The 72089-nt window shown below is 43.0% G+C and overlaps 1 protein-coding gene across 1 annotated transcript; it reads right to left on the bottom strand.

Moving 5' to 3' along the window:
* Nucleotides 1–15868: 15868 nt before the first annotated feature.
* Nucleotides 15869–38183, bottom strand: LOC115188741 (rho-related GTP-binding protein RhoE). The gene is made up of 5 exons (XM_029747550.1): nt 37853–38183; nt 37628–37715; nt 18796–18905; nt 17565–17699; nt 15869–17452 (listed from the first exon to the last, which is right to left on the bottom strand). The coding sequence occupies exons 1-5, from the start codon at nt 38000–38002 to the stop codon at nt 17204–17206; spliced, it is 732 nt and encodes a 243-aa protein (XP_029603410.1). The 5' UTR covers nt 38003–38183; the 3' UTR covers nt 15869–17203.
* Nucleotides 38184–72089: the final 33906 nt, after the last annotated feature.

A 72089-nucleotide genomic window follows, 5' to 3' on the forward strand; every position in this document is an offset into this window, starting at 1 on the left:
ACTGGTCTGCATGGCTACTACTACCACCATTGGTCTGTATGGCTACTACTACCACCACTGGTCTGCATGGCTACTACTACCACCATTGGTCTGTATGGCTACTACTACCCCCACTGGTCTGCATGGCTACTACTACCACCATTGGTCTGTATGGCTACTACTACCCCCACTGGTCTGTATGGCTACTACTACCCCCACTGGTCTGCATGGCTACTACTACCACCATTGGTCTGTATGGCTACTACTACCCCCACTGGTCTGCATTGCTACTACTACCCCCACTGGTCTGCACGGCTACTACTACCCCCACTGGTCTCTATGGCTACTACTACCCCCACTGGTCTGCATTGCTACTACTACCCCCACTGGTCTGCACGGCTACTACTACCCCCACTGGTCTCCATGGCTACTACTACCCCCACTGGTCTGCACGGCTACTACTACCCCCACTGGTCTGCATGGCTACTCCTACCCCCACTGGTCTGCACGGCTACTACTACCCCCACTGGTCTCCATGGCTACCACTACCCCAACTGGTCTGCATGGCTACTACTACCCCCACTGGTCTCCATGGCTACCACTACCCCCACTGGTCTGCATGGCTACTACTACCACCATTGGTCTGTATGGCTACTACTACCCCCACTGGTCTGCATGGCTACTACTACCACCATTGGTCTGTATGGCTACTACTACCCCCACTGGTCTGCATGGCTACTACTACCACCATTGGTCTGTATGGCTACTACTACCCCCACTGGTCTGTATGGCTACTACTACCCCCACTGGTCTGCATGGCTACTACTACCACCATTGGTCTGTATGGCTACTACTACCCCCACTGGTCTGCATTGCTACTACTACCCCCACTGGTCTGCACGGCTACTACTACCCCCACTGGTCTCTATGGCTACTACTACCCCCACTGGTCTGCATGGCTACTACTACCCCATCTGGTCTGCATGGCTACTACTACCCCCACTGGTCTGCATGGCTACTACTACCCCCACTGGTCTGCACGGCTACTACTACCCCCACTTGTCTCCATGGCTACTACTACCCCCACTGGTCTCCATGGCTACTACTACCCCCACTGGTCTGCACGGCTACTACTACCCCCACTGGTCTCCATGGCTACCACTACCCCCACTGGTCTGCATGGCTACTACTACCCCCACTGGTCTCCATGGCTACTACTACCCCCACTGGTCAGCACGGCTACTACTACCCCCACTGGTCTCCATGGCTACTACTACCCCCACTGGTCTCCATGGCTACTACTACCCCCACTGGTCTGCATGGCTACTACTACCCCATCTGGTCTGCATGGCTACTACTACCCCCACTGGTCTGCATGGCTACTACTACCCCCACTGGTCTGCACGGCTACTACTACCCCCACTTGTCTCCATGGCTACTACTACCCCCACTGGTCTCCATGGCTACTACTACCCCCACTGGTCTGCACGGCTACTACTACCCCCACTGGTCTCCATGGCTACCACTACCCCCACTGGTCTGCATGGCTACTACTACCCCCACTGGTCTCCATGGCTACTACTACCCCCACTGGTCAGCACGGCTACTACTACCCCCACTGGTCTCCATGGCTACTACTACCCCCACTGGTCTCCATGGCTACTACTACCCCCACTGGTCTGCATGGCTACTACTACCCCCACTGGTATCCATGGCTACTACTACCCCCACTGGTCTGCATGGCTACTACTACCCCCACTGGTCTCCATGGCTACTACTACCCCCACTGGTCTCCATGGCTACTACCCCTATCCAGTCCATGCTGGATCATTTCATTGCTGCAGATTTCAGCTGAGATTCAGGGGAAGAAGTAGATATTACAAGGACAACAGAGTAGACAGACCAGTTTAACATTGAGTTGACTGTAACATTGAGTTGACTGTATCAGACCAATGTGAATGGTTTGAATGCGATCTTTATTTGGAGGGGAATCCATTCCTGAATGATCCCATATGAGAAAGAAGGGGGAACAGTGATGTTAGTCATTCTAGTATGAATGACCATTCTATTTGTTGTTTATGTTTTGTCAAAACTAAAACATCTGAATATAAGAATGGCAACAGTTGAACTAAAAACCAATACAGGATATTTATGATTATGTTATCCCCTTTAAAGCGGAAAATGAAACATCATTCTAAATTCCTCTTTGTCCTTTTGTGGCCATACGACATGCCCATGCTCTGGTCCAAGGCACACACAATTAGAGATGATCGTGTCCTCCAGATAACGAGGGTACCAACAGGCTCTCTTTACATCAGGGTGTTTTCCAATCCTTTTCAATGTCAGAAAGGGTCACACATAATGAGGCCAAACAGCTTTAAACGGATGGCATTATCAAAAGATTTCATTATCACAGACAGAGACCATTCATTATGACGTAAGATATGTACTATCTGCACAATACACACACACACACACACACACACACACACACACTATAGAGAGACAGAGACAGGCCAGTAATTTCCCATAGATGTAAATACAGTGAATCAGCTGTCTGTCCGTCTGTCCCGCAGACAGTCAGACAGCTGTATAATGATTCCTATAGGCTCCCTGGTGGTTTAGTAGTGGATAGAAGTGGAGATGTCAGGTATCAGGGTGTCAATCATCACCAGTCTCTCTCTGCACTCGCTGCATCATGCCTTAGTTACCCCCCTGGTTCTATGGTTCTAATCCCCATAATAAAAGGCTTTCAGACCCTCTTAGCCGAGCTGTGAGTGGCAGGAGGGTCTGGCCTCGGCTCTTTGTCCTGCTAAATATGCCTGAATAAATTAATGTTGGAGTGCTCAACAGGAGGGAGTGGCTGTGTCTGAAATGACACCCTATTCCCAATATAATGCACTACTTTTGACCAGGGGCCATAGTGGGCTGGTCAAAAGTAGTGCACTATGTAGGGATTAGGGTGCCATTTTGGACGCACACCAATGTGTTTTGTTGTTGATAGATAGAGAAACCGGGGGTGGTGATGGTACACCGCTGATCATACCCAAGCCAAGCTCAATGTATTGGAGGGGGGTTTCTATAGAACAGGGGGGATTGGAGGCGTGGGGCTTTTGTTTTGTTTCTCGGGACATCCCTGGGATGAGATGTTATCCACCCTGCATGATAATGAGAGATGTTATCCACCCTGCATGACAATGAGAGATGTTATCCACCCTGCATGACAATGAGAGATGTTATCCACCCTGCATGATAATGAGAGATGTTATCCACCCTGCATGATAATGAGAGATGTTATCCACCCTGCATGATAATGAGAGATGTTATCCACCCTGCATGATAATGAGAGATGTTATCCACCCTGCATGACAATGAGAGATGTTATCCACCCTGCATGATAATGAGAGATGTTATCCACCCTGCATGACAATGAGAGATGTTATCCACCCTGCATGATAATGAGAGATGTTATCCACCCTGCATGATAATGAGAGATGTTATCCACCCTGCATGACAATGAGAGATGTTATCCACCCTGCATGATAATGAGAGATGTTATCCACCCTGCACGACAATGAGAGATGTTATCCACCCTGCATGACAATGAGAGATGTTATCCACCCTGCATGATAATGAGAGATGTTATCCACCCTGCATGATAATGAGAGATGTTATCCACCCTGCATGATAATGAGAGATGTTATCCACCCTGCATGATAATGAAAGATGTTATCCACCCTGCATGATAATGAGAGATGTTATCCACCCTGCATGATAATGAGAGATGTTATCCACCCTGCATGATAATGAGAGATGTTATCCACCCTGCATGACAATGAGAGATGTTATCCACCCTGCATGATAATGAGAGATGTTATCCACCCTGCATGACAATGAGAGATGTTATCCACCCTGCATGATAATGAGAGATGTTATCCACCCTGCATGATAATGAGAGATGTTATCCACCCTGCATGACAATGAGAGATGTTATCCACCCTGCATGATAATGAGAGATGTTATCCACCCTGAAGGACAATGAGAGATGTTATCCACCCTGCATGACAATGAGAGATGTTATCCACCCTGCATGATAATGAGAGATGTTATCCACCCTGCATGATAATGAGAGATGTTATCCACCCTGCATGATAATGAGAGATGTTATCCACCCTGCATGATAATGAAAGATGTTATCCACCCTGCATGATAATGAGAGATGTTATCCACCCTGCATGATAATGAGAGATGTTATCCACCCTGCATGATAATGAGAGATGTTATCCACCCTGCATGATAATGAGAGATGTTATCCACCCTGCATGACAATGAGAGATGTTATCCACCCTGCATGATAATGAGAGATGTTATCCACCCTGCATGACAATGAGAGATGTTATCCACCCTGCATGATAATGAGAGATGTTATCCCCCCTGCACGACAATGAGAGATGTTATCCACCCTGCATGACAATGAGAGATGTTATCCACCCTGCATGATAATGAGAGATGTTATCCACCCTGCATGACAATGAGAGATGTTATCCACCCTGCATGATAATGAGAGATGTTATCCACCCTGCATGACAATGAGAGATGTTATCCACCCTGCATGATAATGAGAGATGTTATCCACCCTGCATGATAATGAGAGATGTTATCCACCCTGCATGACAATGAGAGATGTTATCCACCCTGCATGATAATGAGAGATGTTATCCACCCTGCACGACAATGAGAGATGTTATCCACCCTGCATGACAATGAGAGATGTTATCCACCCTGCATGATAATGAGAGATGTTATCCACCCTGCATGATAATGAGAGATGTTATCCACCCTGCATGATAATGAGAGATGTTATCCACCCTGCATGATAATGAAAGATGTTATCCACCCTGCATGATAATGAGAGATGTTATCCACCCTGCATGATAATGAGAGATGTTATCCACCCTGCATGATAATGAGAGATGTTATCCACCCTGCATGACAATGAGAGATGTTATCCACCCTGCATGATAATGAGAGATGTTATCCACCCTGCATGACAATGAGAGATGTTATCCACCCTGCATGATAATGAGAGATGTTATCCACCCTGCATGATAATGAGAGATGTTATCCACCCTGCATGACAATGAGAGATGTTATCCACCCTGCATGATAATGAGAGATGTTATCCACCCTGCACGACAATGAGAGATGTTATCCACCCTGCATGACAATGAGAGATGTTATCCACCCTGCATGATAATGAGAGATGTTATCCACCCTGCATGATAATGAGAGATGTTATCCACCCTGCATGATAATGAGAGATGTTATCCACCCTGCATGATAATGAAAGATGTTATCCACCCTGCATGATAATGAGAGATGTTATCCACCCTGCATGATAATGAGAGATGTTATCCACCCTGCATGATAATGAGAGATGTTATCCACCCTGCATGATAATGAGAGATGTTATCCACCCTGCATGACAATGAGAGATGTTATCCACCCTGCATGATAATGAGAGATGTTATCCACCCTGCATGACAATGAGAGATGTTATCCACCCTGCATGATAATGAGAGATGTTATCCACCCTGCACGACAATGAGAGATGTTATCCACCCTGCATGACAATGAGAGATGTTATCCACCCTGCATGATAATGAGAGATGTTATCCACCCTGCATGATAATGAGAGATGTTATCCACCCTGCATGATAATGAAAGATGTTATCCACCCTGCATGATAATGAAAGATGTTATCCACCCTGCATGATAATGAGAGATGTTATCCACCCTGCATGATAATGAGAGATGTTATCCACCCTGCATGATAATGAGAGATGTTATCCACCCTGCATGATAATGAAAGATGTTATCCACCCTGCATGATAATGAGAGATGTTATCCACCCTGCATGATAATGAGAGATGTTATCCACCCTGCATGATAATGAAAGATGTTATCCACCCTGCATGATAATGAGAGGCCAGGTGGGAGACCTGGGTCTTTTCTTTCATTGATAAGAAAACCCACTCACTGTGGAGAAAGGACAGACATCTACAGCCCCACCCCTCCTGTGGTTCATTAACATATATAACTGGTAGACATCTACAGCCCCACCCCTCCTGTGGTTCATTAACATATATAACTGAAAGACATCTACAGCCCCACCCCTCCTGTGGTTCATTAACATATATAACCGGTAGACATCTACAGCCCCACCCCTCCTGTGGTTCATTAACATATATAACCGGTAGACATCTACAGCCCCACCCCTCCTGTGGTTCATTAACATATATAACCGGTAGACATCTACAGCCCCACCCCTCCTGTGGTTCATTAACATATATAACCGGTAGACATCTACAGCCCCACCCCTCCTGTGGTTCATTAACATATATAACTGGTAGACATCTACAGCCCCACCCCTCCTGTGGTTCATTAACATATATAACTGGTAGACATCTACAGCCCCACCCCTCCTGTGGTTCATTAACATATATAACTGGTAGACATCTACAGCCCCACCCCTCCTGTGGTTCATTAACATATATAACTGGTAGACATCTACAGCCCCACCCCTCCTGTGGTTCATTAACATATATAACTGATAGACATCTACAGCCCCACCCCTCCTGTGGTTCATTAACATATATAACTGATAGACATCTACAGCCCCACCCCTCCTGTGGTTCATTAACATATATAACTGATAGACATCTACAGCCCCACCCCTCCTGTGGTTCATTAACATATATAACTGATAGACATCTACAGCCCCACCCCTCCTGTGGTTAATTAACATATATAACTGATAGACATCTACAGCCCCACCCCTCCTGTGGTTCATTAACATATATAACTGATAGACATCTACAGCCCCACCCCTCCTGTGGTTCATTAACATATATAACTGATAGACATCTACAGCCCCACCCCTCCTGTGGTTCATTAACATATATAACTGGTAGACATCTACAGCCCCACCCCTCCTGTGGTTCATTAACATATATAACTGGTAGACATCTACAGCCCCACCCCTCCTGTGGTTCATTAACATATATAACTGGTAGATATCTACAGCCCCACCCCTCCTGTGGTTCATTAACATATATAACTGATAGACATCTACAGCCCCACCCCTCCTGTGGTTCATTAACATATATAACTGATAGACATCTACAGCCCCACCCCTCCTGTGGTTCATTAACATATATAACTGATAGACATCTACAGCCCCACCCCTCCTGTGGTTCATTAACATATATAACTGATAGACATCTACAGCCCCACCCCTCCTGTGGTTCATTAACATATATAACTGGTAGACATCTACAGCCCCACCCCTCCTGTGGTTCATTAACATATATAACTGATAGACATCTACAGCCCCACCCCTCCTGTGGTTCATTAACATATATAACTGGTAGACATCCACAACACCACCCCTCCTGTGGTTCATTAACATATATAACTGGTAGACATCCACAACACCACCCCTCATGTGGTTCATTAACATATATAACTGGTAGACATCTACAGCCCCACCCCTCCTGTGGTTCATTAACATATATAACTGGTAGACATCTACAGCCCCACCCCTCATGTGGTTCATTAACATATATAACTGGTAGACATCTACAGCCCCACCCCTCATGTGGTTCATTAACATATATAACTGATAGACATCCACAACACCACCCCTCATGTGGTTCATTAACATATATAACTAGTAGACATCCACAACACCACCCCTCATGTGGTTCATTATATATATATCTGGTAGCTGGTTGAACCTCTTTAGCAACTGGAGGTCTGGAGATAAACAAATAAATAAACAGAGAGAGAGAGAGAGAGAGAGAGAGGAGAGAGAGAGAGAGAGAGATAGAGAGAGAGAGAGAGAGAGAGAGAGAAGAGAGAGAGAGAGAGAGAGAGAGAGAGAGAGAGAGAGAGAGAGAGAGAAAGGCTAGAGTTTGGATAAGCCATGATCCACCCCAGCGGGCCAAGGCCAAAGCTGTGGCTAGGTCTGGTGCGGGGGTTGTTGCGTGGGCTGGTGGAGACAGGATGCCTTGGTAGGTGTCAGGAAAGTTACTATTTGGACCTCTGCCAAAGACACCAAGCCAGTGACCAAGCCAGGCACCAGGCTGGAGAGGAGAGGAGCAGAGCAGGAGGTCTGTCAAACCACTAGCCAGCCTGGCCAGCCTGGGGATCCATCCAGCATATGGTGAACCAAGATGGGGGGAGAGGAGCAGAGGAACAGCCAAGGCTATGGAGCTCCGCCAGCTCAGCTCATTGTCAGTGTGAATATTGACACAGCAGCATCAGAGCCATGGACAGCCCCCTCACTGGACTAGAGGTGAGTATTAACACAGCAGCATCAGAGCCATGGACAGCCCCCTCACTGGACTAGAGGTGAATATTAACACAGCAGCATCAGAGCCATGGACAGCCCCCTCACTGGACTAGAGGTGAATATTAACACAGCAGCATCAGAGCCATGGACAGCCCCCTCACTGGACTAGAGGTGAATATTAACACAGCAGCATCAGAGCCATGGACAGCCCCCTCACTGGACTAGAGGTGAGTATTAACACAGCAGCATCAGAGCCATGGACAGCCCCCTCACTGGACTAGAGGTGAATATTAACACAGCAGCATCAGAGCCATGGACAGCCCCCTCACTGGACTAGAGGTGAATATTAACACAGCAGCATCAGAGCCATGGACAGCCCCCTCACTGGACTAGAGGTGAATATTAACACAGCAGCATCAGAGCCATGGACAGCCCCCTCACTGGACTAGAGGTGAATATTAACACAGCAGCATCAGAGCCATGGACAGCCCCCTCACTGGACTAGAGGTGAATATTAACACAGCAGCATCAGAGCCATGGACAGCCCCCTCACTGGACTAGAGGTGAGTATTAACACAGCAGCATCAGAGCCATGGACAGCCCCCTCACTGGACTAGAGGTGAATATTAACACAGCAGCATCAGAGCCATGGACAGCCCCCTCACTGGACTAGAGGTGAATATTAACACAGCAGCATCAGAGCCATGGACAGCCCCCTCACTGGACTAGAGGTGAATATTAACACAGCAGCATCAGAGCCATGGACAGCCCCCTCACTGGACTAGAGGTGAATATTAACACAGCAGCATCAGAGCCGTGGACAGCCCCCTCACTGGACTAGAGGTGAATATTAACACAGCAGCATCAGAGCCATGGACAGCCCCCTCACTGGACTAGAGGTGAGTATTAACACAGCAGCATCAGAGCCATGGACAGCCCCCTCACTGGACTAGAGGTGAATATTTACACCTCACTGGACTAGAGACCCAGGAGGTTAATACAACGCTGGGTTGGAGATATCCAGCTGCTACACGCAACCAGGACTCTCTTTCCCTCCTCTCCACTCAACAGCTATTTTCACAAATGTCAGACTTACACTTTCTTTGATGTGGTGTCTGCAATTATAACGTTGTTTTGGCCGTGGAGAATACTTTTGAAGTACTGTACTAGTCCTGCAGGATCTATGTGTGTTTATTCATTATGCTGTATCCCTCAGCAACCAGTAAGCCTCACAATAATAGGGGAGAAAATGTTCTGTAAAACATTTCTGAAGAATTACTTAGCAGCAGGAGGACACAGTCTCAAGCTCGAACGTCTCTCCAAAATCCCCATTGTTTCAGTGTTCCCCTGCCTCCATTCCACAGCTGTGCATGACGGATTCCCTCAAGCGAGAGGATTTATGGAACAATGAACCACCAGCAGTGGCTATTGATCCAGACGCTCACTGTGTGTGTGTGTCTGTGTGTCTGTGTGTGTGTGTGTGTGTGTGTGTGTGTGTGTGTGTGTGTGTGTGTGTGTGTGTGTGTGTGTGTGTGTGTGTGTGTGTGTGTTCCGGCCAACACAGCTGCTGAGGAGAACAGACAAGCGGAGGGTTGAGGGGACCACTCCTTTTCCTCTCTGACTCTCTGGGCGCTGGAGATTTAACATTTAAGACCTGAATGAACAAAAACCAGCTGAATCTCATTTGCTCTTATTGTTCACATGTATTACCATTATAGTTCTGGTCTCAAGTGCTCTGCTGGTTTCATGGTAGTTCCATCTATTTTAATGTGTTAGTGATGGGGGGGTTTTCTGTTAATGCAACATAACCATTGGTCTTCAATAGAAGCAAATGGTGACAAGCCTCACCAATCACCTCTCTCCAGAACATTTATTCCACCAATCACTTTTCTTCAGAACATTTATCCCACCAATGACATCTCTCCAGACCATTAACGCCACCAATCACCTCTCAAGACCATTTATGGGACCAATCATCTCTCCAAGCCATTGATGGGACCAATCATCTCTCCAGACCATTGATGGGACCAATCATCTCTCCAGACCATTGATGGGACCAATCATCTCTCCAGACCATTGATGGGACCAATCATCTCTCCAAACCATTGATGGGACCAATCATCTCTCCAGACCATTGATGGGACCAATCATCTCTCCAGACCATTGATGGGACCAATCATCTCTCCAAACCATTGATGGGACCAATCATCTCTCCAGACCATTTCTCCCAGTTGTTGTCTACCTGCCCAGGGCTAATGGTCAGCTCAACCTTTTACAGGAACAGATAGGAAAGGTTTGAACATTGTGTTTATGTTCTAATGAGATTTGTGACAGACTGAGCATGCCCAAGGCGGTGTGGATAAATGGATGAATGCATGTGAGCTCAGACAGCTCCCTCCAGCCACAGACAACCCCACTGAACCCACTCTAGGTTTTTTTCCAAAGCCATTTAGAATCCATGGTATATTTTAGTATGGCACTTCTCTCTCTCAGTTAACCTCACTGACCCCAATGACATACACACTCACACACATACACACATACACACACACACACACACACACGCACGCACGCACGCACGCACACACACACACACACACACTCGCATCATTTGTTTAATCCATTTGAAAGTTTTTGTATGTTCTTCGTGAGATGTTAAATGCTGTTTTCAAAACCATTTGGAATCATATGCTACTGTATATTTCAGTATGGCACTTCTCCTTTTCACAGTCGATGTTTTACTCTCTTGGGGAAAGTATGTTGCAAAAACACAGTCTTTTAAAAAGTTGAACTATCCTATAATTGAGTTAGTATATTCATCGGGGTATCTTTTCTGCTTTTGTATGCTTAAATCAGTAGCACCATTTCTTCCCCGCTGACTGTCTGGTGTAATCTACAGGCTCTCCCTGAAGATACTGGGTTGATACATTCATAAATATTTTATGTGTTCTGCATTTTAAATGTGTGACCAAGACTAAAGGGAAATATTTTTTTTTTCAAATGGGTTGGTTATTGGGGGATAGATATTGAATTACTGTTATGTTAATATTGTAACAAAAAGCAAAGTCTGCCTTTTTTTGTCTATGTTTTTCATTTCCATTTGATTCCAGGGAGTGTGATCAATGCATTTCAGTGGGGAAAAGGCTGCAATAAGCCAACACATAATGAAGTCAGTTATACTGTATGATGCATTAATATTATGCTCAATTCATTTATATACTGGTAAATGTGGCAATGTAGCTTCTTGTTAGAGTAACTTCCTGTGTCTGGACAGTAAACGTGATTCCATATATAACTGATTCTGTCTGGCCTTGGTCCTTTGTTCAGAGTGCTTTTATACTGAACATTGCCATCGGTTATTGCTTGGAGATGTCTGTCTGTCTTCCTGGCATCCATCCATCAGCACTGCTGTAGCATTCTGACACTCATTCTAGCATTCTTTAGAATTCTAACACTCTGAAGTGAAAATGTGCACGATGACATTGAACCGCCCAACTGAGGACTATAACATAGAACCGCCCAACTGAGGACTATAACATAGAACTTCCCAACTGATGACTATAACATTGAACTTCCCAACTGAGGACTATAACATAGAACCGCCCAACTGAGGACTATAACATAGAACTTCCCAACTGATGACTATAACATAGAACTTCCCAACTGAGGACTATAACATTGAACTTCCCAACTGAGGACTATAACATAGAACTTCCCAACTGAGGACTATAACATAGAACTTCCCAACTGAGGACTATAACATAGAACTTCCCAACTGAGGACTATAACATAGAACTTCCCAACTGAGGACTATAACATAGAACTTCCCCACTGAGGACTATGAATGATTTGTGAAAGACCTGTAAAAAAAGCCTTTTGGCACAATTCAAATTCCTCATCACCTGTAGTCTACTCTGAGACTGTGTTAACACAGACAGACCAATTTTGATCTCATTTTCACGAATTGGTCTTTTGACCAATCAGATCAGCCCTGAAAAAGATCTGATGTGAAAAAAATCAGACCTGATGTGATTGGTCAAAAGATCAATTAGCGGAAAAAATTATTGGGCTGCCTGTGAAAACGTAGCCTAAGCACTACTTTAGGGCCTCAACAACATGTGTACCGTGTTCAAACCTTACCCCAGTCTGGTGTTCCATCCTTACCCCAGTCTGGTGTTTAACTCTTACCCCAGTCTGGTGTTCCATCCTTACCCCAGTCTGGTGTTTAACTCTTACCCCAGTCTGGTGTTCCATCCTTACCCCAGTCTGGTGTTTAACCCTTACCCCAGTCTGGTGTTTAACCCTTACCCCAGTCTGGTGTTTAACCCTTACCCCAGTCTGGTGTTTAACCCTTACCCCAGTCTGGTGTTTAACCCTTACCCCAGTCTGGTGTTCATCCTTACCCCAGTCTGGTGTTTAACTACCCAGTTCGGTGTTAACCCTTACCCCAGTCTGGTGTTTAACCCTTACCCCAGTCTGGTGTTTAACCCTTACCCCAGTCTGGTGTTTAACTCTTACCCCAGTCTGGTGTTCAACCCTTACCCCAGTCCGGTGTTCCATCCTTACCCCAGTCTGGTGTGTAACCCTTACCCCAGTCTGGTGTTTAACCCTTACCCCAGTCTGGTGTTTAACCCTTACCCCAGTCTGGTGTTTAACCCTTACCCCAGTCTGGTGTTTAACCCTTACCCCAGTCTGGTGTTTAACCCTTACCCCAGTCTGGTGTTTAACTCTTACCCCAGTCTGGTGTTCAACCCTTACCCCAGTCCGGTGTTCCATCCTTACCCCAGTCTGGTGTGTAACCCTTACCCCAGGCTGGTGTTTAACCCTTACCCCAGTCAGGTGTTCCATCCTTACCCCAGTCTGGTGTGTAACCCTTACCCCAGTCTGGTGTGTAACCCTTACCCCAGTCTGGTGTGTAACCCTTACCCCAGTCTGGTGTTTAACCCTTACCCCAGTCTGGTGTTCATCCTTACCCCAGTCTGGTGTTTAACCCTTACCCCAGTCTGGTGTTTAACCCTTACCCCAGTCTGGTGTTTAACCCTTACCCCAGTCTGGTGTTCATCCTTACCCCAGTCTGGTGTTCATCCTTACCCCAGTCTGGTGTTTAACCCTTACCCCAGTCTGGTGTTTAACCCTTACCCCAGTCTGGTGTTTAACCCTTACCCCAGTCTGGTGTTCATCCTTACCCCAGTCTGGTGTTTCATCCTTACCCCAGTCTGGTGTTTAACCCTTACCCCAGTCTGGTGTTTAACCCTTACCCCAGTCTGGTGTTTAACCCTTACCCCAGTCTGGTGTTCATCCTTACCCCAGTCTGGTGTTCATCCTTACCCCAGTCTGGTGTTTAACCCTTACCCCAGTCTGGTGTGTAACCCTTACCCCAGTCTGGTGTTTAACCCTTACCCCAGTCTGGTGTTTAACCCTTACCCCAGTCTGGTGTTTAACCCTTACCCCAGTCTGGTGTTCAACCCTTACCCCAGTCTGGTGTTTAACCCTTACCCCAGTCTGGTGTTCAACCCTTACCCCAGTCTGGTGTTAAACTCTTACCCCAGTCTGGTGTTTAACCCTTACCCCAGTCTGGTGTTTAACCCTTACCCCAGTCTGGTGTTCATCCTTACCCCAGTCTGGTGTTTAACCCTTACCCCCGTCTGGTGTTTAACCCTTATCCCAGTCTGGTGTTTAACCCTTACCCCAGTCTGGTGTTTAACCCTTACCCCAGTCTGGTGTTTAACCCTTACCCCAGTCTGGTGTTTAACCCTTACCCCAGTCTGGTGTTTAACCCTTACCCCAGTCTGGTGTTTAACCCTTACCCCAGTCTGGTGTTCAACCCTTACCCCAGTCTGGTGTTAAACTCTTACCCCAGTCTGGTGTTTAACCCTTACCCCGTCTGGTGTTTAACCCTTACCCCAGTCTGGTATTCATCCTTACCCCAGTCTGGTGTTTAACCCTTACCCCAGTCTGGTGTTCATCCTTACCCCAGTCTGGTGTTTAACTCTTACCCCAGTCTGGTGTTTAACTCTTACCCCCGTCTGGTGTTTAACCCTTACCCCAGTCTGGTGTTTAACCCTTACCCCAGTCTGGTGTTTAACTCTTACCCCAGTCTGGTGTTCCATCCTTACCCCAGTCTGGTGTTTAACTCTTACCCCAGTCTGGTGTTTAACTCTTACCCCAGTCTGGTGTTCCATCCTTACCCCAGTCTGGGGCCCTAAGACTTGGATGGACATGTCTAATTTCTATAAACACTATTAATCTACAATTGTTTCTTGTGGCTGTAATGATTGTTGTTCACTTGCAGAGCTACAGGCTACAAATGATCCAGCTAGTCCATTATCTGCACAATTGATCCTAAACATCCACAATGTCAAGCAGCATTATTGTAGTTGTTGTATTCCCTCAACCCCCACTGGTATTCATCACTCACCACAGACATATTGGTGATAATATCATACATCTCAATGACGTTTTTTACCCAGATTCTGGGTGAGTTATGTACATTTTTTTTATTTGACCTTTATTTAACTATGGAAGTCAGTTAAGAACAAATTCTTATTTTCAATGATGGCCTAGGAACAGTGGGTCTACTGCCTTGTTCAAGGGCAGAACAACAGATTTGTACCTTGTCAGCTTGGGGATTTGAACGTGCAACCTTTCAGTCCAACACTCTAACCACTAGGCTACGCTGCCGCCACATTCTCATGACACTTTGATTTATTGGGTGCAATTTGAAACAAAACAGTTTGTCTGGGTTGTATATTGAAGAGGAAACAGTTTGTTGTGTTCTAGGCTGACAGCCCCCAGGATATTCTAGGCTGACAGCCCCCAGGATATTCTAGGCTGACAGCCCCCAGGATATTCTAGGCTGACAGCCCCCAGGATATTCTAGGCTGACAGCCCCAGGATATTCTAGGCTGACAGCCCCCAGGATATTCTAGGCTGACAGCCCCAGGATATTCTAGGCTGACAGCCCCCAGGATATTCTAGGCTGACAGCCCCCAGGATATTCTAGGCTGACAGCCCCCAGGATATTCTAGGCTGACAGCCCCAGGATATTCTAGGCTGACAGCCCCCAGGATATTCTAGGCTGACAGCCCCAGGATATTCTAGGCTGACAGCCCCCAGGATATTCTAGGCTGACAGCCCCCAGGATATTCTAGGCTGACAGCCCCAGGATATTCTAGGCTGACAGCCCCCAGGATATTCTAGGCTGACAGCCCCAGGATATTCTAGGCTGACAGCCCCCAGGATATTCTAGGCTGACAGCCCCCAGGATATTCTAGGCTGACAGCCCCCAGTTGAGCTCATCTGTGTGACATTGGGTTTAATTCAAGTTATGACACTCACTCCATCTCCTGAAGCAAGCCTATATGTTTCTACCAGAACATTGTTTTGCGACATGAATTAAATGTATGTATAACATGCCTACAGGGGAAAAGTCAAAACAGCCAACGAGACAAGAGTTCTTTGTCTGTGGAACTGAATGACATTTTACTTTAAACATGTCATGCAATGTGATGAAAAAAAATAACAAAATCTGTGTTTTTTTTCTTCATTTTTCTTTTATTTGAAAGGAAAAATATCTTACTCAATAAATATTGTAGCAACATCAACGGGACACAGACATTTACATGAAAAAAGGGAGATGATGACCTAATGACACAACAAACAACCGTTTCTATCTTTTCATTCATTTCAGAAACAGAAAGCATTAGCAGGCTAGATGATGATACTGCTCTAGGAGAAGCTGTTCTGAAAACACTTGAAAAGCATCGCGAGTTTAATAAAGGCATTGGAATATACCAGAATTCATGCCGCTTTTTAGCGAAGCCTTGATCTTTAAAAAGTGCATTTATACTTTAGACATATCCAGTGAACAACGTCCTTCAACCAAAGTCTTGCTTCATTTGTTTATTTCCTTCCCCTCCCTTGCTGAGAGCAGATTCAGAAGGTGTTGCATAGCTGAAAGGGCATGTCCATAAACTGTTCAGCATCACAATACCCTGTCTATCATTACGCCAACCAGATCAGAAGTCCTAGGATGTCGACGGTCATTGATTTAAATGATATGGGCTTACAGTAAATTCTACAAAATACAGGAAAGAGATGACTGGAACAACCGGACCATTAGGTCAGGAAATACTTGACTTGCAACCACAAGAAGGGGGAAGAGAAACAAACAAGCTGATGGAAACCACAGTGATGTGCTGCGTGCGCAGTGTCATGTCACTTCCAGATCTTTGATCCAGTGCAAGATGGCCGCTCGTCTTCAGCGTTCCAGAGTGCACCGCTGCAGTCTCTCCTGGTAATGGAGTCAGCTGTACAGACCGGGGTGAGCCCATCATCCTTTACAGTTACATGTACAGCGTGGATCTCTTGTTCACATCCTTTCTGAAGTCCTTAGAAAAACGTCCGGGACTCGTTCAACTTTTCCTACGTGACATCACTTCCTGTGGAAATGCTAATTTCCTGTGAAAGGCCATGACCCCTTCCTCGTCCAGCTCTAAGAGGAACAGTGTTACTACCTCCCGGGAAGCCGCCGGAAGGAAGGCAGCTAATTGGCCCAAAGCAGAGACAGCTTCCTCTTCTGGTAAAAGATATGTAAGGGAGATGGATGGTAGACAGACAGGCTACACTGAAAGACTATTGTGTTGTCATTGATACGGTGGATTTCATCTACACTTACATTGTATGATGCATATAAAAAACTCCACCCCAGGACAGCAAGCCAAGGGCTTTAAAGTGCAGGAAGGGAAGGGCCACACCCTCTAATGTCCCAAAATGCACTATGCTCTGACCTTTAAGCCCTGTCCTCACTGCATGCTTCAATCCCAGCCTACAAACCCACTCCTGAGGGTCGTGACCCTGCCCAGCAGGTCACATGACACTGCAACTCTTTGCTTTGTCCTTCCGCAGGTCTGACGCTACCGCCGCGAGGTCGGGCCTAGTGGGCATGTGCGAGATCCTTTTGTTGCCTCTGGTAGATTTGTTGCGTTTGACGTTCTTGTTGTTCTTGTTGACGCAGGCCAAGGTGGCCACGTGGAAAATGTCCCTGACGCTGTTCTCTGACTGCTGGGCTGAGCACTCGATGTAGGGGGCTGATATCTGTTTGGCCATGTTGGAACCCTGTATAAAGAAAACACATTGAAATTGGAATTTCAGTTTACTTCCCGAATTGACTGAATTGAAATGGAATTGACACAAAATCTGAAGAAAATGCACTCTACAACCACCGTACCTGATCATATGACACAGGCATCTGTCTGTGATTGGATAGCTCCACCAGCGTGGAGAGGTCGGTGCGCAGGTCAGATTTGCAGCCCACCAGGAGCATCTTGGTGTTGGGACAGAACTCCTGGATCTCCCCTTTCCACTGTGGAGGACAGAGAAAGTCATTGAGACTGGGCGGACAGGACCAGACAGAATGGGAGCTAGTCCAGACTAGCCATCAAATACTTGCCTCCTCCTGTCCTTGATTCCTCAATTCCTCGCCTCCCTCTCAAAGCTCATTGGAGGAGGAGGTACAAGAGGAGGGACCTTGGAGCCTCTCCTCCAATGGATTTTGAGAGAGAGTAATTGAGGAATCAAGGACTGGAGGTATCAAGTATTTGACGGCTTGTACACTTTTTTCAGACAGAACCTGAGCCCTCTCCTTCTGAAGGACAAAGCCACTTCCTGTTTCCAGTCACCATGCTGCATCACATGGCGTTGAACCCAGGAAGGAATGTAGTATCAGAGGCTTTAAGGCCAGAGATAATCCTTCACGTTTCCTCTCAAACACAATAAACACTCTGGGATCAATGGCCTTTAATCAGTGGATATAATCTGCTACTAATGCAGTCTGTAGAACACGGAGTGTTTGGCTGGCTGGCTGGCTGGCTGACTGGACATTGAGGGATCATGTTCAGTGTTGTACAGACAGGTGATTGTTTGAACTGGCCAAGAGGAAGGAAGGAACTCTGTTTTGGAACGGAACCTTCTCATGTTATTTTTCCATAGCAGAGTCACATCAGAGGACACTAAAAGCACTTCCTTCCTTTCCCTGCCCTCCTCTCACCCTAACGCCCCCTAACCCATTACGACCTCTGTCTGTACCTCAACTCTCTAGATGTTTAAGTGGGCTAAGTGGAAAAAACTGGAAATTACTGGGAAAACGTTCTGGGGGAGGTCAAGTGAAAAGGATATTAAATGAATTCATTGAATGAAAACTGGACATGTAGTTTTCAAGTGAGGTAAAAGAAAAACACATGAAGGTCCATATTCTAAAGGCTGTAGAGGTTGACGAATGGTAGGTACACAAGTGGAGGACGGACCATAAAAATGGCTGGAACTGAGCCAATAGAAGGGTATCAAACACCTGGAAACCATGTGCTTGATGTATTTGATACCGTTCCACCCATTCCGCTCCAACCATTATCACGAGCCTGTCCTCCCCAATTAAGGTGCCACCAACCTCCTGTGGTACACACCTTCTTTATTACACTGTCGAGTGTGTCAGGACGGCTGACATCAAAACAGATAAGGACAGCGTCTGAGTCTGGGTAGGAGAGAGGCCTCACGTTGTCGTAGTATGGAGACCCTGAAACAACAGAACAAAGCACAGGTCAGCACACGGACAACTACAACTCACACAATACACAGAGAACTACAACTCACACAATACACATAGAACTACAACTCACACAATACACAGAGAACTACAACTCACACAATACACTGAAAACTACAACTCACACAATGCAACTCACACAATACACAGAGAACTACAACTCACACAATACACTGAAAACTACAACTCACACAATGCAACTCACACAATACACAGAAATCTACAACTCACACAATACACAGAAAACTACAACTCACACAATACAACTCACACAATACACAGAGAACTACAACTCACACAATACACAGAGAACTAACACTCCTCCTGTGGATGTAAGAGATTGAGACAGAGTAAAAAAACACACATGGATACATTGAGCATTCTATGGGCCAACCAAACCTGTCCAAACCAGATATTGACAGATTTTGCCTGAAAGTCACACAGGAAATCCAATAGTCATAGAGAAGAAGATGTTTTGGTGATGAGAGACCATTTCTCAACAGCGAAGGACACAGTCATTAGCATCAAGATAATACACACCAGAAGAACATCAACAGAAGAGATGCAAACATTATGCTGACTGCAGCAATGCGTTGAGTTTGAGTTTGAGGACTAGGTTACTTCTCTCATGAGACAGACCAGAGTGCCAGAGAAAGCAGAAACCTAGAAAACCATGCCAACCCCTTAAACTGAGACCATGTGTAGGAAAACGCCTCCCTCTTTCACTCTCTCCATCCCAACCTCCCCTCTCCCTCCCTCCCTCCTCCCCTATCTCTGTAACAGCTTAGTGGTGAGGGGTTTAGGCTTACATCAAGGTGAGAGACCGGGTCACGTGAGCAGCTGTGGAAACTAAAGTCTAGGGCTACCCACATGTAACAAAGCCCCGCTGCCAAAGAATCCGGGGAATTTAGTTTTTCATGTCTAAAGTGGCTGGGACTCTTGGGAGGTCTTTTCCACATGCCCGGAGGAAGCCACCACACACACCCACCCACACACAGGAAGGAATGCAGTATCTGGAAGAAGACCATCTAGCTGGATCAACATCCATTCACCGTCCTCCTGCCCTGCCACACACCCTATTCCCTATATCGTGCACTACTTTTGACCAGAGTGCTCTATATAGGTGCACTATACAGGGAATAGTGTGTCATTTCAGACCCACACAGGCCAGGGTTTCTCTCTATAGCTACTGCAAAGCTGGCCGTTAGAGGGAGGATGGGGGTAAGGATCAGTTAGAGGATGTTGAGGATGGTGTTAAGGATCAGTTAGAGGATGTTGAGGATGGGGTAAGGATCAGTTAGAGGATGTTGAGGATGGGGGTAAGGATCAGTTAGAGGATGGGGGTAAGGATCAGTTAGAGGATGTTGAGGATGGGGGTAAGGATCAGTTAGAGGATGTTGAGGATGGTGTTAAGGATCAGTTAGAGGATGTTGAGGATGGGGTAAGGATCAGTTAGAGGATGTTGAGGATGGGGGTAAGGATCAGTTAGAGGATGGGGGTAAGGATCAGTTAGAGGATGTTGAGGATGGGGGTAAGGATCAGTTAGAGGATGTTGAGGATGGGGTAAGGATCAGTTAGAGGATGTTGAGGATGGGGTAAGGATCAGTTAGAGGATGTTGAGGATGGGGTAAGGATCAGTTAGAGGATGAGGGTAAGGATCAGTTAGAGGAGGTTGAGGATGGGGGTAAGGATCAGTTAGAGGAGGTTGAGGATGGGGTAAGGATCAGTTAGAGGAGGTTGAGGATGGGGTAAGGATCAGTTAGAGGATGTTGAGGATGGGGGTAAGGATCAGTTAGAGGATGTTGAGGATGGGGTAAGGATCAGTTAGAGGATGTTGAGGATGGGGTAAGGATCAGTTACTGTAGAGGAAGTGCTTGCTGCTCAGTCCTCAATGGAGAGGAAGGCAGAAGGATATGTTTCACATATTTACTGGAAGTCCTATAATCACTAAGTGACACACAACCACATCCAGACATTCAGAATACTGACAAACCCTCCCTCCACAGGACATCTGGGGGCAACATTCAGAATACTGACAAACCCTCCCTCCACAGGAAATATGGGGGCAACATTCAAAATACTGACAAACCCTCCCTCCACAGGACATCTGGGGGCAACATTCAGAATACTGACAAACCCTACCTCCACAGGAAATATGGGGGCAACATTCAGAATACTGACAAACCCTCCCTCCACAGGACATCTGGGGGCAACATTCAGAACACTGACAAACCCTCCATCCACAGGAAATCTGGGGGCAACATTCAGAATACTGACAAGCCCTACCTCCACAGGACATCTGGGGGCAACGTTCAGAATACTGACAAACCCTCCATCCACAGGACATCTGGGGGCAACATTCAGAATACTGACAAACCCTCCCTCCACAGGACATCTGGGGGCAACATTCAGAATACTGACAAACCCTCCCTCCACAGGAAATATGGGGGCAACATTCAAAAACTGACAAAACCTCCCTCCACATTACATCTGGGGGCAACATTCAGAATACTGACAAACCCTCCCTCCACAGGAAATCTGGGGGCAACATTCAGAATACTGACAAACCCTCCATCCACAGGAAATCTGGGGGCAACAATGAAAATACTGACAACCCCTCCCTCCACAGGAAATCTGGGGGCAATTTTCAATGTTATTTTATAGAGGATGAGGTTGCTGCTAAGGGTCATGCTGTTAGTAGTTCTATAGAAGACAGATTCAAAACTTCACAATAAGTTCGTGGCTATCCCAGGACAATCAGTGGAGTGTATTTGGGTGTTTTCCTCAGCCATAAATAGCTGATCCTTCCTTATGGAAGTGTATTAGGAGGATGCTGCTATGTGTCTGTTTCATCCCAGATGGATCCCCCCCCCCCCCCCACACACACACACACACACACACACACACACACACACACACACACACACACACACACACACACACACACACACAGAAGAAGTTCCACAGTGGACGAAGTCCTGTTGACTATCACCTCATTAGTTTCTGCTCCGTCCTTGTTCCCCTCAGGACATTAATCTGAGAGGAAGGAAGACACCCACTGTTCTACCTCTTTTGTTCTCTTCTCTCTCTCCTTCTCTGTCTCTCTCCTTTTCTCTTGCTCCCTTCATCTCTATTTTTCAATATATTTCACAGACAGACAGACAGACAGACAGACAGACAGACAGACAGACAGATTAGGGGAGTAGGCAGCTGCTGAAACATGCTCCCTGTCTCTCCCTTCAGCCCTCAGAGTGACAGACGAAGCAGAGAGAGAGAGGCCTGACCACAGAGCTCTAAGTCTTAGTGTGCGTCCCAAATGGTACCCCATTTGCTGATGGGCCTCGAGTGCACTTCATAGGGAATAGGGTGCCAGCTGAGCTGACAGCTGAGTGGAGCCCTGTGTGGACCACAACAGTTCAGCTCCATCTGAACCATTCATTCCACAGTTAGTCCTGCTGCCAGACCTCTGAATCCCATCAACCTCAAGTCCTGCTGCCAGACCTCTGAATCCCATCAACCTCAAGTCCTGCTGCCAGACCTCTGAATCCCATCAACCTCAAGTCCTGCTGCCAGACCTCTGAATCCCATCAACCTCAAGTCCTGCTGCCAGACCTCTGAATCCCATCAACCTCAAGTCCTGCTGCCAGACCTCTGAATCTCATCAACCTCAAGTCCTGCTGCCAGACCTCTGAATCCCATCAACCTCAAGTCCTGCTGCCAGACCTCTGAATCTCATCAACCTCAAGTCCTGCTGCCAGACCTCTGAATCCCATCAACCTCAAGTCCTGCTGCCAGACCTCTGAATCCCATCAACCTCAAGTCCTGCTGCCAGACCTCTGAATCCCATCAACCTCAAGTCCTGCTGCCAGACCTCTGAATCCCATCAACCTCAAGTCCTGCTGCCAGTCCTCTGAATCCCATCAACCTCAAGTCCTGCTGCCAGACCTCTGAATCCCATCAAACTCAAGTCCTGCTGCCAGACCTCTGAATCCCATCAACCTCAAGTCCTGCTGCCAGACCTCTGAATCCCATCAATCTCAAGTCCTGCTGCCAGACCTCTGAATCCCATCAACCTCAAGTCCTGCTGCCAGACCTCTGAATCCCATCAACCTCAAGTCCTGCTGCCAGACCTCTGAATCCCATCAACCTCAAGCATGCCACTTAAGAAAAAGGCCCTAATGCAAGGAGTGTGTGTCAATGTGAGAGGTGAACAATGACAGAGAGAGAGAGAGAGAGAGAGAGAGAGAGAGAGAGAGAGAGAGAGAGAGAGAGAGAGAGAGAGAGAGAGAGAGAGAGAGAGAGAGAGAGAGAGAGAGAGAGAGATGATTCAGTTACCCAGGTCACACAGTGTAAATGATTCAGTTACCCCAGGTCACACAGTGTAAATGATTCAGTTTCCCCAGGTCACACAGTGTAAATGATTCAGTTACCCCAGGTCACACAGTGTATATGATTCAGTTACCCAGGTCACACAGTGTAAATGATTCAGTTACCCCAGGTCACACAGTGTATATGATTCAGTTACCCAGGTCACACAGTCTATATGATTCAGTTACCCAGGTCACACAGTGTAAATTATTCAGTTACCCCAGGTCACACAGTGTAAATGATTCAGTTACTCAGGTCACACAGTCTATATGATTCAGTTACTCAGGTCACACAGTCTATATGATTCAGTTACCCAGGTCACACAGTGTAAATGATTCAGTTACTCAGGTCACGCAGTCTATATGATTCAGTTACTCCAGGTCACACAGTCTATATGATTCAGTTACCCAGGTCACACAGTGTAAATGATTCAGTTACTCAGGTCACACAGTCTATATGATTCAGTTACTCAGGTCACACAGTCTATATGATTCAGTTACCCAGGTCACACAGTGTAAATGATTCAGTTACTCAGGTCACGCAGTCTATATGATTCAGTTACTCCAGGTCACACAGTCTATATGATTCAGTTACCCAGGTCACACAGTGTAAATGATTCAGTTACCCCAGGTCACACAGTGCAAATGATTCAGTTACTCAGATCACAACAGTCTATATGATTCAGTTACCCAGGTCACACAGTGTAAATGATTCAGTTAGCCAGGTCACACAGTGTAAATGATTCAGTTACCCAGGTCACACAGTGTAAATGATTCAGTTACCCCAGGTCACACAGTGTAAATGATTCAGTTTCCCCAGGTCACACAGTGTAAATGATTCAGTTACCCCAGGTCACACAGTGTATATGATTCAGTTACCCCAGGTCACACAATGTAAATGATTCAGTTACCCCAGGTCACACAGTGTAAATGATTCAGTTACCCAGGTCACACAGTCTATATGATTCAGTTACCCAGGTCACACATTGTAAATGATTCAATTACCCCAGGTCACACAGTGTAAATGATTCAGTTATCCCAGGTCACACAGTGTAAATGATTCAGTTACTCAGGTCACACAGTCTATATGATTCAGTTACTCAGGTCACACAGTCTATATGATTCAGTTACCCAGGTCACACAGTGTAAATGATTCAGTTACTCAGGTCACGCAGTCTATATGATTCAGTTACTCCAGGTCACACAGTCTATATGATTCAGTTACCCAGGTCACACAGTGTAAATGATTCAGTTACCCCAGGTCACACAGTGTAAATGATTCAGTTACTCAGATCACACAGTCTATATGATTCAGTTACCCAGGTCACACAGTGTAAATGATTCAGTTACCCAGGTCACACAGTGTAAATGATTCAGTTACTCAGATCACACAGTCTATATGATTCAGTTACCCAGGTCACACAGTGTAAATGATTCAGTTACCCAGGTCACACAGTGTAAATGATTCAGTTACCCCAGGTCACACAGTGTAAATGATTCAGTTACCCAGGTCACACAGTGTAAATGATTCAGTTACCCAGGTCACACAGTGTAAATGATTCAGTTACCCAGGTCACACAGTGTAAATAAGTACACAGTACAGCTGATTTAAGGCAAGTCCTCACAGTCATGCAAAAACTAATTTGATTGAGTTTTCTTTCAGGTTAACAACGTAAGACCTTACGGAAATATGCACCACTCCTCTTAAGTTTGCCGAAAGATCTCAGCGTTTACAAAAGGGCTCTTTGTTCAGTAGCAAGTAGCAACCTTTCGTCCCCGGAATGTGAAACATGCAGCTCCAATTCGCCGAGCTCCAGAAATTGATCCGATCCAGGCAACAAAGGCTGGCTGCTGACCGTGGTGTGTAGAAGGGAAGGCACGGGGGCTTGCTAAAGCAGAGCCCATCTCAGCTGTCTAGAAGCCAGAGTGGACAGGCAGCAGCCCCTGAACAACTGACTGCAGAAACACACAGGATCCAGGCTGGGATTCAGAATAGATGCTTTGCATTCGAGTCAGTGGAGGAATGTGAATGGTGCCTGTGTAACATCTGAAAGGTCCAGCACCCTGACGGTCGTCTCTCTGAGTGTCACTGGCCTCTTTGTGTCGAGCTGAACCAGCTGCTGTCTCCCTCCTATAGGCTGGCTCAAAGCGTTCAGCGTGCACGGAGCACGGCCGGCCTACAACAGTGTCAACAAACGCGCTAGTAGTCAATCCATCATCCTGTCTCAGCCGCTGAATCACACAGCAGTCATGTGGGAGGCGTGTGTGGAGGCAGGGAGAGAGGGAGGAGACAGGACGGCAACCAGCTGGCTCTGAGGATCTTTCATTGCCCTTCATTTCTAAACAGTCTCCCACTGTATTCCTTTAGAAAATGAACAGGTAATATTGTTGAAATAAGTCACATCTGAATCGATGCCTCAGGTACAAAGCAACAAACACCTTGAGGACCACTTCCTCCAAACCTCCCAGATGGGTCAATATACCAATGGGGGAGAATGAGGGACGGATCTACGAACGGGCACGCAGGGCACGTGCCCTGGGTCCCGCTACCTCAAGGGGAGGGGCCCCTCATATGGCATATGAACATGACAGGAGCCATGGCAAAATGTGTAGAATTGCAGGAAATTCACTTGAAAACTGCAACATTTTCTCTTAGCCTCATGATAAAACTGCAAATGTTTCTCTCTGTCCCATGGCAAAATGTTTTCAATTGCAGGAAAGGCCCCCTGGAGGTAGGTGCTCCCAAATCCGGCCCTGGGGAGAATGGCTCCTGCAGATAAGCCCAGCTCAGCTCTAGCTTTATCCCCGGTATCTAGCACCCCTCCTCATCCCCCGTCCTCCTCCTCCCCATCCTCCCTCTTCTTCTCAGCATGTGATTGATATGGAGGAGCCTGCAGGCTAGCAGCTGTGGGATTCACTCCCCCCTTTGAAATCTCCCTAACTAACTCAGCAGCCCCAGCACTAATCAATATGTTTCCCTCTGCCGTTTGTCTTCCCAGGGAGCAGTTGGGGGGCAGGAACTCAGGCATCTGTGGAACTGGAGCCCCCGCTGACCCTTCCAAACTGAAACCCACAACCCTTTGACCCTCCCAGGAAGGAACCCACATCCCACTGACCCCTGACCCTCCCAGACTGAAACGCACAACCCCCTGACCCTCCCAGGAAGGAACCCACAAGCCCCTGACCCTCCCAGGAAGGAACCCACATCCCACTGACCCCTGACCCTCCCAGGAAGGAACGCACATCCCCCTGACCCTCCCAGGAAGGAACCCACATCCCACTGACCCCTGACCCTCCCATGAAGGAACGCACATCCCCCTGCCCTTCCCAGGAAGGAACCCACATCCCCCTGACCCTCCCAAGAAGGAACCCACATCCCCCTGCCCCTCCCAGGAAGGAACCCACATCCCCCTGACCCTCCCAGGAAGGAACCCACATCCCCCTGACCCTCCCAGGAAGGAACTCACATCCCCCTGCCCCTCCCAGGAAGGAACCCACATCCCCCTTCCCCTCCCAGGAAGGAACCCACATCCCCCTGACCCTCCCAGGAAGGAACCCACATCCCCCTGCCCCTCCCAGGAAGGAACCCACATCCCCCTGACCCTCCCAGGAAGGAACCCACATCCCCCTGCCCCTCCCAGGAAGGAACCCACATCCCCCTGCCCCTCCCAGGAAGGAACCCACATCCCCCTGCCCCTCCCAGGAAGGAACCCACATCCCACTGACCCCTGACCCTCCCAGGAAGGAACCCACAACCCCCTGCCCCTCCCAGGAAGGAACCCACAACCCCCTGCCCCTCCCAGGACTCCCTACAGTACGAGGTGGTGGTGGACTGACCCTGGCGCATTTGTTCTCTGTTTATCTGTGATGCAGTTAATGAACCACAGACACAGTCAGGGGGTAACAACCAAATGGAGGTCATTAAGGTAATGTCCTGGGAAGTTATTAACTCCCATTTGTCCTCTTTGTGCTCCTTCACCTTCAGGGGTAAAGGTTAGAGGCCTGCCGGCTGGGCTACGGGGTGTTGAAATGTTTCTTCGCAACATTTCTTTCATTGCGTCTCTCCTTGGATGTTGAAAGTGGAGGTGTGTGTCTGAGGCAGTTTGCTAAGGTGATTGGCTGTCTGCCTGCCCCCTTTATTTAAGAGTTAGGCTAGTGAGTTGATATGGGTTCAATAGCTTTATGTCAGTGGTATTTACATTTTTCAGCAGGGACCCCATTTTTTTCGCCAGCATTTCTGGGGCACCCATTTTACCCCCACCACATATCTAATGACAAACCTTTAAAATCTGTCCATTTTCTAGGAGGGCAGCAGGTAGCCTAGCGGTTAAAGCGTTGGGACAGTAACCAAAATGTTGCTTGTGTAAAAATGTGCCGTTCTGCCCTTGAGCAAGGCAGTAAAATAATTTGTACTTCTAATTTTTGTAATCCTTTTATTTTGCGACCCAACTGAAATTCCCCCACTAGGGGTCGTGAACCTGACTTTGAATACCACTGCTTTATATCCATATGTGAGTGGAAGGCCTGTTACTGGGTTGTGTTCTATACTATACTATACTATACTATACTATACTATACTATATTGTATTACTGGGCTGTGTTCTATACTATACTATATTGTTTTACTGGGTTGTGTTATATACTATACTATACTGTATTACTGGGCTGTGTTCTATACTATATTTTATTACTGGGTGTCACGTCCTGACCATAGTACAATGTTATTTTCTATGGTAGAGTAGGTCAGGGCGTGACAGGGGGTGTTTTCTGTTTTTCTATGTTTTGTATTTCTATGTTTTGGGTTCTAGTTTTCTATTTCTATGTTGTTGTTTTTTGTGATGATCTCCAATTAGAGGCAGCTAGTCCTCATTGTCTCTAATTGGAGATCATACTTAGGTAGGTTTTTTTCCCCACCTGTGTTTGTGGGTAGTTGTCTTCTGTTTAGTTTATGTACCTGACAGAACTGTGCGCTTTCATTTTCTCTTTGTTATTTTTTCTTTAGTGTTCTGAGTTAAAATAAATATTCATCATGAGCAATCAACACGCTGCGCTTTGGTCCCCTCTCTACGACAGCCGTTACACTGGGTTGAGTTCTATACTATACTGTATTACTGGGCTGTGTTCTATACTATACTATATTGTATTACTGGGTTGTGTTATATACTATACTATATTGTATTACTGGGTTGTGTTCTATACTATTTTACTGGGTTGTGTTCTTTACTATACTATATTGTATTACTGAGCTGTGTTATATACCATACTATGCTGTATTACTAGGTTGTGTTCTATACTATGCTGTATTACTGGGCTGTGTTCTATACTATACTATGCTGTATGACTGGGTTGTGTTATATACTAGATGGATTACCAGGACGTGTACTGTGAGCATGTGCTGACCAACTGGCAAGTGTCTTCACTTACATTTTCAACCCCTCCCTGTCCGAGTCTGTAATACCAACATGTTTTAAGCATACCACCATAGCCCCATTGCCCAAGAACACTAAGGTAACCTGCCTAAATGACTACAGACCCGTAGCACTCACATCTGTAGCCATGAAGTGCTTTGAAAGGCTGGTCATGGCTCACATCAACACCATTATCCCAGAAACCCTAGACCCACTCCAATTTGCATACCGCCCCAACAGATCCACAGATGATGCAATCTCTATTGCACTCCACACTGCTCTTTCCCACCTGGACAAAAGGAACACCTACGTGAGAATGCTATTCATTGACTACAGCTCAGTGTTCAACCCCATAGTGCCCTGAAAGCTCATCAATAAGCTAAGGACTCTGGGACTAAACACCTCCCTCTGCAACTGGATCCTGGACTTCCTGACCGGCCGCCCCCAGGTGGTAAGGGTAGGCAACACATCCGCCATGCTGATCCTCAACACAGGGGCCCCTCAGGGGTGCGTGCTCAGTCCCCTCCTGTACTCACTGTTCACTCAGGCCTGCACGGCCAGGCACAACTCCAACACCATCATTAAATTTGCCGATGACACAACAGTGGTAGGCCTGATCACCAACAACAACAAGACAGCCTATAGGGAGGAGGTCAGTGACCTGGCCGTGTGGTGCAAGGACAACAACCTCTCCCTCAACGTGATCAAGACAAAGGAGATGATTGTGGACTACAGGAAAAAGAGGACTGAGCACACCCCCATTCTCATCGATGGGGCTGTAGTGGAGCAGGTTGAGAGCTTCAAGTTCCTTAGTGTCCACATCACCAACAAACTAACATGGTCCAAGCAGACCAAGACAGCTGTGAAGAGGGCACGACAAAACCTATTCCCCTCTCAGGAGACTGAAAAGATTTGGCATGGGTCCTCAGATCCTCAAAAGGTTCTACAGCTGCACTATCGAGAGCATCCTGACTGATTGCATCACTGCCTGGTATGGCAACTGCTTGGCCTCTGACCACAAGGCACTACATAGGGTAGTGCGAACGGCCCAGTACATCACTGGGGCCAAGCTTCCTGCTATCCAGGACATCTATACCAGGCGGTGTCAGAGGAAGGCCCTAAAAATTGTCAAAGTCTCCAGCCACCCTAGTCATAGACTGTTCTCTCTGCTACCACATGGCAAGCGGTACTGGAGCGCCAAGTCTAGGTCCAAGAGGCTTCTAAACAGCTTCTACCCCCAAGCCATAAGACTCCTGAACATCTAATCAAATGGCTACCCAGAATATTTGCATTGCCCCCCCCCCCCTCTTTACACCGCTGCTACTCTCTGTTGTCATCTATGCATAGTCACTTTAATTAACTCTGTACATACTACCTCAACTAACCGGTGCCCCTGCACATTGATTCTGTACCGGTACCCACCTGTATATAGTCTCGCTATTGTTGTTTTACTGCTGCTCTTTAATTACTTGTTACTTTTATCTCTTATTCTTGTCCGTATTATTTGAAACTGCATTGTTGGTTGGGGGCTCGTAAGTAAACATTTCACTGTAAGGTCTACACCTGTTGTATTCGGCGCATGTGACTAATAACATTTTATGTAATTTACTATACTGTATTGTGTTCTATACTATACTGTATTACTGGGTTGTGTTCTATACTATACTGTATTACTGGGTTGTTATATACTATACTGTATTACTGGGTTGTGTTCTATACTATACTGTATTACTGGGTTGTTATATACTATACTGTATTACTGGGTTGTTATATACTATACTGTATTACTGGGTTGTGTTCTATACTGTATTACTGGGTTGTGTTCTATACTATATTACTGGGTTGTGTTCTATACTATATTACTGGGTTGTGCTCTATACTATATTACTGGGTTGCGTTCTATACTATACTGTATTGCAGGGTTGTGTTCTATACTATATTACTGGGTTGTGCTCTATACTATATTACTGGGTTGTGCTCTATACTATATTACTGGGTTGTGCTCTATACTATATTACTGGGTTGTGTTCTATACTATATTACTGGGTTGTGTTCTATACTATATTACTGGGTTGTGTTTTATACTATACTGTATTGCAGGGTTGTGTTCTATACTATACTGTATTACAGGGTTGTGTTCTATACTATACTATATTACTGGGTTGTGTTCTATACTGTATTACTGGGTTGTGTTCTATACTATACTGTATTACTGGGTTGTGCTCTATACTATATTACTGGGTTGTGTTCTATACTATACTGTATTACTGGGTTGTGTTTTATACTATACTGTATTGCAGGGTTGTGTTCTATACTATACTGTATTACAGGGTTGTGTTCTATACTATACTGTATTACTGGGTTGTGTTCTATACTATATTACTGGGTTGTGTTCTATACTATACTGTATTACTGGGTTGTGTTTTATACTATACTGTATTGCAGGGTTGTGTTCTATACTATACTGTATTACAGGGTTGTGTTCTATACTATACTGTATTACAGGGTTGTGTTTTATACTATACTGTATTGCAGGGTTGTGTTCTATACTATACTGTATTACTGGGTTGTGTTCTATACTATACTGTATTACTGGGTTGTGTTCTATACTATATTACTGGGTTGTGTTCTATACTATATTACTGGGTTGTGCTCTATACTGTATTACAGGGTTGTGTTCTATACTATATTACTGGGTTGTGTTCTATACTGTATTACAGGGTTGTGTTCTATACTATATTACTGGGTTGTGTTCTATACTATATTACTGGGTTGTGTTCTATACTATATTACTGGGTTGTGCTCTATACTGTATTACAGGGTTGTGTTCTATACTATATTACTGGGTTGTGTTCTATACTGTATTACAGGGTTGTGTTCTATACTATATTACTGGGTTGTGTTCTATACTATATTACTGGGTTGTGTTCTATACTATATTACTGGGTTGTGCTCTATACTATATTACTGGGTTGTGTTCTATACTATATTACTGGGTTGTGTTCTATACTATATTACTGGGTTGTGTTCTATACTATATTACTGGGATGTGTTCTATACTATACTATATTACTGGGTTGTGTTCTATACTATATTACTGGGTTGTGTTCTATACTATACTGTATTACTGGGTTGTGTTCTATACTGTATTACTGGGTTGTGTTATATACTATACTATATTACTGGGTTGTGTTCTATACTATATTACTGGGTTGTGTTCTATACTGTATTACTGGGTTGTGTTCTATACTGTATTACTGGGTTGTGTTCTATACTATATTACTGGGTTGTGTTATATACTATGCTGTATTACTGGGTTGTGTTCTATACTATACTATATTACTGGGTTGTGTTCTATACTATACTATATTACTGGGTTGTGTTATATACTATATTACTGGGTTGTGTTCTATACTATACTATATTACTGGGTTGTGTTCTATACTATACTATATTACTGGGTTGTGTTATATACTATATTACTGGGTTGTGTTCTATACTATATTACTGGGTTGTGTTATATACTATACTATATTACTGGGTTGTGTTCTATACTATATTACTGGGTTGTGTTCTATACTATATTACTGGGTTGTGTTATATACTATACTATATTACTGGGTTGTGTTCTATACTATATTACTGGGTTGTGTTCTATACTATATTACTGGGTTGTGCTCTATACTATATTACTGGGTTGTGTTCTATACTATACTGTATTGCAGGGTTGTGTTCTATACTATATTACTGGGTTGTGTTCTATACTATATTACTGGGTTGTGTTCTATACTATACTGTATTACTGGGTTGTGTTTTATACTATACTGTATTGCAGGGTTGTGTTTTATACTATACTGTATTGCAGGGTTGTGTTCTATACTATACTGTATTACTGGGTTGTGTTCTATACTATACTGTATTACTGGGTTGTGTTCTATACTATATTACTGGGTTGTGCTCTATACTGTATTACAGGGTTGTGTTCTATACTATATTACTGGGTTGTGTTCTATACTATATTACTGGGTTGTGCTCTATACTATATTACTGGGTTGTGTTCTATACTATATTACTGGGTTGTGTTCTATACTATATTACTGGGTTGTGTTCTATACTATATTACTGGGTTGTGTTCTATACTATATTACTGGGTTGTGTTCTATACTATATTACTGGGTTGTGTTCTATACTATACTGTATTACTGGGTTGTGTTCTATACTGTATTACTGGGTTGTGTTCTATACTATATTACTGGGTTGTGTTCTATACTGTATTACTGGGTTGTGTTCTATACTATATTACTGGGTTGTGTTATATACTATGCTGTATTACTGGGTTGTGTTCTATACTATATTACTGGGTTGTGTTCTATACTATACTATATTACTGGGTTGTGTTCTATACTATACTATATTACTGGGTTGTGTTCTATACTATATTACTGGGTTGTGTTCTATACTATATTACTGGGTTGTGTTATATACTATACTATATTACTGGGTTGTGTTCTATACTGTATTACTGGGTTGTGTTATATACTATACTATATTACTGGGTTGTGTTCTATACTATATTACTGGGTTGTGTTCTATACTATATTACTGGGTTGTGTTCTATACTATACTGTATTACTGGGTTGTGTTATATACTGTATTACTGGGTTGTGTTCTATACTATACTATATTACTGGGTTGTGCTCTATACTGTATTACTGGGTTGTGTTATATACTGTATTACTGGGTTGTGTTCTATACTATACTATATTACTGGGTTGTGTTCTATACTATACTATATTACTGGGTTGTGTTCTATACTATACTATATTACTGGGTTGTGCTCTATACTGTATTACTGGGTTGTGTTCTATACTGTATTACTGGGTTGTGTTATATACTGTATTACTGGGTTGTGTTCTATACTATACTATATTACTGGGTTGTGCTCTATACTGTATTACTGGGTTGTGTTATATACTATACTGTATTACTGGGTTGTGTTCTATTCTATATATCCAGTAGCTTACTTTTTCATTTTTACTGTGAGAATTTGTGTTAGTCTGCTGCACCTCCACTCCTGTTTGGCTATGCTCCTTCCCTTCCTCTATTCCTGCTTGAAAACAAAGAGGACAGGGAGGCAGAGCCCATCAATGTGCAGCTCATTCCTGGTAATGAGCAGAGCTCAGGTGTCTCTACCTTGTTAAAGCCTGGATAGAGGCAATGGAGGCATGGGATAAGCCAGTAGCTAAGAGGCCCTACTGAATAAAAGAGGGGTATCCATTAGGGGATACACACACACACACACACACACACACACACACACACACACACACACACACACACACACACACACACACAGTCTCAGACCAGCTCTGTGTTTGCCCACTGAAGCTGAGCCAATCACAGAGTCGTGCCTAGGAAAGGCTCAGGAGACCTACTGAAGAAATTAGCAGAAAGACAGACAGACAGACAGTCCCTCTACACTACACTACACTACACTACACTACACTACACTACACTACACTACACTACACTACACTACAGACAGTCCCTCTACACTACACTACAGACAAACAGTCCCTCAACACTACACTACAGACAGACAGTCCCTCTAAACTACACTACAGACAGACAGTCCCTCTACTCTACACTACAGACAGACAGTCCCTCTACACTACAGACAAACCGTCCCTCTACACTACAGACAGACAGACAGTCCCTCTACACTACACTACAGACAGACAGTCCCTCTACACTACACTACAGACAGAGATAAAGTCCCTCTACACTACACTACAGACAGTCCCTCTACACTACACTACAGACAGACAGTCCCTCTACACTACACTACACTACACTACAGACAGTCCCTCTACACTACACTACAGACAGAGATAAAGTCCCTCTACACTACACTACAGACAGACAGTCCCTCTACACTACACTACAGACAGACAGTCCCTCTACACTACACTACAGACAGACAGTCCCTCTACACTACACTACAGACAGACAGTCCCTCTACACTACACTACAGACAGTCCCTCTACACTACACTACAGACAAACAGTCCTTCTACACTACACTACAGACAGACAGTCCCTCTACACTACAGGCAGACAGTCCCTCTACACTACACTACAGACAGACAGTCCCTCTACACTACACTACAGACAGACAGTCCCTCTACACTACAGGCAGAGATAAAGTCCCTCTACACTACAGGCAGACGGACAGACAAACAGGCAGACAGACAGTCCCTCTACACTACAGGCAGGCAGACAGTCCCTCTACACTACACTACAGGCAGAAACAGTCCCTCCACATTACATGCAGACAGACAAACAGGCAGACAGTCCCTCTACACTACACTACAGGCAGACAGTCCCTCTACAGCCAACCAGACAGGAAGACAGTCCTTTTACAGCCAACCAGGCAGACAGACAGTCCCTCTACAGCCAACCGGACAGGAAGACAGTGTCTCTACAGCCAATTAGGCAGACAGCCAGTCCGTCTACAGCCAGCCAGCCAACCAGACAGACAAACAGACCCACTCGGCAACAGAGCCCCAGCTTGCACTACCACCTCCACCACAGTCCAGGCAGGGGACAGCTGAGGGGGAAGCATAGAGGCTAAAGGTTTGCAGACCTGGGCTTAAGCAGGGAGAGGGCTGAGGGAGTGTGGAGCAACGGAATAGAGAGGGCTAGGGGAGATTGGAGCTACGGAAGGGAGAGGGCTGGGGATTGGGCTAGGGGAGTGTGGAGCAATGGAAGGGAGAGGGCTAGGGGAGAGTGGAGCTACGGAAGGGAGAGGGCTAGGGGAGAGTGGAGCTACAGAAGGGAGAGGGCTAGGGGAGAGTGGAGCTACGGAAGGGAGAGGGCTAGGGGAGAGTGGAGCTACGGAAGGGAGAGGGCTAGGGGAGAGTGGAGCTACGGAAGGGAGAGGGCTGGGGATCAGGCTGGAGGAGAGTGGGGGTACGGAAGGGAGAGGGCTAGGGATCAGGCTGGAGGAGAGTGGGGGTACGGAAGGGAGAGGGCTGGGGATCAGGCTGGAGGAGAGTGGGGGTACGGAAGGGAGAGGGATCAGGCTGGGGGAGAGTGGGGTTACGGACGGAGAGGGCTGGGGATCAGGCTGGAGGAGAGTGGGGGTACGGAAGGGAGAGGGATCAGACTGGGGGAGAGTGGGGGTACGGAAGGGAGAGGGCTAGGGATTGGGCTGGGGGAGAGTGGGGGTACGGAAGGGAGAGGGCTAGGGATTGGGCTGGGGGAGAGTGGGGGTACGGAAGGGAGAGGGCTAGGGATCAGGCTGGAGGAGAGTGGGGGTACGGAAGGGAGAGGGCTGGGGATCAGGCTGGAGGAGAGTGGGGGTACGGAAGGGAGAGGGCTAGGGATCAGGCTGGGGGAGAGTGGGGGTACGGAAGGGAGAGGGCTAGGGATCAGGCTGGGGGAGAGTGGGGGTACGGAAGGGAGAGGGCTAGGGATCAGGCTGGGGGAGAGTGGGGGTACAACACATAATTACTTCCAGACTTCCAGCATGGATGGAGATCCCATGAGGTTAACTCCTCAACACTAGAAACCAGTCTACTGGAAGAGGCCAGTAGAAGACTAATAAACTGCACCAGGTACAGAAGTTTGTCTAGAGGGAGGACAGTCTTCTCACTGTTACTGATTGGCTGCATGGTGTCTTTGTTGAGGGGAGATGGCTGGAGAAGCATGGTAGAACATTTGGTCAGCGGTGTCTGTCTGAATGGTTCAACCAGCTGGTCCATCCCTAGCATTCCACAGTAGCATCATGACTTCTTCTAAGAATGTAACAAACCACAACTTGATAATAAATAATAGATCATTTAGTTTCATTAAAATGAAATATTCATCCCTGTCAACAGATGTATCCCTCCATGACATCCATGACATGCATTCCTCCATGACATGCATTCCAGTATGACATGCATTCCTCTATGACACTGTGAGACCATCAGGTCCTGACATGCCTGGCAGCTGCATTTCTAATGGACAGCAACTGTGATCAATGGGCATCATGGAAGTCTAAGGCAAACAATAAATAAATCATTTATCCTGCATTTACCCAGGTTATATATATTTACCCAGGTTATATATATTTACCCAGGTTATATATATTTACCCAGGTTATATACATTTACCCAGGTTATACACATTTACCCAGGTTATACACATTTACCCAGGTTATATACATTTACCCAGGTTATATACATTTACCCAGGTTATATAAACATTCACCCAGGTTATATACATTTACCCAGGTTATATACACATTTACCCAGGTTATATACATTTACCCAGGTTATATACATTTACCCAGGTTATATATATTTACCCAGGTTATATACATTTACCCAGGTTATATACATTTACCCAGGTTATACACATTTACCCAGGTTATATATATTTACCCAGGTTACATTTACCCAGGTTATATATATTTACCCAGGTTATATACATTTACCCAGGTTATATATATATTTACCCAGGTTACATTTACCCAGGTTATATATATTTACCCAGGTTATATATATTTACCCAGGTTATATATATTTACCCAGGTTACATTTACCCAGGTTATATATATTTACCCAGGTTATATACATTTACCCAGGTTATATATATTTACCCAGGTTATATATATTTACCCAGGTTATATACATTTACCCAGGTTATATATATTTACCCAGGTTACATTTACCCAGGTTATATATATTTACCCAGGTTATATATATTTACCCAGGTTATATATATTTACCCAGGTTATATATATTTACCCAGGTTATATATATTTACCCAGGTTATATATATCTAAGCTAAATATTATATTAGGGGAGACTGGGTCATAGAGCTATAGTAAACATAGATCTGCAGATTGAAGAAATGAAATGGCTTATTACCTGACGTGTCCCATAGGCTGAGCTCTATTCTTTTCGTGTCTATTTCAAAACTGGCCGTGTAATTCTCGAACACTGTGGGCATGTAACTCTAAAGAAAAAAGAGACAATCATAGATAATTATAGACAAGTAATAACAATTATTATTAGTAGTAGTAGTATTAATTAGTTATAACAAACTTTTGTTACATTTAGCTATCAAGCAAGCATCCATTTCTTTGAACTCACTTCTGGGAAGATATCCTTTGCAAAAACGTGTAGTAGAGCAGTCTTCCCACATTGACTGTCCCCGACCACAACTATTTTACACTTCACAATCTGACTAGGATCCATCCCGGATTTAACAGATACTTTCTGACTAGATATTCTCTCCTTCATTGAAGTCAGTTGACGGACAGTCCGCTATAGAGAGCTCCACGTTGTTAGAAGAGTGCGCACACACATCAATAATAGAAAACAGCAGATAATCGGAGCGTAATAAATCCGTTTCTCCTCTCTGATGCCTGCGTCCCTTGTCAGTACTGTGTCTGGTGTCGACTACAACGTGAACGGGACTTTTTGACGGTATTTATACCGAGACCGTGAGCCAGTGGAGTTGTCCCTCCCCTCTCTCTCCACGTGCTGAAAGTGTTGCAGGGTTATGTGGAGACCTGGGTGGTCGGGAGAGTGGTGATCGTATGCTCAGGGTGCGATGGCGCCCTCCGTAGGACTCCATTCAAACAGCTCAGATCATGATGGACTACTTTATTAAAATATTTATCATCTCACCATGTCATTTTAAATTACTTGTGTTCAGAGAGAGACTCGGTGAGTATAGCCTTGCTATTGAGAAATGTCGCTGTGCATACTGCCCACAAAATGAGGTGGACACTGAGCTGCACTTCCTAACCTCCTGCCAAATGTGTGACCATATTAGAGACCCATATTTCCCATGGGTTAAATGCTGAAGACACGTTTCAGTTGAAGGCATTCAGTTGTACAACTGACTAGGTCTCCCCCTTTCCCTTATTCTTTTGGACATTTTGTGAGTGTAATGTTTACTGTACATTTTTGTTTATTTATTTTATTATTTATTTATTTCAACCTTGATTTAACTAGGCAAGTCAGTTAAGAACAAATTCTTATTTACAAAGACGGCCAACCCCGGGCCAAACCCCGACGTCGCTGGGACAATTGTGCCTAATTATGGGACTCCCAATCACGGCCGGTTGTGATACAGCCTGTAATCGAACCAGGGTCTGTAGTGACGCCTCTAGCACTGTGATGTTACAATGCCTTAGACCTCTGCGCCACTAAGGAGCACCAGATGTTATTTCACTTTTGTTTATTATTTATTTCACTTGCTTTGGCAATGTAAACATACGTTTCCCACGCCAGTAAAACCCTTCAATTGAATTTAGTTGAAATTGAGAGAGAGAGAACGAAAGAGAGAGAGACAGAGAGAGACAGAGAAAGAGAGAGAGAGAGAGAGAGTGAGAGACATAGACATAGACATAGAGAGAGCGAGAGAGACAGAGACATAGACATAGAGAGACAGAGACAGAGACAGAGACATAGAGAGACAGAGACAGAGACAGAGAGACAGAGACAGAGAGACAGAGACAGAGACATAGAGACAGAACAAAAGAGAGAAAGAGACAGAGAGAGACAGAGAAAGAGAGAGACAGAGACATAGACATAGACATAGAGAGAGAGAGAGACAGAGACAGCGAGACAGAGACATAGAGACAGAGACAGAGAGACATAGAGACATAGACATAGAGACAGAGACAGAGAGACATAGAGACATAGACATAGAGACAGAGAGAGAGAGACATAGACATAGAGAGAGACAGAGACAGAGAGAGAGAGAGAGACAGAGACATAGACATAGACATAGAGAGAGAGAGACATAGACATAGAGAGAGAGAGAGACAGAGACAGCGAGAGAGAGACATAGACATAGAGACAGAGAGAGAGAGACATAGACATAGAGAGAGAGAGAGACAGAGACAGAGAGAGAGAGAGAGAGAGAGACAGAGACAGAGACATAGACATAGAGAGAGAGAGACATAGACATAGAGAGAGAGAGAGACATAGACATAGAGACAGAGAGACAGAGAGACAGAGAGACAGAGAGACATAGAGACAGAGAGACAGAGACAGAGACAGCGAGAATGTCTAAAACCCAACCACATCTGAAAAGGAACTACTCTGATCCATCACAACAATACAAATATGTATCTACTGTCACAGTATAAAGGTCCAGTTCCCAGCCAGGTGTATTACAGCATATTGCCTTTTAACCTACTAACTGTATCCTACTAACTGTATCCTACTAACTGTATCCTACTAACTGTATCCTACCAACTGTAACCTACCAACTGTAACCTACCAACTGTAACCTACCAACTGTATCCTACTAACTGTATCCTACTAACTGTATCCTACTAACTGTAACCTACTAACTGTATCCTACTAACTGTTTCCTACTAACTGTATCCTACTAACTGTAACCTACTAACTGTATCCTACTAACTGTATCCTACTAACTGTATCCTACTAACTGTATCCTACTAACTGTATCCTACTAATTGTATCCTACTAACTGTATCCTACTAACTGCATCGTACTAACTGCATCGTACTAACTGTATCCTACTAACTGTACCCTACTAACTGTATCCTACTAACTGTACCCTACTAACTGTATCCTACTAACTGTAACCTACTAACTGTATCCTACTAACTGTACCCTACTAACTGTACTCTACTAACTGTATCCTACTAACTGTATCCTACTAACTGTATCCTACTAACCCTACTAACTGTATCCTACTAACTGTATCCTACTAACTGTACCCTACTAACTGTATCCTACTTACTGTATCCTACTAACTGTACCCTACTAACTGTATCCTACTAACTGTACCCTACTAACTGTACCCTACTAACTGTATCCTACTAACTGTACCCTACTAACTGTATCCTACTAACTGTACCCTACTAACTGTACCCTACTAACTGTATCCTACTAACTGTACCCTACTAACTGTACCCTACTAACTGTACCCTACTTACTGTACCCTACTAACTGTACCCTACTAACTGTATCCTACTAACTGTAACCTACTAACTGTATCCTACTAACTGTATCCTACTAACTGTACCCTACTAACTGTACCCTACTAACTGTATCCTACTAACTGTAACCTACTAACTGTATCCTACTAACTGTATCCTACTAACTGTACCCTACTAACTGTACCCTACTAACTGTACCCTACTAACTGTATCCTACTTACTGTATCCTACTAACTGTACCCTACTAACTGTATCCTACTAACTGTAACCTACTAACTGTATCCTACTAACTGTACCCTACTAACCCTACTAACTGTATCCTACTAACTGTTTCCTACTAACTGTATCCTACTAACTGTATCCTACTAACTGTACCCTACTAACTGTACCCTACTAACTGTATCCTACTAACTGTATCCTACTAACTGTATCCTACTAACTGCATCGTACTAACTGTATCCTACTAACTGTACCCTACTAACTGTATCCTACTAACTGTAACCTACTAACTGTATCCTACTAACTGTACCCTACTAACTGTACCCTACTAACTGTATCCTACTAACTGTACCCTACTAACTGTACCCTACTAACTGTATCCTACTTACTGTATCCTACTAACTGTATCCTACTAACTGTACCCTACTAACTGTATCCTACTAACTGTAACCTACTAACTGTATCCTACTAACTGTACCCTACTAACTGTACCCTACTAACCCTACTAACTGTATCCTACTAACTGTATCCTACTAACTGTATCCTACTAACTGTACCCTACTAACTGTACCCTACTAACTGTATCCTACTAACTGTATCCTACTAACTGTACCCTACTAACTGTATCCTACTAACTGTATCCTACTAACTGCATCGTACTAACTGTATCCTACTAACTGTACCCTACTAACTGTATCCTACTAACTGTAACCTACTAACTGTATCCTACTAACTGTACCCTACTAACTGTACCCTACTAACTGTATCCTACTAACCCTACTAACTGTATCCTACTAACTGTATCCTACTAACTGTACCCTACTAACTGTACCCTACTAACTGTACCCTACTTACTGTATCCTACTAACTGTACCCTACTAACTGTATCCTACTAACTGTACCCTACTAACTGTACCCTACTAACTGTATCCTACTAACTGTACCCTACTAACTGTACCCTACTAACTGTACCCTACTTACTGTATCCTACTAACTGTGCCCTACTAACTGTATCCTACTAACTGTACCCTACTAACTGTACCCTACTAACTGAACCTTACTAACTGTTTCCTACTAACTCGACTCTACTAACTATATCCTACTAACTGTACCCTACTAACTGTATCCTACTAACTGTACCCTACTAACTGTATCCTACTTACTGTATCCTACTAACTGTACCCTACTAACTGTACCCTACTAACTGTAACCTACTAACTGTATCCTACTAACTGTACCCTACTAACTGTACCCTACTAACTGTACCCTACTTACTGTACCCTACTAACTGTACCCTACTAATTGTATCCTACTAACTGTATCCTACTAACTGTATCCTACTAACTGCATCGTACTAACTGTACCCTACTAACTGTACCCTACTAACTGTATCCTACTTACTGTATCCTACTAACTGTATCCTACTAACTGTACCCTACTAACTGTATCCTACTAACTGTATCCTACTAACTGTACCCTACTAACTGTACCCTACTAACTGTACCCTACTAACCCTACTAACTGTATCCTACTAACTGTACCCTACTAACTGTAACCTACTAACTGTATCCTACTAACTGTATCCTACTAACTGTAACCTACTAACTGTACCCTACTAACTGTACCCTACTAACTGTACCCTACTAACTGTACCCTACCCACTGTATCCTACTAACTGTATCCTACTAACTGTAACCTACTAACTGTATCCTACTAACTGTATCCTACTAACTGTATCCTACTAACTGTAACCTACTAACTGTATCCTACTAACTGTACCCTACTAACAAATCTGTCTTTTACAATGATGACCTACTGGGGAAAAGCGGGTTAACTGCCTTGTTCAGGGGGAGAACGACAGATTTTTACCTTGTCAGCTCGGGGATTCAATCTAGCAACCTTTCAGTTACTGGCACAACGCTCTAACCACTAGGTTACCTGCTCTAACCACTAGGCTACCTGCTCTAACCACTAGGCTACCTGCTCTAACCACTAGGCTACCTGCTCTAACCACTAGGCTACCTGCTCTAACCACTAGGCTTCCTGCTCTAACCAGTAGGCTACCTGCTCTAACCACTAGGTTACCTGCTCTAACCACTAGGCTACCTGCTCTAACCACTAGGCTTCCTACTCTAACCACTAGGCTACCTGCTCTAACCACTAGGCTACCTGCTCTAACCACTAGGCTACCTGCTCTAACAACTGGCTACCTGCTCTAACCACTAGGCTTCCTGCTCTAACCACTAGGCTACCTGCCTCTAACCACTAGGCTACCTGCTCTAACCCCTAGGCTACCTGTCTCTAACCACTAGGCTACCTGCTCTAACCACTAGGCTACCTGCTCTAACCACTAGGCTACCTGCTCTAACCACTGGCTACCTGCTCTAACCACTAGGCTGGCTACCTACCTGCTCTAACCACTAGGCTGGCTACCTGCTCTAATCACTAGGCTTCCTGCTCTAACCACTAGGCTACCTGCTCTAACCACTAGGCTACCTGCTCTAACCACTAGGCTACCTGCTCTAACCACTAGGCTTCCTGCTCTAACCACTAGGCTACCTGCTCTAACCACTGGCTACCTGCTCTAACCACTAGGCTACCTACCTGCTCTAACCACTAGGCTACCTGCTCTAATCACTAGGCTACCTGCTCTAACCACTAGGCTACCTGCTCTAAACACTAGGCTTCCTGCTCTAACCACTAGGCTACCTCCTCTAACCACTAGGCTACCTGCTCTAACCACTAGGCTACCTGCTCTAACCACTAGGCTACCTGCTCTAACCACTAGTCTACCTGCTCTAACCACTAGTCTACCTGCTCTAACCACTGGCTACCTGCTCTAACCACTAGGCTTCCTGCTCTAACCACTAGGCTACCTGCTCTAACCACTAGGCTACCTGCTCTAACCACTAGGCTACCTGCTCTAACCGCTAGGCTACCTGCTCTAACCGCTAGGCTACCTGCTCTAACCGCTAGGTTACCTGCTCTAACCGCTAGGCTACCTGCTCTAACCGCTAGGCTACCTGCTCTAACCGCTAGGCTACCTGCTCTAACCGCTAGGTTACCTGCTCTAACCACTAGGCTACCTGCTCTAACCACTAGGCTACCTGCTCTAACCACTAGGCTACCTGCTCTAACCACTGGCTACCTGCTCTAACCACTAGGCTACCTGCTCTAACCACTAGGCTACCTGCTCTAACCACTAGGCTACCTGCTCTAACCACTGGCTACCTGCTCTAACCACTAGGCTACCTGCTCTAACCACTAGGCTACCTGCTCTAACCAGTAGGCTACCTGCTCTAACCAGTAGGCTACCTGCTCTAACCACTAGGCTACCTGCTCTAACCACTAGGCTACCTGCTCTAACCACTAGGCTACCTGCTCTAACCACTAGGCTACCTGCTCTAACCACTAGGCTACCTGCTCTAACCACTAGGCTACCTGCTCTAACCACTAGGCTTCCTGCTCTAACCACTAGGCTACCTGCTCTAACCACTAGGCTACCTGCTCTAACCACTAGGCTTCCTGCCGCCCCAAAACTAGACAGGATATGCGTCAGCAGCTACGGTAATACTCACTCTTAATGATGTAATAACTGTATGTTAATGTGGGTTATCAGCTTTGACAGCCTGGTTGAACCTTTATTGACTTACGAGGAATGCAAACATCACTATATCAAATACCCATTGCAATAACTTGTCCCAGTTTTCTGTAGAATAGAGTAGAAAAGAATGGAATAGCATTGTGAAGTGAGCTGAATGTATTCATTTCAACAGCACTATCTGGCAGGTGAAGCCCCTTCTGTTGGGTGGCTGGGTGGGTGTGGGGTGTGGGGTGTGCTGCCTTCCGGTTCAGACTGGCTTCCAGACTGAGTTATAGCTACAGATACAGGAGAGGAGAGGAGGAATACAATGTTACACAGTCAGATGAGCGGGACCAGGCTCTGGGGAGCAGAACACAACAGCTACAGATACAGACAGTGATAGAGACTATAGTGGAACGACAGGCTTGGCTGGGCAGGAGGGAACATGTCACTGACTGACTGACTTATGACTGACTTATGACTGACTGACTGACTTATGACTGACTTATGACTGACTGACTGACTGACTTATGACTGACTTATGACTGACTGACTTATGACTGACTGACTGACTTATGACTGACTGACTTATGACTGACTGACTGACTTATGACTGACTGACTGACTGACTGACTGACTTATGACTGACTTATGACTGACTGACTTATGACTGACTGACTTATGACTGACTGACTGACTGACTGACTTATGACTGACTGACGACTGACATGACTGACTGACTGACTTATGACTGACTGACTTATGACTGACTGACTAACTGACTGATGACTGACTTATGACTGACTGACTGACTGATGACTGACTGACTGACTGACCAGCAGAACCCAGGATAGACATACTATTACAGGGGTATTCAAGTCTGACTCTAGGTCCAGATTACTGTTGGTTTTCTGTTCTAGCTGATAATTCATTAATAATTAGATCATTCAGTTAAATAAAAAATTACAACCACCTGGTGTCCCAGGTCTAAATCAGTCCCTGATTAGAGGGGGACAATGAAAAAAAGCTGTGAATTGAGTTTGAGGTCCAGAGTGGAATTTGAGGGGACTAGTATATGTTAACAGAGAGTGGAGATGATGTGTTCCACAATGGGGAAACTATGCATGACATTCTCCCTCTTCCCATAGAAATCCCCAAACATCAACTACAGTTATACATGTCATTCTCTGCTTGTTTCAATCTGGGATATATATTCTGATATATATTTTCTCTATATGTTCTCCTGTACCTTTACTTCTGCCAGGTGGGTGTGTCAGATTATCTCTTCATATTATATGGGCCTATATATTTTTTAAGTATTTTTAGTTAACCTTTATTTAAGTAGGCAAGTCAGTTGAGAATAAATTCTTATTTACCATGAGGGCCTACACCGGCCAAACCTGGACGATGCCGGGCCGATTGTGCGCCGTCCTATGGGACTCCCAATCACGGCCGGATGTGATACAGCCTGGATCCGAACCAGGGACTGTAGTGACGCCTCATGCACTGAGCTGCAGTGCCTTAGACCGCTGCACCACCCGGGAGCCCAAAGGTCTGGCCAGTACATTGGGCGTATATAACATGAAGCAGTACTAGTACTGTAGTAGTCTGATTCTTATTGGATCCCCAGTATCCTATCTGTCTGATTGGTTGGAGCCATGGATCATCAGACCAGATGTTGCATCTAAAAATGACATTTCTGATAGATAAACCATCTTTCTAATTGTCTTTCTGGGAGACAATTTCTGACATAAATGTATTCCCATATGATTTATAATATTACATTATTAATACACTAATAATGGTTTACATTCTGCATTATGAAATGGTGAATCTACCACAATACAATATTTGTGACCCTCTCTATGCTCTCTACAATAAGACTATGAAGTCAACATTTTACTCAACATCTGGCACCAAATCGAATTATTCTGAGTTGTGTTTGTTTGTTAAATCCTGTTGTACGTCCTGAAGTCTTGAATCAGACAGTTCTCCTGAGGTGGTGGATGACTAGGAGACTACAGACTAGGTCAGAGGATTGATGATGCTCTACATGCCCCAAGACAACCCTCCTACCTCTCACTTCCTAACACAGATCCCCTATGCCCTGACCCCGGGGCCCTAACACAGCCCCAGCCCCGGCTCTGGTGCTGGGGGCGCTTTCAGCTCTGTCTAGATGCATCCAAACAGGGAAGCATTGACATTTACCTCTGGCACTAACACAACACACATTTGGTTCAATTTGGAGGATTTTCTCTTCCGTGGGTAAAGGTGACTTGAGGGCCAACCAGATTTGAAAGCAGCGAAGAGAGATAAGGCTGACATCTTGAGATGTTTGCCCTCTCAGGTATGTAACAATGCAACAAAATCATAGAAAATAATAGAACAGAAAATAACAGAATAGAAAATAATAGAATAGAAAATTATAGAATAGAAAATAATAGAATAGAAAATAAAATAAACAAAATAATAGAATAGAAAATAATAGAACGGAAAATAATAGAACGGAAAATAATAGAACAGAAAATAATAGAATAGAAAATAATAGAATGGAAAATAATAGAACGGAAAATAATAGAACAGAAAAAATATATAAAAAATATTAGAATAGAAAATAAAATAAATAATAGAAAATAATAAAACAGAATATAAAATAATAGAATAGAAAATAATTTAAATAAAATAATATAAAATAATAGAATACAAAATAATAGAATATAAATGAATAGAAAACAATAGAATAGAACATACACAGTATGGAACCTAACACCCATCACACACAGAAGGAGTCGTAGCAGAATGTTTGTGACCTCCATTCCCTTCCCACGACTCCCCATGATGCCCCTGGTGCTCATTCCCCTTTTGATCTAAGGGCTGATAGCAGTAGGGCGCTGGTTAAGAGGTTTCATGTTGCAGGATGAAGGGAGATGTTATTGCAAACCAGCTGGGTTGGCCACTGCTTTGGTGTAGAAGGCAAGCAAGTTTCAAGTTTCACGTTTTATTAGTCGTATGTACGGGATACACATGGTATACACCGTCCAACTAAATGCTTACTTGCAGGTTCCTTCTGGACAAGGCAACAACAATAATAAATAATAAAAGATAAAGTAAATGACAGCCCAGGGTCAATAAATAATAATACATAATAATTAAGTAATAAAGCGGGACAGGGTAGACGGTCATGTCATCAGGCCAAATCTGACCAGGACTTCCCTCTACACGCACAGACTGCCATCACTGCCCTTCCCCCAAATCGTCCAGATCACGGTCTTCCATCCTTCCCCATCTCCTCCCTCCCCATCTGCTCCTTCCCCATCTCCTAGTTCCCAGCTCCTCCCTCCCACTCTCCCACTCTCCTCCTTCCCCCTCTCCTCCCTCCCCTTCTCCTCCTTCCCCTCTCCTCCCTCCCACTCTCCTCCCTCTCCTCCTTCTCCATCTCCTCCCTCCCCCTCTCCTCCTTCCCCCTCTCCTCTCTCCTGCCTTCTCCTCCCTTCCACCTTCCCCCTTTCCTCTCCCCCCTTCCACTCTCCTCCCTTCCCCTCTCCTCCCTCCCACTCTCCTCCCTCCCACTCTCCTCCCTCTCCTCCATCTCCTCCCTCCCCCTCTCCTCCCTCCCCCGCTCCTCCTTCCCCCTCTCCTCCTTCCCCCTCTCCTCCCTCCCTCTCTCCTCCTTCCCTCTCCTCATTGTTCATATCACACAGACAGGCCAGAGGAGAAGATAAAAGCAATGAACATCTGCAGGACTACCATGCTTAAAAAACGACAATCCATTGGTTCTTCTTGCATGAACACACACATTGTTTATTGAATATAAAATATCCTTGTTTATTTTGAATAATTGGTAATTGGGGGTTGACGAAAACATTGGGGGTCGACCTACTTGATGCTTAGTTTAAGGGGGTCTGTGTAATTACGGATGAAATTTGTTTGTGGGGCCGTTAGCATCTCCCCAAGTCAATCCACATGATAGAATAATTATCTTATCTGTCACTTATACCAAGTCAGCATGTTAATTAAAATGTAATTTAAACACTGTCAGGATATGACACAGATTAGAGACCAGACTGCTATTGTTAATCTGATATACTGTCATAACTAGGGTCAGAGAAACACAACAGGACAGGATATTGTTAATCTGATATACTGTCATAACTACGGTCAGAGAAACAAACCAGGACAGGATATTGTTAATCTGATATACTGTCATAACTAGGGTCAGAGAAACACAACAGGACAGGATATTGTTAATCTGATATACTGTCATAAATAGGGTCAGAAACACAACAGGACAGGATATTGTTAATCTGATATACTGTCATAACTAGGGTCAGAGAAACACAACAGGACAGGACATTGTTAATCTGATATACTGTCATAACTAGGGTCAGAGAAACACAACAGGACAGGATATTGTTAATCTAATATACTGTCATAACTAGGGTCAGAGAAACATAACAGGACAGGATATTGTTAATCTGATATACTGTCATAACTAGGGTCAGAGAAACACAACATGGCAGGATATTGTTAATCTGATATACTGTCATAACTAGGGTCAGAAACACAACAGGATATTGTTAATCTGATATACTGTCATAACTAGGGTCAGAGAAACACAACAGGACAGGATATTGTTAATCTGATATACTGTCATAACTAGGGTCAGAAACACAACAGGACAGGATATTGTTAATCTGATATACTGTCATAACTAGGGTCAGAAACACAACAGGACAGGATATTGTTAATCTGATATACTGTCATAACTAGGGTCAGAGAAACACAACATGGCAGGATATTGTTAATCTGATATACTGTCATAACTAGGGTCAGAGAAACACAACAGGACAGGATATTGTTAATCTGATATACTGTCACAACTAGGGTCAGAGAAACACAACAGGACAGGATATTGTTAATCTGATATACTGTCATAACTAGGGTCAGAGAAACACAACAGGACACGATATTGTTAATCTGATATACTGTCATAACTAGGGTCAGAAACACAACAGGACAGGATATTGTTAATCTGATATACTGTCATAACTAGGGTCAGAGAAACACAACAGGACAGGATATTGTTAATCTGATATACTGTCATAACTAGGGTCAGAAACATAACAGGATATTGTTAATCTGATATACTGTCATAACTAGGGTCAGAGAAACACAACAGGACAGGATATTGTTAATCTGATATACTGTCATAATTAGGGTCAGAGAAACACAACAGGACAGGATATTGTTAATCTGATATACTGTCATAACTAGGGTCAGAAACACAACAGGACAGGATATTGTTAATCTGATATACTGTCATAACTAGGGTCAGAGAAACACAACAGGACAGGATATTGTTAATCTGATATACTGTCATAACTAGGGTCAGAGAAACACAACAGGACAGGATATTGTTAATCTGATATACTGTCATAACTAGGGTCAGAGAAACACAACAGGACAGTATATTGTTAATCTGATATACTGTCATAACTAGGGTCAGAAACACAACAGGATATTGTTAATCTGATATACTGTCATAACTAGGGTCAGAGAAACACAACAGGACAGGATATTGTTAATCTGATATACTGTCATAACTAGGGTCAGAAACACAACAGGACAGGATATTGTTAATCTGATATACTGTCATAACTAGGGTCAGAGAAACACAACAGGACAGGATATTGTTAATCTGATATACTGTCATAACTAGGGTCAGAGAAACACAACAGGACAGGATATTGTTAATCTGATATACTGTCATAACTATGGTCAGAAACACAACAGGACAGGATATTGTTAATCTGATATACTGTCATAACTAGGGTCAGAAACACAACAGGACAGGATATTGTTAATCTGATATACTGTCATAACTAGGGTCAGAGAAACACAACAGGACAGGACATTGTTAATCTGATATACTGTCATAACTAGGGTCAGAGAAACACAACAGGACAGGATATTGTTAATCTAATATACTGTCATAACTAGGGTCAGAGAAACATAACAGGACAGGATATTGTTAATCTGATATACTGTCATAACTAGGGTCAGAGAAACACAACATGGCAGGATATTGTTAATCTGATATACTGTCATAACTAGGGTCAGAAACACAACAGGATATTGTTAATCTGATATACTGTCATAACTAGGGTCAGAGAAACACAACAGGACAGGATATTGTTAATCTGATATACTGTCATAACTAGGGTCAGAAACACAACAGGACAGGATATTGTTAATCTGATATACTGTCATAACTAGGGTCAGAAACACAACAGGACAGGATATTGTTAATCTGATATACTGTCATAACTAGGGTCAGAGAAACACAACATGGCAGGATATTGTTAATCTGATATACTGTCATAACTAGGGTCAGAGAAACACAACAGGACAGGATATTGTTAATCTGATATACTGTCACAACTAGGGTCAGAGAAACACAACAGGACAGGATATTGTTAATCTGATATACTGTCATAACTAGGGTCAGAGAAACACAACAGGACACGATATTGTTAATCTGATATACTGTCATAACTAGGGTCAGAAACACAACAGGACAGGATATTGTTAATCTGATATACTGTCATAACTAGGGTCAGAGAAACACAACAGGACAGGATATTGTTAATCTGATATACTGTCATAACTAGGGTCAGAAACACAACAGGATATTGTTAATCTGATATACTGTCATAACTAGGGTCAGAGAAACACAACAGGACAGGATATTGTTAATCTGATATACTGTCATAATTAGGGTCAGAGAAACACAACAGGACAGGATATTGTTAATCTGATATACTGTCATAACTAGGGTCAGAAACACAACAGGACAGGATATTGTTAATCTGATATACTGTCATAACTAGGGTCAGAGAAACACAACAGGACAGGATATTGTTAATCTGATATACTGTCATAACTAGGGTCAGAAACACAACAGGATATTGTTAATCTGATATACTGTCATAACTAGGGTCAGAGAAACACAACAGGACAGGATATTGTTAATCTGATATACTGTCATAACTAGGGTCAGAGAAACACAACAGGACAGGATATTGTTAATCTGATATACTGTCATAACTAGGGTCAGAAACACAACAGGACAGGATATTGTTAATCTGATATACTGTCATAACTAGGGTCAGAGAAACACAACATGGCAGGATATTGTTAATCTGATATACTGTCATAACTAGGGTCAGAGAAACACAACAGGACAGGATATTGTTAATCTGATATACTGTCAAAACTAGGGTCAGAGAAACACAACAGGACAGGATATTGTTAATCTGATATACTGTCATAACTAGGGTCAGAGAAACACAACAGGATATTGTTAATCTGATATACTGTCATAACTAGGGTCAGAGAAACACAACAGGACAGGATATTGTTAATCTGATATACTGTCATAATTAGGGTCAGAGAAACACAACAGGACAGGATATTGTTAATCTGATATACTGTCATAACTAGGGTCAGAAACACAACAGGACAGGATATTGTTAATCTGATATACTGTCATAACTAGGGTCAGAGAAACACAACAGGACAGGATATTGTTAATCTGATATACTGTCATAACTAGGGTCAGAAACACAACAGGATATTGTTAATCTGATATACTGTCATAACTAGGGTCAGAGAAACACAACAGGACAGGATATTGTTAATCTGATATACTGTCATAACTAGGGTCAGAGAAACACAACAGGACAGGATATTGTTAATCTGATATACTGTCATAACTAGGGTCAGAAACACAACAGGACAGGATATTGTTAATCTGATATACTGTCATAACTAGGGTCAGAGAAACACAACATGGCAGGATATTGTTAATCTGATATACTGTCATAACTAGGGTCAGAGAAACACAACAGGACAGGATATTGTTAATCTGATATACTGTCAAAACTAGGGTCAGAGAAACACAACAGGACAGGATATTGTTAATCTGATATACTGTCATAACTAGGGTCAGAGAAACACAACAGGATATTGTTAATCTGATATACTGTCATAACTAGGGTCAGAGAAACACAACAGGACAGGATATTGTTAATCTGATATACTGTCATAACTAGGGTCAGAGAAACACAATATGGCAGGATATTGTTAATCTGATATACTGTCATAACTAGGGTCAGAAACACAACAGGACAGGATATTGTTAATCTGATATACTGTCATAACTAGGGTCAGAGAAACATAACAGGACAGGATATTGTTAATCTGATATACTGTCATAACTAGGGTCAGAGAAACACAACAGGACAGGACATTGTTAATCTGATATACTGTCATAACTAGGGTCAGAGAAACACAACAGGATATTGTTAATCTGATATACTGTCATAACTAGGGTCAGAGAAACACAACATGACAGGATATTGTTAATCTGATATACTGTCATAACTAGGGTCAGAGAAACACAAAATGGCAGGATATTGTTAATCTGATATACTGTCATAACTAGGGTCAGAAACACAACAGGACAGGATATTGTTAATCTGATATACTGTCATAACTAGGGTCAGAGAAACACAACAGGACAGGATATTGTTAATCTGATATACTGTCATAACTAGGGTCAGAGAAACACAACAGGACAGGATATTGTTAATCTGATATACTGTCATAAATAGGGTCAGAAACACAACAGGACAGGATATTGTTAATCTGATATACTGTCAAAACTAGGGTCAGAGAAACACAACAGGACAGGATATTGTTAATCTGATATACTGTCATAAATAGGGTCAGAGAAACACAACAGGATATTGTTAATCTGATATACTGTCATAACTAGGGTCAGAGAAACACAACAGGACAGGATATTGTTAATCTGATATACTGTCATAACTAGGGTCAGAGAAACACAACAGGACAGGATATTGTTAATCTGATATACTGTCATAACTAGGGTCAGAGAAACACAACAGGATATTGTTAATCTGATATACTGTCATAACTAGGGTCAGAGAAACACAACAGGATATTGTTAATCTGATATACTGTCATAACTAGGGTCAGAGAAACACAACATGACAGGATATTGTTAATCTGATATACTGTCATAACTAGGGTCAGAGAAACACAACATGACAGGAAATTGTTAATCTGATATACTGTCATAAATAGGGTCAGAAACACAACAGGACAGGATATTGTTAATCTGATATACTGTCATAACTAGGGTCAGAGAAACACAACACAACAGGATATTGTTAATCTGATATACTGTCATAACTAGGGTCAGAGAAACACAACATGACAGGATATTGTTAATCTGATATACTGTAATAAATAGGGTCAGAAACACAACAGGACAGGATATTGTTAATCTGATATACTGTCATAACTAGGGTCAGAGAAACACAACAGGACAGGATATTGTTAATCTGATATACTGTCATAACTAGGGTCAGAAACACAACAGGACAGGATATTGTTAATCTGATATACTGTCATAACTAGGGTCAGAAACACAACAGGACAGGATTTTGTTAATCTGATATACTGTCATAACTAGGGTCAGAGAAACACAACATGGCAGGATATTGTTAATCTGATATACTGTCATAACTAGGGTCAGAGAAACACAACAGGACAGGATATTGTTAATCTGATATACTGTCATAACTAGGGTCAGAGAAACACAACAGGACAGGATATTGTTAATCTGATATACTGTCATAACTAGGGTCAGAAACACAACAGGACAGGATATTGTTAATCTGATATACTGTCAAAACTAGGGTCAGAGAAACACAACAGGACAGGATATTGTTAATCTGATATACTGTCATAACTAGGGTCAGAGAAACACAACAGGATATTGTTAATCTGATATACTGTCATAACTAGGGTCAGAGAAACACAACAGGACAGGATATTGTTAATCTGATATACTGTCATAACTAGGGTCAGAGAAACACAATATGGCAGGATATTGTTAATCTGATATACTGTCATAACTAGGGTCAGAAACACAACAGGACAGGATATTGTTAATCTGATATACTGTCATAACTAGGGTCAGAGAAACATAACAGGACAGGATATTGTTAATCTGATATACTGTCATAACTAGGGTCAGAGAAACACAACAGGACAGGATATTGTTAATCTGATATACTGTCATAACTAGGGTCAGAGAAACACAACAGGATATTGTTAATCTGATATACTGTCATAACTAGGGTCAGAGAAACACAACAGGACAGGATATTGTTAATCTGATATACTGTCATAACTAGGGTCAGAAACACAACAGGACAGGATATTGTTAATCTGATATACTGTCATAACTAGGGTCAGAAACACAACAGGACAGGATATTGTTAATCTGATATACTGTCATAACTAGGGTCAGAGAAACACAACATGGCAGGATATTGTTAATCTGATATACTGTCATAACTAGGGTCAGAGAAACACAACAGGACAGGATATTGTTAATCTGATATACTGTCACAACTAGGGTCAGAGAAACACAACAGGACAGGATATTGTTAATCTGATATACTGTCATAACTAGGGTCAGAGAAACACAACAGGACACGATATTGTTAATCTGATATACTGTCATAACTAGGGTCAGAAACACAACAGGACAGGATATTGTTAATCTGATATACTGTCATAACTAGGGTCAGAGAAACACAACAGGACAGGATATTGTTAATCTGATATACTGTCATAACTAGGGTCAGAAACACAACAGGATATTGTTAATCTGATATACTGTCATAACTAGGGTCAGAGAAACACAACAGGACAGGATATTGTTAATCTGATATACTGTCATAATTAGGGTCAGAGAAACACAACAGGACAGGATATTGTTAATCTGATATACTGTCATAACTAGGGTCAGAAACACAACAGGACAGGATATTGTTAATCTGATATACTGTCATAACTAGGGTCAGAGAAACACAACAGGACAGGATATTGTTAATCTGATATACTGTCATAACTAGGGTCAGAGAAACACAACAGGACAGGATATTGTTAATCTGATATACTGTCATAACTAGGGTCAGAGAAACACAACAGGACAGTATATTGTTAATCTGATATACTGTCATAACTAGGGTCAGAAACACAACAGGATATTGTTAATCTGATATACTGTCATAACTAGGGTCAGAGAAACACAACAGGACAGGATATTGTTAATCTGATATACTGTCATAACTAGGGTCAGAAACACAACAGGACAGGATATTGTTAATCTGATATACTGTCATAACTAGGGTCAGAAACACAACAGGACAGGATATTGTTAATCTGATATACTGTCATAACTAGGGTCAGAGAAACACAACATGGCAGGATATTGTTAATCTGATATACTGTCATAACTAGGGTCAGAGAAACACAACAGGACAGGATATTGTTAATCTGATATACTGTCATAACTAGGGTCAGAGAAACACAACAGGACAGGATATTGTTAATCTGATATACTGTCATAACTAGGGTCAGAAACACAACTGGACAGGATATTGTTAATCTGATATACTGTCAAAACTAGGGTCAGAGAAACACAACAGGACAGGATATTGTTAATCTGATATACTGTCATAACTAGGGTCAGAGAAACACAACAGGATATTGTTAATCTGATATACTGTCATAACTAGGGTCAGAGAAACACAACATGACAGGATATTGTTAATCTGATATACTGTCATAACTAGGGTCAGAGAAACACAAAATGGCAGGATATTGTTAATCTGATATACTGTCATAACTAGGGTCAGAAACACAACAGGACAGGATATTGTTAATCTGATATACTGTCATAACTAGGGTCAGAGAAACACAACAGGACAGGATATTGTTAATCTGATATACTGTCATAACTAGGGTCAGAGAAACACAACAGGACAGGATATTGTTAATCTGATATACTGTCATAAATAGGGTCAGAAACACAACAGGACAGGATATTGTTAATCTGATATACTGTCAAAACTAGGGTCAGAGAAACACAACAGGACAGGATATTGTTAATCTGATATACTGTCATAAATAGGGTCAGAGAAACACAACAGGATATTGTTAATCTGATATACTGTCATAACTAGGGTCAGAGAAACACAACAGGACAGGATATTGTTAATCTGATATACTGTCATAACTAGGGTCAGAGAAACACAACAGGACAGGATATTGTTAATCTGATATACTGTCATAACTAGGGTCAGAGAAACACAACAGGATATTGTTAATCTGATATACTGTCATAACTAGGGTCAGAGAAACACAACAGGATATTGTTAATCTGATATACTGTCATAACTAGGGTCAGAGAAACACAACATGACAGGATATTGTTAATCTGATATACTGTCATAACTAGGGTCAGAGAAACACAACATGACAGGAAATTGTTAATCTGATATACTGTCATAAATAGGGTCAGAAACACAACAGGACAGGATATTGTTAATCTGATATACTGTCATAACTAGGGTCAGAGAAACACAACACAACAGGATATTGTTAATCTGATATACTGTCATAACTAGGGTCAGAGAAACACAACATGACAGGATATTGTTAATCTGATATACTGTAATAAATAGGGTCAGAAACACAACAGGACAGGATATTGTTAATCTGATATACTGTCATAACTAGGGTCAGAGAAACACAACAGGACAGGATATTGTTAATCTGATATACTGTCATAACTAGGGTCAGAAACACAACAGGACAGGATATTGTTAATCTGATATACTGTCATAACTAGGGTCAGAAACACAACAGGACAGGATATTGTTAATCTGATATACTGTCATAACTAGGGTCAGAGAAACACAACATGGCAGGATATTGTTAATCTGATATACTGTCATAACTAGGGTCAGAGAAACACAACAGGACAGGATATTGTTAATCTGATATACTGTCATAACTAGGGTCAGAGAAACACAACAGGACAGGATATTGTTAATCTGATATACTGTCATAACTAGGGTCAGAAACACAACAGGACAGGATATTGTTAATCTGATATACTGTCAAAACTAGGGTCAGAGAAACACAACAGGACAGGATATTGTTAATCTGATATACTGTCATAACTAGGGTCAGAGAAACACAACAGGATATTGTTAATCTGATATACTGTCATAACTAGGGTCAGAGAAACACAACAGGACAGGATATTGTTAATCTGATATACTGTCATAACTAGGGTCAGAGAAACACAATATGGCAGGATATTGTTAATCTGATATACTGTCATAACTAGGGTCAGAAACACAACAGGACAGGATATTGTTAATCTGATATACTGTCATAACTAGGGTCAGAGAAACATAACAGGACAGGATATTGTTAATCTGATATGCTGTCATAACTAGGGTCAGAGAAACACAACAGGACAGGATATTGTTAATCTGATATACTGTCATAACTAGGGTCAGAGAAACACAACAGGATATTGTTAATCTGATATACTGTCATAACTAGGGTCAGAGAAACACATGACAGGATATTGTTAATCTGATATACTGTCATAACTAGGGTCAGAGAAACACAACATGGCAGGATATTGTTAATCTGATATACTGTCATAACTAGGGTCAGAAACACAACAGGACAGGATATTGTTAATCTGATATACTGTCATAACTAGGGTCAGAGAAACACAACAGGACAGGATATTGTTAATCTGATATACTGTCATAACTAGGGTCAGAGAAACACAACAGGACAGGATATTGTTAATCTGATATACTGTCATAAATAGGGTCAGAAACACAACAGGACAGGATATTGTTAATCTGATATACTGTCAAAACTAGGGTCAGAGAAACACAACAGGACAGGATATTGTTAATCTGATATACTGTCATAAATAGGGTCAGAGAAACACAACAGGATATTGTTAATCTGATATACTGTCATAACTAGGGTCAGAGAAACACAACAGGACAGGATATTGTTAATCTGATATACTGTCATAACTAGGGTCAGAGAAACACAACAGGACAGGATATTGTTAATCTGATATACTGTCATAACTAGGGTCAGAGAAACACAACAGGATATTGTTAATCTGATATACTGTCATAACTAGGGTCAGAGAAACACAACAGGATATTGTTAATCTGATATACTGTCATAACGAGGGTCAGAGAAACACAACATGACAGGATATTGTTAATCTGATATACTGTCATAACTAGGGTCAGAGAAACACAACATGACAGGAAATTGTTAATCTGATATACTGTCATAAATAGGGTCAGAAACACAACAGGACAGGATATTGTTAATCTGATATACTGTCATAACTAGGGTCAGAGAAACACAACACAACAGGATATTGTTAATCTGATATACTGTCATAACTAGGGTCAGAGAAACACAACATGACAGGATATTGTTAATCTGATATACTGTCATAACTAGGGTCAGAAACACAACAGGATATTGTTAATCTGATATACTGTCATAACTAGGGTCAGAGAAACACAACAGGACAGGATATTGTTAATCTGATACACTGTCATAACTAGGGTCAGAAACACAACAGGACAGGATATTGTTAATCTGATATACTGTCATAACTAGGGTCAGAAACACAACAGGACAGGATATTGTTCATCTGATATACTGTCATAACTAGGGTCAGAGAAACACAACAGGACAGGATATTGTTAATCTGATATACTGTCATAACTAGGGTCAGAGAAACACAACATGGCAGGATATTGTTAATCTGATATACTGTCATAACTAGGGTCAGAGAAACACAACAGGACAGGATATTGTTAATCTGATATACTGTCATAACTAGGGTCAGAGAAACACAACATGACAGGATATTGTTAATCTGATATACTGTCACAACTAGGGTCAGAGAAACACAACAGGACAGGATATTGTTAATCTGATATACTGTCATAACTAGGGTCAGAGAAACACAACAGGACAGGATATTGTTAATCTGATATACTGTCATAAGTAGGGTCAGAAACACAACAGGACAGGATATTGTTAATCTGATATACTGTCATAACTAGGGTCAGAGAAACACAACAGGACAGGATATTGTTAATCTGATATACTGTCATAACTAGGGTCAGAAACACAACAGGACAGGATATTGTTAATCTGATATACTGTCATAACTAGGGTCAGAGAAACACAACAGGACAGGATATTGTTAATCTGATATACTGTCATAACTAGGGTCAGAGAAACACAACAGGACAGGATATTGTTAATCTGATATACTGTCATAACTAGGGTCAGAAACACAACAGGACAGGATATAGTTAATCTGATATACTGTCATAACTAGGGTCAGAGAAACACAACAGGACAGGATATTGTTAATCTGATATACTGTCATAACTAGGGTCAGAGAAACACAACAGGACAGGATATTGTTAATCTGATATACTGTCATAACTAGGGTCAGAGAAACACAACAGGACAGGATATTGTTAATCTGATATACTGTCATAACTAGGGTCAGAAACACAACAGGATATTGTTAATCTGATATACTGTCATAACTAGGGTCAGAGAAACACAACAGGACAGGATATTGTTAATCTGATATACTGTCATAACTAGGGTCAGAAACACAACAGGAAAGGATATTGTTAATCTGATATACTGTCATAACTAGGGTCAGAGAAACACAACATGGCAGGATATTGTTAATCTGATATACTGTCATAACTAGGGTCAGAGAAACACAACAGGACAGGATATTGTTAATCTGATATACTGTCATAACTAGGGTCAGAGAAACACAACAGGACAGGATATTGTTAATCTGATATACTGTCATAACTAGGGTCAGAGAAACACAACATGGCAGGATATTGTTAATCTGATATACTGTCATAACTAGGGTCAGAGAAACACAACAGGACAGGATATTGTTATTCTGATATACTGTCACAACTAGGGTCAGAGAAACACAACAGGACAGGATATTGTTAATCTGATATACTGTCATAACTAGGGTCAGAGAAACACAACAGGACAGGATATTGTTAATCTGATATACTGTCATAACTAGGGTCAGAGAAACACAACAGGACAGGATATTGTTAATCTGATATACTGTCATAACTAGGGTCAGAAACACAACAGGATATTGTTAATCTGATATACTGTCATAACTAGGGTCAGAGAAACACAACAGGACAGGATATTGTTAATCTGATATACTGTCATAACTAGGGTCAGAAACACAACAGGACAGGATATTGTTAATCTGATATACAGTCATAACTAGGGTCAGAAACACAACAGGAAAGGATATTGTTAATCTGATATACTGTCATAACTAGGGTCAGAGAAACACAACATGGCAGGATATTGTTAATCTGATATACTGTCATAACTAGGGTCAGAGAAACACAACAGGACAGGATATTGTTAATCTGATATACTGTCATAACTAGGGTCAGAGAAACACAACAGGACAGGATATTGTTAATCTGAAATACTGTCATAACTAGGGTCAGAGAAACACAACATGGCAGGATATTGTTAATCTGATATACTGTCATAACTAGGGTCAGAGAAACACAACAGGATATTGTTAATCTGATATACTGTCATAACTAGGGTCAGAGAAACACAACAGGACAGGATATTGTTAATCTGATATACTGTCATAACTAGGGTCAGAGAAACACAACAGGACAGGATATTGTTAATCTGATATACTGTCATAACTAGGGTCAGAAACACAACAGGATATTGTTAATCTGATATACTGTCATAACTAGGGTCAGAGAAACACAACAGGACAGGATATTGTTAATCTGATATACTGTCATAACTAGGGTCAGAAACACAACAGGACAGGATATTGTTAATCTGATATACTGTCATAACTAGGGTTAGAAACACAACAGGACAGGATATTGTTCATCTGATATACTGTCATAACTAGGGTCAGAGAAACACAACAGGACAGGATATTGTTAATCTGATATACTGTCATAACTAGGGTCAGAGAAACACAACATGGCAGGATATTGTTAATCTGATATACTGTCATAACTAGGGTCAGAGAAACACAACAGGACAGGATATTGTTATTCTGATATACTGTCACAACTAGGGTCAGAGAAACACAACAGGACAGGATATTGTTAATCTGATATACTGTCATAACTAGGGTCAGAGAAACACAACAGGACAGGATATTGTTAATCTGATATACTGTCATAACTAGGGTCAGAAACACAACAGGACAGGATATTGTTAATCTGATATACTGTCATAACTAGGGTCAGAGAAACACAACAGGACAGGATATTGTTAATCTGATATACTGTCATAACAAGGGTCAGAAACACAACAGGACAGGACATTGTTAATCTGATATACTGTCATAACTAGGGTCAGAGAAACACAACAGGACAGGATATTGTTAATCTGATATACTGTCATAACTAGGGTCAGAGAAACACAACAGGACAGGATATTGTTAATCTGATATACTGTCATAACTAGGGTCAGAGAAACACAACAGGACAGGATATTGTTAATCTGATATACTGTCATAACTAGGGTCAGAGAAACACAACAGGACAGGATATTGTTAATCTGATATACTGTCATAACTAGGGTCAGAAACACAACAGGATATTGTTAATCTGATATACTGTCATAACTAGGGTCAGAGAAACACAACAGGACAGGATATTGTTAATCTGATATACTGTCATAACTAGGGTCAGAGAAACACAACAGGACAGGATATTGTTAATCTGATATACTGTCATAACTAGGGTCAGAGAAACACAACAGGATATTGTTAATCTGATATACTGTCATAACTAGGGTCAGAGAAACACAACAGGATATTGTTAATCTGATATACTGTCATAACTAGGGTCAGAGAAACACAACATGACAGGATATTGTTAATCTGATATACTGTCATAACTAGGGTCAGAGAAACACAACATGGCAGGACATTGTTAATCTGATATACTGTCATAACTAGGGTCAGAAACACAACAGGACAGGATATTGTTAATCTGATATACTGTCATAACTAGGGTCAGAGAAACACAACAGGACAGGATATTGTTAATCTGATATACTGTAATAACTAGGGTCAGAGAAACACAACAGGACAGGATATTGTTAATCTGATATACTGTCATAAATAGGGTCAGAAACACAACAGGACAGGATATTGTTAATCTGATATACTGTCATAACTAGGGTCAGAGAAACACAACAGGACAGGATATTGTTAATCTGATATACTGTCATAACTAGGGTCAGAGAAACACAACAGGACAGGATATTGTTAATCTGATATACTGTCATAACTAGGATCAGAGAAACATAACAGGACAGGATATTGTTAATCTGATATACTGTCATAACTAGGGTCAGAAACACAACAGGATATTGTTAATCTGATATACTGTCATAACTAGGGTCAGAGAAACACAACAGGACAGGATATTGTTAATCTGATATACTGTCATAACTAGGGTCAGAAACACAACAGGACAGGATATTGTTAATCTGATATACTGTCATAACTAGGGTCAGAGAAAACACAACAGGACAGGATATTGTTAATCTGATATACTGTCATAACTAGGGTCAGAGAAACACAACAGGACAGGATATTGTTAATCTGATATACTGTCATAACTAGGGTCAGAGAAACACAACAGGACAGTATATTGTTAATCTGATATACTGTCATAACTAGGGTCAGAAACACAACAGGATATTGTTAATCTGATATACTGTCATAACTAGGGTCAGAGAAACACAACAGGACAGGATATTGTTAATCTGATATACTGTCATAACTAGGGTCAGAAACACAACAGGACAGGATATTGTTAATCTGATATACTGTCATAACTAGGGTCAGAAACACAACAGGACAGGATATTGTTAATCTGATATACTGTCATAACTAGGGTCAGAGAAACACAACATGGCAGGATATTGTTAATCTGATATACTGTCATAACTAGGGTCAGAGAAACACAACAGGACAGGATATTGTTAATCTGATATACTGTCATAACTAGGGTCAGAGAAACACAACAGGACAGGATATTGTTAATCTGATATACTGTCATAACTAGGGTCAGAAACACAACAGGACAGGATATTGTTAATCTGATATACTGTCATAACTAGGGTCAGAAACACAACAGGACAGGATATTGTTAATCTGATATACTGTCATAACTAGGGTCAGAAACACAACAGGACAGGATATTGTTAATCTGATATACTGTCATAACTAGGGTCAGAGAAACACAACAGGATATTGTTAATCTGATATACTGTCATAACTAGGGTCAGAGAAACACAACAGTATATTGTTAATCTGATATACTGTCATAACTAGGGTCAGAGAAACACAACATGACAGGATATTGTTAATCTGATATACTGTCATAACTAGGGTCAGAGAAACACAACATGGCAGGATATTGTTAATCTGATATACTGTCATAACTAGGGTCAGAAACACAACAGGACAGGATATTGTTAATCTGATATACTGTCATAACTAGGGTCAGAGAAAAACAACAGGACAGGATATTGTTAATCTGATATACTGTCATAACTAGGGTCAGAGAAACACAACAGGATAGGATATTGTTAATCTGATATACTGTCATAAATAGGGTCAGAAACACAACAGGACAGGATATTGTTAATCTGATATACTGTCAAAACTAGGGTCAGAGAAACACAACAGGACAGGATATTGTTAATCTGATATACTGTCATAACTAGGGTCAGAGAAACACAACAGGATATTGTTAATCTGATATACTGTCATAACTAGGGTCAGAGAAACACAACAGGACAGGATATTGTTAATCTGATATAGTGTCATAACTAGGGTCAGAGAAACACAATATGGCAGGATATTGTTTATCTGATATACTGTCATAACTAGGGTCAGAAACACAACAGGACAGGATATTGTTAATCTGATATACTGTCATAACTAGGGTCAGAGAAACATAACAGGACAGGATATTGTTAATCTGATATACTGTCATAACTAGGGTCAGAGAAACACAACAGGACAGGATATTGTTAATCTGATATACTGTCATAACTAGGGTCAGAGAAACACAACAGGATATTGTTAATCTGATATACTGTCATAACTAGGGTCAGAGAAACACAACAGGACAGGATATTGTTAATCTGATATACTGTCATAACTAGGGTCAGAGATACACAACAGGACAGGATATTGTTAATCTGATATACTGTCATAACTAGGGTCAGAAACACAACAGGACAGGATATTGTTAATCTGATATACTGTCATAACTAGGGTCAGAGAAACACAACAGGACAGGATATTGTTAATCTGATATACTGTCATAACTAGGGTCAAAAACACAACAGGACAGGATATTGTTAATCTGATATACTGTCATAACTAGGGTCAGAGAAACACAACAGGACAGGATATTGTTAATCTGATATACTGTCATAACTAGGGTCAGAGAAACACAACAGGACAGGATATTGTTAATCTGATATACTGTCATAACTAGGGTCAGAGAAACACAACAGGACAGGATATTGTTAATCTGATATACTGTCATAACTAGGGTCAGAGAAACACAACAGGACAGGATATTGTTAATCTGATATACTGTCATAACTAGGGTCAGAAACACAACACGATATTGTTAATCTGATATACTGTCATAACTAGGGTCAGAAACACAACAGGATATTGTTAATCTGATATACTGTCATAACTAGGGTCAGAGACACACAACAGGACAGGATATTGTTAATCTGATATACTGTCATAATTAGGGTCAGAGAAACACAACAGGACAGGATATGGTTAATCTGATATACTGTCAAAACTAGGGTCAGAGAAACACAACAGGACAGGATATTGTTAATCTGATATACTGTCATAACTAGGGTCAGAGAAACACAACAGGATATTGTTAATCTGATATACTGTCATAACTAGGGTCAGAGAAACACAACAGGACAGGATATTGTTAATCTGATATACTGTCATAACTAGGGTCAGAGAAACACAACAGGACAGGATATTGTTAATCTGATATACTGTCATAACTAGGGTCAGAAACACAACAGGACAGGATATTGTTAATCTGATATACTGTCATAACTAGGGTCAGAGAAACACAACAGGACAGGATATTGTTAATCTGATATACTGTCATAACTAGGGTCAAAAACACAACAGGACAGGATATTGTTAATCTGATATACTGTCATAACTAGGGTCAGAGAAACACAACAGGACAGGATATTGTTAATCTGATATACTGTCATAACTAGGGTCAGAGAAACACAACAGGACAGGATATTGTTACTCTGATATACTGTCATAACTAGGGTCAGAAACACAACAGGACAGGATATTGTTAATCTGATATACTGTCATAACTAGGGTCAGAGAAACACAACAGGACAGGATATTGTTAATCTGATATACTGTCATAACTAGGGTCAGAGAAACACAACAGGACAGGATATTGTTAATCTGATATACTGTCATAACTAGGGTCAGAGAAACACAACAGGACAGGATATTGTTAATCTGATATACTGTCATAACTAGGGTCAGAGAAACACAACAGGACAGGATATTGTTAATCTGATATACTGTCATAACTAGGGTCAGAAACACAACACGATATTGTTAATCTGATATACTGTCATAACTAGGGTCAGAGAAACACAACAGGACAGGATATTGTTAATCTGATATACTGTCATAACTAGGGTCAGAAACACAACAGGACAGGATATTGTTAATCTGATATACTGTCATAACTAGGGTCAGAGAAACACAACATGGCAGGATATTATTAATCTGATATACTGTCATAACTAGGGTCAGAAACACAACAGGACAGGATATTGTTAATCTGATATACTGTCATAACTAGGGTCAGAGAAACACAACAGGACAGGATATTGTTAATCTGATATACTGTCATAACTAGGGTCACAGAAACACAACATGGCAGGATATTGTTAATCTGATATACTGTCATAACTAGGGTCAGAGAAACACAACAGGACAGGATATTGTTAATCTGATATACTGTCATAACTAGGGTCAGAGAAACACAACATGGCAGGATATTGTTAATCTGATATACTGTCATAACTAGGGTCAGAGAAACACAACAGGACAGGATATTGTTAATCTGATATACTGTCATAACTAGGGTCAGAGAAACACAATATGGCAGGATATTGTTAATCTGATATACTGTCATAACTAGGGTCAGAAACACAACAGGACAGGATATTGTTAATCTGATATACTGTCATAACTAGGGTCAGAGAAACATAACAGGACAGGATATTGTTAATCTGATATACTGTCATAACTATGGTCAGAAACACAACAGGATATTGTTAATCTGATATACTGTCATAACTAGGGTCAGAAACACAACAGGATATTGTTAATCTGATATACTGTCATAACTAGGGTCAGAGACACACAACAGGACAGGATATTGTTAATCTGATATACTGTCATAACTAGGGTCAGAGAAACACAACAGGACAGGATATTGTTAATCTGATATACTGTCATAACTAGGGTCAGAGAAACACAACATGATTGTGGTTGATTTCATGATACAACTGTCAGTTACTGTACTTGTTTTGCATGTCTATACACGGATTACATTACACTGTAATCGTATTACTAAAGTACTGTAATTCAGGTTCATAACAAATGTTGTTGATCTAATATAGAAAACTGCTGATTTTAAATAATAACACAACAACCTGTAATGAGCTAAATATATCCTACACACAGTTCATCCTGCCAGAAACCAGGGCTCGCTCTGATCCTCTGAAAGGGCTGGCTGTCGTGTGAAGTGAGGATGTGGGTTTTTACGACTGTGACTGACGTCGGACCCACCACAGGCTCAGACACACACACACACACACACACACACACACACACACACACACACACACACACACACACACACACACACACACACACACACACAGACAGACATATCACAAGCAAAACTGGGGCCTTTAGCATTAGGAGCAGAATGTGTGTGTGGATGATTTGTGAGGCATAGACGACTGTCACAGTAAGGAATGCCCTCTAGAACAGCCCTTAATGTTGTTAACAAGAGGAGCCGTGGTCCATGTGTATGCTGTTAACAAGAGGAGCAGTGGTCCATGTGTATGCTGTTAACAAGAGGAGCAGTGGTCCATGTGTATGCTGTTAACAAGAGGAGCCGTGGTCCATGTGTATGCTGTTAACAAGAGGAGCAGTGGTCCATGTGTATGCTGTTAACAAGAGGAGCCGTGGTCCATGTGTATGCTGTTAACAAGAGGAGCAGTGGTCCATGTGTATGCTGTTAACAAGAGGAGCAGTGGTCCATGTGTATGCTGTTAACAAGAGGAGCAGTGGTCCATGTGCATGCTGTTAACAAGAGGAGCAGTGGTCCATGTGTATGCTGTTAACAAGAGGAGCAGTGGTCCATGTGTATGCTGTTAACAAGAGGAGCAGTGGTCCATGTGTATGCTGTTAACAAGAGGAGCCGTGGTCCATGTGCATGCTGTTAACAAGAGGAGCAGTGGTCCATGTGTATGCTGTTAACAAGAGGAGCCGTGGTCCATGTGTATGCTGTTAACAAGAGGAGCAGTGGTCCATGTGTATGTTGTTAACAAGAGGAGCAGTGGTCCATGTGTATGCTGTTAACAAGAGGAGCAGTGGTCCATGTGTATGCTGTTAACAAGAGGAGCCGTGGTCCATGTGTATGCTGTTAACAAGAGGAGCAGTGGTCCATGTGTATGCTGTTAACAAGAGGAGCCGTGGTCCATGTGTATGCTGTTAACAAGAGGAGCCGTGGTCCATGCGTATGCTGTTAACAAGAGGAGCAGTGGTCCATGTGTATGCTGTTAACAAGAGGAGCAGTGATCCATGTGTATGCTGTTAACAAGAGGAGCAGTGGTCCATGTGTATGCTGTTAACAAGAGGAGCCGTGGTCCATGTGTATGCTGTTAACAAGAGGAGCAGTGGTCCATGTGTATGCTGTTAACAAGAGGAGCAGTGGTCCATGTGTATGCTGTTAACCATGCAGTCAGACTGTACACCACAGACCTAATGATCTTATGGCTTCGATCCAATCTGTTCTATGTCCCAGTTATTTACTGCTTCAAACAGATGAGCTCTATGCTGACTTCATGAAACATGTTGCACAACACAGTGTTTCATTGTACTCTGTCTCTCGTCAGATGCTTGTCAGAATTAACATCAGATTAGATATGATAGACCTTTAATCCCTTTCCTAATTTCTCCTTCACTTCAAAAGTCACCATGGATTTACTGTACCAAGAATGGAGAGAGGAGAGAAAAGGAGAAGAATTCTGTGAGCATTAGTGCTGAGAGAGAAGTAACAGGCTCTGGTACTGTTCTCTCTGTCAGATGAGAGGGAGAAGTAACAGGCTCTGGGACTGTTCTCTCTGTTAGATGAGAGGGAGAAGTAACAGGCTCTGGGACTGGGACTGTTCTCTCTGTTAGATGAGAGGGAGAAGTAACAGGCTCTGGGACTGTTCTCTCTGTTAGATGAGAGGGAGAAGTAACAGGCTCTGGTACTGGGACTGTTCTCTCTGTTAGATGAGAGGGAGAAGTAACAGGCTCTGGGACTGTTCTCTCTGTCAGATGAGAGGGAGAAGTAACAGGCTCTGGGACTGGGACTGTTCTCTCTGTTAGATGAGAGGGAGAAGTAACAGGCTCTGGGACTGGGACTGTTCTCTCTGTTAGATGAGAGGGAGAAGTAACAGACTCTGGGACTGTTCTCTCTGTTAGATGAGAGGGAGAAGTAACAGGCTCTGGGACTGTTCTCTCTGTTAGATGAGAGGGAGAAGTAACAGGCTCTGGGGCTGTTCTCTCTGTCAGATGAGAGGGAGAAGTAACAGGCTCTGGTACTGGGACTGTTCTCTCTGTCAGATGAGAGGGAGAAGTAACAGGCTCTGGGACTGTTCTCTCTGTCAGATGAGAGGGAGAAGTAACAGGCTCTGGGACTGTTCTCTCTGTCAGATGAGAGGGAGAAGTAACAGGCTCTGGGACTGTTCTCTCTGTTAGATGAGAGGGAGAAGTAACAGGCTCTGGGACTGTTCTCTCTGTCAGATGAGAGGGAGAAGTAACAGGCTCTGGGGCTGTTCTCTCTGTCAGATGAGAGGGAGAAGTAACAGGCTCTGGGACTGTTCTCTCTGTCAGATGAGAGGGAGAAGTAACAGGCTCTGGGACTGGGACTGTTCTCTCTGTCAGATGAGAGGGAGAAGTAACAGGCTCTGGTACTGTTCTCTCTGTCAGATGAGAGGGAGAAGTAACAGGCTCTGGTACTGGGACTGTCCTCTCTGTCAGATGAGAGGGAGAAGTAACAGGCTCTGGGACTGTTCTCTGTCAGATGAGAGGGAGAAGTAACAGGCTCTGGGGCTGTTCTCTCTGTCAGATGAGAGGGAGAAGTAACAGGCTCTGGGACTGTTCTCTCTGTCAGATGAGAGGGAGAAGTAACAGGCTCTGGGACTGGGACTGTTCTCTCTGTTAGATGAGAGGGAGAAGTAACAGGCTCTGGGGCTGTTCTCTCTGTCAGATGAGAGGGAGAAGTAACAGGCTCTGGGACTGTTCTCTCTTTTAGATGAGAGGGAGAAGTAACAGGCTCTGGGACTGTTCTCTCTGTCAGATGAGAGGGAGAAGTAACAGGCTCTGGTACTGGGACTGTTCTCTGTCAGATGAGAGGGAGAAGTAACAGGCTCTGGTACTGGTACTGTTCTCTCTCTCTGCAGCATGACTTTGCTCCACCATAGTCTGGATGTCTTCCGCAGCCCCAGCCAGGATGGGACGGCCCAGCACAGACCACCACCAGATGAGTGTACATGGATACAGCATGTCAGCCTCCTCCAATCCAACACAGGTCTCCTCTCAGAGCTACAGGTCTCCTCTCAGAGCTACAGGTCTCCTCTCAGAGCTACAGGTCTCCTCTCAGAGCTACAGGTCTCCTCTCAGAGCTGCAGGTCTCCTCTCAGAGCTGCAGGTCTCCTCTCAGAGCTGCAGGTCTCCTCTCAGAGCTGTAAGTCTCCTCTCAGAGCTGTAAGTCTCCTCTCAGAGCTGCAGGTCTCCTCTCAGAGCTGCAGGTCTCCTCTCAGAGCTGCAGGTCTCAGAGCTACAGGTCTCCTCTCAGAGCTACAGGTCTCCTCTCAGAGCTGCAGGTCTCCTCTCAGAGCTACAGGTCTCCTCTCAGAGCTGCAGGTCTCAGAGCTACAGGTCTCCTCTCAGAGCTACAGGTCTCCTCTCAGAGCTGCAGGTCTCCTCTCAGAGCTGCAGGTCTCCTCTCAGAGCTGCAGGTCTCCTCTCAGAGCTGCAGGTCTCCTCTCAGAGCTGCAGGTCTCCTCTCAGAGCTGCAGGTCTCCTCTCAGAGCTGCAGGTCTCCTCTCAGAGCTGCAGGTCTCCTCTCAGAGCTGCAGGTCTCAGAGCTACAGGTCTCCTCTCAGAGCTACAGGTCTCCTCTCAGAGCTACAGGTCTCCTCTCAGAGCTACATGTCTCCTCTCAGAGCTACATGTCTCCTCTCAGAGCTAAAAATCCTTCTTTAACCTGTGTCCTCCCCTTCATTTACACTGATTGAAGTGGATTTAACGACTGATATCAATAAGGGATCATAGCTTTCCAATGGTCAGTCTGTGTCTTGGAAAGAGCAGGCGTTCTTAATGTTTTGTACACTCAGTGTGTACTGAGTATTAGGAAAAAAGGGTTATTCGGCTGTCCCCATGGGAGAACCCTTTGAAGAACACCTTTTGGTTCCAGGTAGAACCCTTTTGGTTCCAGGTAGAACCCATTTGGTTCCATGTAGAAAAAAAGGGTTCTACCTGGCTGGGGTGTATTAACACTTGACATTCGTACATTTGTACTAGAGCTGTAGAGCCGTAGAGCCGTAGAGACAAGGAGCCATAGAGACAAGGAGCCATAGAGACAAGGAGCCATAGAGACAAGGAGCCATAGAGACAAGGAGCCATAGAGACAAGGAGCCATAGAGCCATAGCAGAGGGAAGTAGGAGTACTGAGGGTGCTGCAGCACCCCCCGATAAATCAAAAATCAACAAAATAATTCTCAGCACTGCCAACCCCAAACTACTTAACTATTCATAGAATCATAGATAAAGCTATTACATCTCGAAGGCAGCAGGCAGGGACTGAGCTCTGAGGAAAGGAAATGTCACTTCACTCTATCTCTCTCCCTCCGCTCTCTCTCCTGTCTCTCTGTCTCTCTCACCCTCTCCTTCCTCTCTCTCGCTCTCTCTCTCCCTCCTCTCTGTCTACAGGAGTCTGAGCCTCCATAAAAGCAGTCCTGCTGTACAGATGCAGACATCCAGCCTGTCAGCCAGCTATATAACAGAAGCAGTATGGCAGGAATGTCTTTGATGAAGGGCTTTATGAAGAAGGCCTTTGATGATTTCTGCTAACATGTTGAGGACTTTTAAAAGTCAGGAGTTTTAATGAAAACAATGGGCTTG

The sequence above is a fragment of the Salmo trutta genome, unplaced genomic scaffold, assembly GCF_901001165.1.
Source record: "Salmo trutta unplaced genomic scaffold, fSalTru1.1, whole genome shotgun sequence".
NCBI classification, from domain to species: Eukaryota; Metazoa; Chordata; class Actinopteri; order Salmoniformes; family Salmonidae; genus Salmo; species Salmo trutta.

Excerpts from the sequence above, each read along its gene's own strand:
- LOC115188741 (XM_029747550.1), bottom strand. The coding sequence starts at position 38,002 with ATGAAGGAGAGAATATCTAGTCAGAAAGTATCTGTTAAATCCGGGATG. Across the intron at positions 37,716-37,852 it reads CAAAGGATATCTTCCCAGAA|AGTTACATGCCCACAGTGTT; the intron begins GTGAGTTCAAAG and ends TTTTTTCTTTAG. Across the intron at positions 17,700-18,795 it reads TCGACAGTGTAATAAAGAAG|TGGAAAGGGGAGATCCAGGA; the intron begins GTGTGTACCACA and ends TGTCCTCCACAG.